This window comes from Ricinus communis, chromosome 10 (genome assembly GCF_019578655.1).
Source record: "Ricinus communis isolate WT05 ecotype wild-type chromosome 10, ASM1957865v1, whole genome shotgun sequence".
Lineage (NCBI taxonomy): Eukaryota > Viridiplantae > Streptophyta > Magnoliopsida > Malpighiales > Euphorbiaceae > Ricinus > Ricinus communis.
In genome coordinates, this window is record NC_063265.1 from 1,847,551 (window position 1) to 1,900,023 (window position 52,473).

Here is a 52,473-nt window from a genome sequence, read left to right on the forward strand (position 1 = left end):
ATAAAAAGGTATACAAATGCTTTATGTATGTATTCTTTTTGTAATAACTTATTGAACTAAAGTTAAAAATTAAGTTAGAATATGAACCCATTCTTATATAATAACATATTAATTTAACCAATATGATGCAATTTGTTTTGACTGTACTGGTCAATAAATATTTTAATTTTTTCAATAATTACAAACTTAATAAGTTAATATGTTTAATATTTAATAATTTTTTAATTTACTAAATATATTAATTTTAGAGAATTGACTGTATGTAATTAATTTTTAAATAAGAAATTTAATTTAACTTCTATAAATTAATAGCAGTAAGAATCACGAATTCATAGGCAGATGATTAGTACATTTTATAAATAAGGATCACACCCTCAAATTGTTAATAATGACATTTTTAAGGATCTCAACATCCTGCTTTTTAGCTCTGACTGGCCACTTCAATTATAGCTCCTACAGAGGCTTGATGCTTTAGTCTTTCGAGGAGCCCTAACACGGTTCAAATTCTTAGAGAGATGGCTACTTTTTCTAGCCTTTCACTATTTTGTCTCTTCTAATCTAAAGGAGTGTTTATATAGCTAAAAAATAAAAAATTAGTATAATGCATGTGATGCATGAATTACATGATGTATGTGCTATGCATAAAGACATAAAAAAAAGTTACCACACACATTAATATGTAAATCATCCTTCTCACCTTATTACTCCCACACATAGTTTGTGGTGAGTCTTTCTTTCCCAGGATTTTGGGTGTGAGCTTTCTATCAACAAGGGATAGTAAGCCCTTCGTGTATGCTATAAGCTTTCAAAGCATATCAAATAAAGAAGGCAATATTTTCCAGTATAAGTATAAACCCTACATATTTTGGGCTAGGAGCCTGATTCTACATGTTCTTGAGCCAAGGCTTTCCAATATGTGAGTTTTGATTACTTATGATGAAAGACATTTCAAATAGCAAGCAATAGGGTTCCTATGGGAGATTACTACTATCATTACCTTGATCTGAGTCTTGGATAAGGATAAAAAATATTTTCTTCTTGACTCGTCTCCTCACTCAAGGGTCCATATGATGAAGGAAATTCACTCATTACTTATGAGTGATGGTTAGCCAATATCGCAATTCTAAGGTTCGAGTAAACTAAAGAACCACTAGCCGACGCCATCGAGGCTATAGGGACCAAAGTGCACAATAAAAATGGTGGAGTGATGCAAGAATCACTCGTTAAATAATCCATAATTATTAAATATTAATTACATATACATAATTATTACATTAATTATTAATATTAATTTAATTACATAATTACAAGTTTTTATATACATAGAGAAAAGATAAAGAATTTTAACAATTATAAGAAAAGTAGTATTTTTTTTTTCTTGATAGAAATAAAAAAAGAAAGATGATTTTATCGGATCCTTACTGGATCAAAATAATTATTTTTTTGAGTTCTTTTATTTTTTTTTTATTCAGAATTATTAACTAGTGGATTTTGGAACGGATTTATTGCCTTTCATTATGTTTGTAGAAAAGACTATCATATTTGAAACTTTTCCTTTACATAAGATAAAAGCAAAGAATTACTAAAATTTTTTTCCTTTTTTATCAAATTAATAGCCTCATTCAATTTGAAAATTTTAATTCAATTAGATATACTTTTTTTTCGAGTTTGACCAATTACTAGAAAAATGAAGTTAAAGTCTTTTTATTAGGATAAATCCAATTTAGAGTCTTAAACTTTATTACTGTATTTTATTCCACGTATATATGGAATATAACGAAAAAGGCAGATCTCGACTATACAAAACAAAGAAAAAATTGAAGATTTAGTTACGATTAGAAATATACTTTTTTGTCTTTTTCCATAGATCCTTTACTCATACTCATTCAATTGAATGGATTGATCCAATTAATAAAAATTATGTTTCGTAATTTCATAATCCAATTTTTTTCAATTAGAAATTCAAAAAATTGGATACAAATCACGAGAATGTATATTCTTCCTCGAATTTTTCATTGAGAGGTAAAGGATTAAATCTTTTTAAGAAATAAAGTTTTTCACCGGAATATGGAGCCAAGGATCCCTTAACTATTAGAATAGAGTTAATAGAACGAATCACACTTTTACCACTAAACTATACCCGCTACGATGCGATTATTGTATATAAATGAACCTTTTGTCGAGTAAGACATTTTGAATTTTATTTTAAATTTTCATTTAAATTTAATATATAATTATTCAAATTAAATATATAATTATAGAATATTTATTTAATTTAATATATTAAATTAAATAAAATAGTTCCATATAAAAATAAAAGAATAAAAAAAATATAAAAAGTAATTTTGAAAGTAATAAAAGTAATAAAATAAAGAAAAGAGGGAAAAAGGCTTTTTTTTTATTTTCAAGCCTTACCTGTTGTGTAATGTAACATAGTAAGTATCCTTTTTCAATCGGGAGAGATGGCTGAGTGGACTAAAGCGTCGGATTGCTAATCCGTTGTACGAGTTATCCGTACCGAGGGTTCGAATCCCTCTCTTTCCGGTTCCGGTGATGACTTGGAATTTTTTTCTTTTCTTTTAAATTTAGCGAACTTTTTTGTTTTATTTAATATTTAAAAATGTAGAATAGTAAAATACTAAGAACATTGAAAAATCAAGAAAAACCCTTATATTTTTTTTTTATTTTAATTTTATATATTTTATTTTTTTATTCTTCACGTCCGGGATTACGTCCTGGATCATTAGATAAAAATCCAAAGATGAATAGAGAAACAAAGAATATCACTACTGTGTAAACAAAGAGTTTGAGAGTAAGCATTATAAAATCTCCAAGATCTTTTTTTGGTTTGGAAAAAAAAATAGATTCTCTATTTTTATACCACATATTCTATTTTAACACCAAGACATGGAGCGGTTTCTAGAAATAGAAAATAATTTTTCTAAATTCAAAATTCATTTGTAATAAAAGTCGAGTCTTTAATTGCCAAAAATTTTGTTTCATACCGAAAATTAGATATTTTTTCATAACTACAAAAAGGATTCTAATAGGATCTGCAATGGAAAAAAAGTTTAGAATGAAAAAAAATGGGGTGATCCAGAATTCTCGCGTTTATAGTTTATATTTATACAATAACTTCAATATTTGAATTAAGAGTTTATACTTTATACTATAAGACTTATCTGATCTTATCAATTGCTATAATTTTTTTTCTCAAATAAATCATGAATTATTTTAGGACAGCATTAAAGATCTCATCGAAAACTTACAGCACCGCCAAACAAAGGCTAATAGAAAAAGAGTACAGGGATTACTGGCATAACATCTACGATTGGATTCAAAAAGGCGTAGGCTTGGGCAATTTTGTGAAGAAAAATTGCTTGAATAAAGGGCAGAATTAAGACAGATACAAATTAAACTAAAAATATTAAGCATAACAAACATTTTGTTCTTGAAGATAATTTTATTTTGACTGAGTTATTAAGATAAAAGAAAAAAAAGAAAAGATATAAAAATTGATAAAAAATAAAGATAAAGAAAGGTAGATTAAAAACCCTTCTTTATTAAACTTTATAAAATTTATTAAACTCACCCAATCAAAAATCCTTCAATTCTCAAATCAAAAAAGAATAGAGGAAATCATATTTTTATACAGTATCTTAATTGAATTATATATTATGATCAATAAATTGAATTTAATTCTATATCTACACATAGAAAAATCCGAACAACAAGCTAATATATTTTCTAGATATTTGGTGGGAATTGACGAAGAGCTAATACCAATATTAGTTTTTATTAGTGTTGAATAGAAATTCAAATGGGGCGTGGCCAAGTGTTGAAGTTGGCTTCTAAATCCATCTATGGATTTGTGACATAAATTTTTTTATAAGATCGAGAAACATCACTTATTAGTAAAAATGTCCTAGTGAATTATCCAAGTGGCGACTCCCATCTCCACGCTAGTCTCTGTGAGTAGATAACGTGTTTCCAATTAAGTTAAAAAGCCTTATAATATCGTAGTCGCTAAAGATATTTGGGTGCGTGTCCAAAACTACTGCCTACATACGTCATTGAGTAACTCTCTAATTCAGCTTTTTATTATGTTATTTTAAAAGAGACATTGTCCTAAATGTTGAGAATTGCCCTTATTTTGTACAATTAAATAAATTTGAAGTTTTGTTGTTTGACAGTCTAGAGAACAAAAATTAAACAAGAAACAAGAAGGAAAAGAAAAAGGAAGGAAAGAAAAAGAAACAAGATTAGAGACAACCTCGAAGCTAGAGGGGCATGGCCCCCTAACTGGTGGTTTTAGTACTGTATATTTATGTACTGGTGCATTAACAGGTCGTTAATGGATAAATAAATTGTATCTTTTTTATCATTTAGTTATATGTACTGTCTTATATGAAAATTTATTTTTATAATTTTTTTGTGTATTTGGAAGAGAATAAGAAGAAAAATAGAATTAGAATGATAAATTATGATTAAGAAAATCATATAAGTGATATAAAAAATAGAGTTACGTAAGAAATGGATCAATAATTCTATTTAATCAGTTCTAAATATAAAATTCCTGAAAAAATCAATTCAAAAAATCAATCACCTCAAAACAGGCCAAGTCTTAGAAATCGTGGCAATCTATCAGATGCAGCAAAGAACTGCAGCGAGTAGCTGCACGGTGGCGGAAAAGGGAGAGCATCAACAAAGAATGACTTTCGAGTAGCGACAAAGAACGATAGCAGAGAATGGAGATGAGCACCTCCGATCTCTGGCAGAGAAATAATGAAAAACGACCGTCGAGCAGCAGTGAAGAATGGAGATGGGCATCGTACAATGAAGAACAACAGTGACCTTTGAATTCTAATTCGACACTAGAGATGAGTTTTGAAATGAGAATTATTTTAATAATAAATTTAAATATAATAAAATTAGAATTAAAAAATAAAATAAATTATTTACTCTCTTTCATTAGTGTGTTATATACTCTGCAAACAGATGTTATTTGTAAAAGTGTTTCCATCTAATAAAGGGCCTAAAGTACAGTAAAAATATTTTTTATTTGTATTTTTTGCGGCTAAAAAAAAATAAGGACTTATGTGCTCTTCGCTCCAACCATTGGGGGCTTATTTGCACCTTCTTCCTTTTATTTATGTGCGTTGCAGAAAATTTTAAATAATTTAACTCGTTATTATTCAAATTTAAATTATTTTAAATACATAAGTTGATATTTTATGATTGGTATTGTAATTACACGGGGAGTCACCAATATAAAGGCAATGAAGGATTATCATATAATAATATAATTATAATTAAATAGTGCATACGACCTTTAATGGGTATTTGGTGTAGAAGTGTTGTGCATCTGTTAGTTGTTTCTTACTCGACAATGATATTAAACAGTTTAGTAAAACTTAACAATTAATAGCTAATAGTTGATTTAGTTTCAATCAGCTCCTGATAATATTAATTCTACTTTAGAGTTTTTTCTTATCGACAACGACTTATAATATATTTAATTATCCTTTTATTATTTGAACAATATTATCGTTATTAAAACTTATCAATAATAATTTAATTTTAATTAATCTCATATGATTAAATTATTGTAGTTCACGATAAATGACTGTTATTTTAAATAATATTTAATAGTTAAATAATTATGATATTTGAGATTATTTTTTTATTAGTAGAATTTAAATTTTAATCTCTGCTATTAAAATAATTTTTAAAAATAATTTTATTAAAAAATATAATTGAGTTAAATAAAATTAATCATAATATTCTTTGTAAGCTTTCTCTTATTAATTTGTATCATTAGAATTAGTTTTATAAAATAAAATATATTTGAAGATAAGTTATACTCTTGATGGTTATTTAATATATTAACAACAACTATTAATAAAATGTTACTAGCTACGTTAGTAGAAAACCAACACAAATCCTTAGTGAGGTTTATTTAATGATAACTATTTTCTTTTCATATACATTATACGTGAATGATAATAATTTGACTCATTATTATTTATATAATAAAAAATAAAATAATTTTAAAATAGTAAAAATATGATAATTTATTTAACAAATTAAGATCAAATTAAATATATAATTAATATGAAAAATATAATTGATATATTATTTTTATGATTAAAAATAATTAAAAACTAATTTATTAGTTAATATAATATTAAAAAATAAAATTATAATACTATATACTAAAATTAAAATCATTATTGATTTAAAGTTATAATAGAGTTGGACTTATAGAATTAGACTTATATTTAATGAATTATTAGTTGTAAATATTATATATTATTAAATTAAGTTAATAAATAACTAAATTAAAATAATAAATTTATACTATATATTTTAATTGAAAAAATGATATTAACGTACTATACTATACATGTGAATATTAATAATTTGACTTGTTATTATCTATATAATAAAAACATAAAATAACTACTAAATTAATAGTTATATATTGTCTATACCGGTACTATATTAATTAATATTAACATTTATAATAACAATAAAGATAAAAGACTCATATTAACTAAAAATGGCACTTGAAAAAGTTGTAATAGGATTCAAATACTCAACCTTTCTTTATCTTTTTAAACTTAAAAAAAAATACTAATTTGTTACTTAATGTTAATGTTGTGGACTAAATAAATATTTTCAATAGAATTAGATTATTTTAATAATTGAAGATAACAATTAATTCAAATTTAATTAATTAAATAATTATTAAAATTCTTTTAGTAAATCTGTTCATGCACCCTCTCTTCTCATATTTATACATGTTATGATATATTAATAATTTATATTTATATATTAATTATTATTAACTATATACACTTATATATAATTATATATTCAATACAGATTATTGTTATTTTTCTAAATCTCTTTTATTAATTAATTTTTGTTTTATTAATATTGATAATAAAAACTTAAGATGATTTAAATTAATAAATAATAATAATAATTTAATAATAAATTCATAAAATTTATAAATTTAATTTTTAATTATATTTATAATCTATTTATTCTTTTTATCATTTTAAAATTATTATTTTAGTTTTCAAAAATCTAAGTATATAGCTATATGTATCTTATTAAAATCATTGATCCCATTTTGTCAAAAATATAATTTACCATTTTTTATATATTATCGATAAATTCCAATTATATATAGTTATTTAGGGTATTTTAGAGCTGTAATAATATATTTTTTATATGTAATATGGTAAAAATAAGTGTTTATACCTCACTTAAGTTTACTTGTTTATTTTGAGGCAATATTAGCCAAGATAGAAAAATATGGAGTAAAATACTAAAAGATCGGCTTAAATAGGACTTCTGATGTCAATGGCTCAAGATTAAGATGCATAGATTGCTATTTGCAAGATCTAGCTGAAAATCATTATTTATCTGAGAAACATTTTAGTCATTTTTTATAATTATTAGGATTTATATTAAGATTTGTTTATGAGATAATATTTGGTGGAGATAAGGATATCTATAGTCTTATCTATTAGATAGACTTATCCTGGATATACTTATTTTGAAGAAGAATTATTTAGAGGAGGACTCTTCTCTATATATATCTCTGCAAACATAGTTCTAAAAGATGAGGAGAGGTTTTCTCATATTTGATGTCTGCATCTTTCACTGACACTTAGTTTTAGTTTCATTGTTCTTTTAAGATTTAATGAGTTTTTCAAGAAGTGGAATGAGGACCAATCATCTTTCTACTTGAAAAAATCCTGAATTTAGAGGAAGCTTTAATTTTCAGAGTTATTTTTATATTTTTCTATATAATACCATGATTATCGGGTTAAATATGTTATGCTAATTTTCTTAAGTGTTTAATTTAACATTTTACTTATGCATGAACCTTGCTATTTATTTATTTAATGAGTCATTTCTTTACATTCATATTTTTATTAGTTTCAGTTATTATTGTTAGTTACCCATCATATCAATTTAATATAAGTAATTATTTTAAAAATATTTAGGTTGAATGTATTAGAGACACAGTTTTTGCTTCAATCTATGTTGGTACAAGAGACTCTAGTTGTATCATTAGTTTAAGTGACTAAAGAAAAAGGCATACCACAATCTCATTCATTAGATATAGGCTTAAAGTAAAACAAGGGGATTACTAAGTAAATGGCTAGGCTACAATACTATTTTCATCATATAGTTTTAAATCATAAGCATTTATATTGCATATTTATTTATTGTTTGGTTACTTTTATTTATAAATATCATATTCTCTCAAAATATTAGTTTAGAATTATTAGATTTATTTTTATTATTTTGTATTAATAATTAGTCTATATAATAAGTGGCCTCATAGTTCCTTGAAAGATCGACCTCAAAACGAAATTACCGATTTATTATAAAAGCAGTTCGTGGACTTGTAAGTACTAACTTAGATACATCAGTTATATATACAATAATTTTAGTTAGGACATAGTAAACTATATTTATAAATATTACTAAACCATAGGATATCAAATTAATAAATTACAATGAAATATTTAATTTTTAGATCTTTATTGCTTATTCGGTGTCACATAATATTAATTTTATACTTATCATTAATTGTCGAATTTAATACTATAATCTCAAATATTATCAAAAATAAATTGAAATTTTCATTTCTAGTAGAAGAGGTTATTTATTACAAGATCAATAGCATGTAAAACGCATCTACAATCACCTTTTATTACTTCTATTATCTTTTTCTTTAAAGAAATAAAACCAGTTATATTTTTGTTGTGCCATAATCTCCTCTTTTGAATTGTTAACATGAGAACACTGATTTTGAAACAAAAGAAATTGAAAACACTAAGTATAATCTCAAATGCACTTTAAAATTTCATTTTCTTGGTTAAATTTCCACAAATATTCTCATTCTAAACATTTTTGTTTCCTTTCTCTGTACAGCTATATAAATTAGTTATAACTTCAATCTACAAAAGAATTGCATTTTATATTAGTTTATTTCAATTATTAACATATTTATTTGCAATAGATGTAATCTATTTTTTGTTATTCTAAAATAGTATGACAGAGCATATTACTTTTTCAAATATATAGCTTTATCTTAAGATTATTTAATAGAAATCATATAAATTATATTATCATTATGTTTTTTTAGAAATTAATGACTTAAATTAATTTGAAATAATTCTCCATCTTAAAAATATACTTATTAAACTACTAGTAAATAATAGATATGGATTGAAATTTAGGATATATGACTTTTTTAGTTTTTATTAAACTTGCATTTTAATTATTTGATATAAAATAAGAATAAAAATAAAAGATATAGAAATAACATAAAATTGATTAAAAAGTTATTAATTATAGAATTTATTGTAGTTATTAGTAATAAGATTTTCTATCAGTATTAATAATTATGGTGTCTTTATTTTTCTTTCATAGTGCTAGATTCTCTTTGTGTCAATGTCTTAAACATTCTACATTAGTATGCTGATCACTATAATTTTAAATCATTTTGGTGTCTTAATTTTTATATATTTATATTATAACTTTTATGTTCTAGTGCCTTACCTTTTATTCCTTGGTGTTTTTAGCTTTTAAGTAGTACAAATTAAACCTTTTCTTAGCACACTATTTTTTTTACTTTTAATTTGGAAACATCCAAACAAGTCTTTACATTGTTGCTTTTTTATATTTTAATTATGTAAGAAACTTTAGCTTTTAGTCTTCAGAATGAAAAAAAGAAAAATAGTATAACATTTGACATATTAGTCAGTGTGGAGAAAAGTAAATGTAATCAGTTGAATAAGTCATCAGATTACAAATTAATGGTTTAAATTTTTTTATATAAAATGGATGGCTGAGATTGCATTATAACACATAGGTACTGCATGGTGACCTCTAACTTGGGTATTTAAATAAATTTTTAATTTTTAATTTTATTTTTATAGAATTATATTTATTTCAAATATACTAGAATTTGGACTTTTTTTAAATAGAATTGAATACTTTTAACTTATCCAAATTCGCTCTAACCTTAATTTAGTTTATCTATTATAAAATTAGATAGTTTCTAATAAGAAATTTACTCCTTTTAAATTTTAAATAAAAAAAAGTTTTACTTTCTAAAATTTAGATGGAAACTCTTCTATTAAAAAATAAATATTTATATTATTATATGTGTTAATACTGATAATTAATTTAATGTATTTCTTTTTTAAAAAAATTTCTTCATTTATATATAAAAGATATTTTCTATATGTATATGTGTGTGAATATTAAAATTTAATTTATTCTAAAACTTTAGTTAGTTTTGAGTTGTTTTTAGAGCAAATTATGTGTTTTGTATTAGAATCATCCTGTTTTAGTTTCCTTTGTGTCTCAGGTATTTTTCTAGGTACATCATCAGAGTTAGAGAGAAATCGGACCAAAATCAGGAAGAAACGAACGAATCGGGGGCGCTAGATTGTTCAACATGCCCATGCTAAGGAGGACAATTAGGGTCAAAGGGCGTGCTGAAATGCCTTACCCATAGCGAGAAGAAGTAATTTACAACACGGTTTTCGAGAGTGACACGGCCTAGGAGCATGCCCGTGCTGAGCAGCATGGCCCAAATCCAAGTCATGCTAAAAAAGGCCAAATGTACAATTTTAGATCAACACGGCATGGATTCAAGTCGTGCTAGCACGACCCAAGTCCAAGCCATGTTGGATCTCAAAACCTAATTTAAAAGAAAATAAAAAGAAAGAGAAGGGGAATTGGAGGATTCTAGAGAGAAAAGAACTTTGGGATGTTCAAGACAGACTTTGAGAGCAACCTTCTAGACAATCAAGAAGAGGAAAACGAAGACGAATTCCACTTCAACATCATCCAGATAACTGTTTTTGAGGATTGGATTGAAGATTCAAAGGAAAGACGAAGGAGATCTTGAGCTGCAGAGATTGGATTCGGAGTTATTCAAGAGGGGATAGCATTTCCACCATTTGAGAAAAGGGTGTTCATATTCTTTTCGATTCTTTTTACTTTGTATTTGATTCTTGTATTAGTTTAATCACGAACATGTGTAACTAATCTTATTAAACCTATTTAGGGTGTTCTTTAGTTATGCTAGGCTTATTTTATGCTTAACTAATTGGATTGTTGATTTAAGATTGTAGTTTTCATTCAAGTGTACTAAAATATATTGTTTTTTTTTTCATTATTGAATCAATTTGAGAACCCCTTTGTAATTGAGAAATTCAATTGAGTTTGGATAACTGCTTGTATGATTAAGTGATTTGCATCTTAGAGATAAGTGTAATAACTTACTTGAATAAGAACTTGACATTCTTATTAGCACTAATTTAGAGATTGATGCTATTTTAAAATCAATTGTTAGTAAGAGATTGCAACTTTAGATCTTTAGGATTAGGAATTGGTTAAATCAAGAGAGAGGCTAATTCATTCAAGAGATTATCCACATATCACAATTCTAATCAATCAATTCATAAATTATTATTTTTAAGCCGACTAGCTAAAAGGATCCCCAATTAGGTTAACTCATCTCATTGTCTTTTTTAAACTTTTATTTTCTTTGTTAACATTTAGTTTTGATTTGCATTCTCAATCATTTTTAATTAATGATCTTCACCACCTTTTGAGCGGTTATATAATAGGAACAACATAGTAGCAGTAACTTCTCAGTTTCCATGGGATACGACATTGATACTTTCCATAGCTAGGTTACATTCAATAGGTGCACTTGCCTGTAGATTACTAGTCATTTTTAGCCAGCATCACTTTCATGAACTACTGCCGGTGAATGTGTGGAAGGCTCTAACTACAACCGTTATTATGAATAAAGATATGTTTAGACTTGAAGCCGAGATCTCAATTATCCTATGCAAGCTTAAGAGAATTTTTCCTTCGAGTTTCTTTTATTATATGGAACATCTTGCTATACACTTACCATACGAGGCTCGCATTGCTGGATCCATTAAGTTTCGCTGGATGTATCCATTTGAGAGGTTAGAAAGATCTATCACTTTAATCTTTGTAATATTCTAAAGTTTTCTTTCATTTGATACTGGCGCGATAACTTTGTAGGGATCTTCGGGAATACAAGAAGAATGTGAGAAATAAGGCACAAGTAGAAAGCTCAATATGTAATGCCTATTTAGTAGAGGAGGCATCTGCTTTCTACTCATACTACTTTGAGGATCATATGGCAATAAAAGCAAAAATTGTGCCTCGCAATTATAAAGGTGGGGGCGGAGATGATCAACCAGTTTATGAAGGAAACCTATCTATTTCCATATATGGTGAAAGATAATTTGGCTGCTCAAGAACAAGACATATGACACCAGAAGAATACAAAGCTGCTCAGTCATACATTTTGCTTAATTCCAAAGAAGTAGATCCATACATGAGGCTAGTATCCTCTTTTTATGAAAGACTTAATAACTAACATTACGATTTTCTTAAAAACATCATCTAACATTGCACTTTATAGTATTTACATGGATATATTACGACAACATAATCCAAACATTACAAATGAAGAAATGAATAAAAAACTTGAAATGGACTTCCATATATGGTTCAAATCATACGTGAGTCTTCTTCTTCTAGTAGTGTTTATCGATAAAGTGAATGTTTTATAATACATTCACTCAATGTAGTTTTAATATTTCAGGCACACGATCCATTAAGTAATATTCATAATAATTTCCTTAAGGATCTTATAAAAGGGCCTTTAAGTACTGTTACGACATACCCAGGGTATTTTATAAAAGGTTATAAATTTCATACAATAGGGCATAGTTCAATGAATAGTGGGGTATGCATGAAAGACCAAAGTTATAGTGTTTTTGAGAATGATTTCTACGGTCAACTAATTGAGGTTGTTTAAATTGAATATCCTAATTGGCCAATTAAGAGAATGATTTTATTCAAGTGTGAATGGTTTTAATCCAACGGCTAATGTGGATAGAAAGGTTCATGCCAATATAAAATTATTGAAATCAATCACAGAAGATGAGATAGAAAATACGAACCAATTGTTCTTGCATCACAAGCAGCTTAAGTGTATTATTGCTTGTACCCATCCATGCAACGAGACAAAAGTGATTGGTGGGTTGTCTCGAAGATTAAGCCTAGAGGAATTGTTGATATCCCAAAAAGCTCTTCCCAAAATAGACATGCATTTGCATAACTCCCATTTTAGGATGAGTTAACTGAAATTCATGCTATTAAGACATTAGAAAAAGATCAAGTTATAACATTGGATGATCTGACGGGTGCTTTGATTGATATTGCAAACAATGACATTTCTTCAGGAGAAGAATCAGAACTACAATCAGAAACTCTCTTTAAATCAAAGGACGAATTAGATATGGATAATATAAATAACATTGATAGTGAATAAAGTTACTTGTAATGTTGGTTATATGATTAAGTGGTTGTATTTTAGTTATCCATGTAATGTTTCACTTTTATATGTTAATTTATTCTATTTTATATTAATTTGCTTATAATTTTTTTATGAATATTTTATTCGACAAGATGTCAACTAGATGATACCATGCACATAGCATCCGGAATGGTGGACAGGGTCGAGGCTCAGGCGAGCGACCTCTATCCGCTGGTAGTTCGTCCGCAGCGCCTACCGATTCCACCACTCCATCCATATCCACATCTACATCTCCAAACACATTGACAGCTCCACCCTCACCTTCAGTTCTACCCACATCAACAGCTCCACCCATGTTTATAGCTGCATCCTCCAGTGCACCTTTATCCACTCAAGCGCCATTGTCATGTATATTGGCAGCTACTTGTACTACTTCACACCCATCTTCATCCACTCGAGTGCCATCCCAAACATCACATCCATCTCCATCATAGTCGACTACTCTTGTGACTCCTACCGTTATGTTAAGCTCGGGTAGTTGTGGTAGTGGTTGTAAGAGAATATGTTTAGAGAATAGAAAGTAAGTAATATTTTATGCTTTAGTTTATGTTCATTATATTTTTTCAGTCTAACTAATATTATGTGTGTCTAATGTAGATTTGTTGAGTCTCACCACATGTCTGCCTATATATTCAATATATTTAGGGAGGCTATCTGTCATAAGGGGTATACATGGAAGGTAGTGACACCAAAAGCTCGAGAGAGATATTGGACTGACTTATACAATTATTAATTAAAATATATATATTATTATGATGTGTTTTGTTGAGTACTATTCTTAAGGTCAGTTGTATAATTGATAGTTTTTGTATTCATTGACTTTATCGAGGTTAATGCCTATTTTGAGAATTTTTTTATTGACTTGTAATATGTTTTATTGAGTTGTGAAATGCTTAATGTATTATAGGTAATTTGCCTCAATTATTTGAGGTTTGGATAATGCATATAATAGGAGAGACTGCTGAATTTTTAAGAATATTGTTATGTTTAATTTTTTTATATATATATTGCAAAAAAAAAAACTGAGGGGGAGGATTCTATTCATGAGATGGTGAAACTAGCATGGGAGCAGCTGACTACCAGGAGATACATCGATATGCTGCATAAGTGGAAGGATAAGGGACGATCCCATGTGTTCCAAAGGACGTTTGGCATAGATGGCAAGCAAAGTGGCCAGAGAATTCCTTTCGAGCACTCGCAGCACATCAATTCAAAAACCGTTAGGGTGAGACAAGAGGCCCTGGATTGGGCCGACATGCCACATTTGTGGCTCCATCTCTATTCAGGAGCACGCTAGAAGGATTATAAGGTTGTTATGAATTATATTTTTAATATAATTTAACAAGTTATGAAAAAATGTCAATTTATTTTTTATTTTCAAGAGAGGGCTGGAGGTGCACCCCCAGGCATAGTCCAATTGTTTAATGAGACCCACATGACTAGAGTCGATGATGAATTGAGGCGCTATGTGGATGACCGTGCCAAGCAAGTTGGGGTAAGTGCATAATAATAAACATATTAATTTACTTAATTTATTTTATTAATTTAATTAATTAATTTAGTAGCTCCAATTTATTTATTTTATATATTATATTACATTGAATGATTGTGTAGGAAAGCCTTAAAGAGCGCCTAGCTGAGGCGCCTCACGATAAAGACGGTAATTATGTGCCACTATCCCAGGAGGAGGAGGAGAGAATTTTCTTAGAGACAGTTCAGGCTTCCTCACATAGTAGATACCTATATGGGACAAAAAAGAATAAGATGTCTTCATATCAGTCTGAGGTCTCGATCTCCACAGCTGCCACTAGTAGGATTGACGAGTAGTGCTTTCGACAGCTTGAAGATACTACCATTTAGTTGAGTCAATTATAAGATAAAGATGAGTGGCTTCAGATGCTGGAGAATATCGTGCGCCAGTTGGTTTTGGGGATGACCTAGAGCATTAAGTAGCATGTCCCTGGCACATCTACCCAACCCCCGACAATGACTCGTAGTAAAATCCATCTTCTGGCAAGTCGTGAGTTTATTAGTATTTATCATTTCTATTTCTATAACTCTCTGACTATACATCGGTTTTGCCACCTGGGATTTGTTTATTTTTTGTTATTGGATGATTGCACTTATTAATATTTTGTATTTTACAAAAATCTAAATTTCAATTACATTCCTCTTTTATTTGGTTATTTCATAATTTAAAGTTTTATTTATAACTATATATAATATATATAACTTAAACAATATGCAACACAATATTAATAACACTAAATATATTAAGAATATCAAATTGAAATTAATATTAAGAATTTCAATATAAATTAGCAATCTCATGCTTAGTGGTCTTTGATGTGATAACTAAATAGAGACCACTTAGAGACCACAATTATTTAGTAACTAAGTTAGATACCAGCAGGTTAGCGACCAATGTTTTGTAGTCTCTAAATAGCTACCACTTTAGCAACCACACATAAATGGTCTCTACATAGCTACCATCGCACGTGATCGCTAAGTGGAAGCTAATTAGTCCACGAGTGGTCTACCCATCAATGCATTAGTGACTAATAGAGGACCAGGTAGAGACCACTTTTGAGGTAGCTAATTAGCGACCACTCTGATTTTGGGTCACTATTTTTGTTAGCGACGAAAGTTTTAGTGACCACCACCTTTGATCTCTAAGTAGTCGTTATTTAACTTTAGCAACCACTTAGAGACCACAATCGGAGGTTTCTAAACTTTTTTTTTTTTTTTATATAGTGAACATTCTATCAATTTGAATCAATTTAAATCTATGATTTTATAATCGAGTGAAGTTTTAGTTTACATGGTCTTGATTCCACTCCAGGCATTTGAATGCAACCCATTGAACTCTTAACTAGCAGTGCAAATCAAACGAGTTAAGCTGAGCTTCAACATGTTTAGGCTTGATTCATTTATAAAACAAATTTGAATTTGAGAATTGTTTGCTTATTAAATGAGTCTGAGCATGAATCAAACACTATTATTCTCAGATGATGTCCACAATTTGAATTAAATTTTTATTAATATATATATAAGTTTAAAATAAAATCTTTTTCAAATATCAATAAAAATACAAATTGTACATGCAATTTTCATAATACTTAATAAAATATATATATATATAAGTAAATATATAAATACCAATATAAGAATATAAATTTTAATTTTAATCCTTATAATATTTAAACTTTTGTTAGAAAAATAGGTATGACCCAAATATATATTGATGAATTTTGTCTTTTTACTCTTAAACTTAGTATAAAAACTACATGTGCTGATAATCGAGCCTAACAAACAAAGTAAATTCTTACTAAGCTCCTAACAAGAATTTATCAAACCGAATTACCAAGCTGCTTATGGGCGGTTTGATCTGTCCTACGCTTAACATACAAGGTCATGTAAAGGTAGGTTACAGGTTGTATAGAAAATCTAAAATGGGTTGTATTTTGATGCGGGATACATTTTGAGCATCAAAATTCTGTGGATACATTTCAGAAACTTCAAAAAATATTTTCTATTATTTTTTTCATATTTTAATTTATTTTTAAAAATTTTAAGAATTTTTAAAAAAAATTCCATTTAATTAGATTTCTTACTTTAAACAAAATTAATATTTTTCTATTTATTTTGTTTTCTGTTTATAAATGATTCTTAACTTTTTATATTATATTAATATTCTTAATTCTTAGTTTTTACATTTAAAAGTTTATATATATAAATATATATATATATATATATATATACACATTATTTTTCTCTTGGTTTTATAGTAATTATATAATCGCAATCATGACCAATTACATTAGTTATATTTAATTTGTATTTTTATGATGGCAAAAACTGTAATGCAATAGAAAATTTAGAATAGTGGTGTGTATATATATACACACACGTTTTTCTAATGTTTTTTCCTAACTCTTTAGAAAATCTCTTATTCCTATATCGTATCGTATTGTATTATTTATGAAAAGTTTAAAATAGATTATGTTTTCGTGTCATAAATGTTTCAAGCACCGAAATTCTTCAAACACATTTCATGTTATTTTTGCTTATATTTTAATTTATTTTTAAAAATTTTAACAATTTTTTGAAAAGAAGTTTTACATTTAATTAGACTTCCTACTTTAAAATTTGTGTTTTAATATTTTTCTATTTATTTTATTTTTTATTTATAAATGATTCTTAATTTTTTCATATTATATTAATATTTTTAACTCTTAGTTGTTTTACATTTAAAAAATTTTATTTACATATATATTTTTAATATATATTTTTCTTTTAGTCTATAATAATTATATAATTGCTATCATGACTATTTATATTATTTGTATTTAATTTATATTTCTTATAATGATAAAAATAATAATGTAATAAAAATTCAGAATAGTCATATATATACACTATTTTTTTTCTAACATTTTACTTTTTAATTATTTAAAAAAATTTATATTTCCATATCGTATGGTCGTGTCGTTGTGTTTCTTTTTCTATTTCCTTGCAATATAAGGTAGGTTGGAGAGAAAACTGTTCGCACAACCTTAAAATGGTATGGTCTGGGCCATGGCTGTAATTCATGGATGGCTGTTTAAAGATGTAGCAGCTGGTGGAAGGGAAACTACATAGCTGTTTCCTTTGCTGTGTGGAATGAATAATATTCATGTTCCAAGACTGTTCAAGTCGCCTAATGCATGTCACCAACCCACCAAAAAGTATTCAAAGCCAAGGTGGCCACTTTGACGATGACGTCATCATTGATAAAAACACCTGCCTCCCTCTCACCATTTGTAATGTTGCTTCCAGGAACCATGCAATGCAATTGAAAGAATAAAAAACCTATTCGAAGACTTTCCAGAAGGAAAAGTGGAACCCCTCTAATACTACATGTCACGTGATATCTCACGTGCCCACTTCTGTGGATGGGAATCGCAAATAAACGGCCAGGATTTCTCCGCATTAGTCTTTACTTTTGACCGGTTTGAAAAGAAAACCACCTTAAATAGCGCAACCTTAAGCTCACTTTCTTTCCTTTTAACAGACCTAAGAAATAAGACACACATACAGTTTTCTTGTGTGTCTGCAGAGGCCATGAGTGAAACCATGTCCAGTCCTAGTGATCATTGGGGCCAATTCTATAATCATCACCATCAGCAAAACCAAATGGTGCCTCCTAACCGTACCATGTTTGTCTCTGGAGGTGGCAGCGATGGACTCTCCGATGCCACCGTGGTTACTACCACAGTCACCTCCACTGCCGCCACCGCCACCCAGAACCCATTTATTTCGGGCAATTCTAGCTCACCTCGAGCTGGAAATTTGAGCCCTGAAGGCCGTGTATCCAAGCCAGTGCGTAGAAGGTCTAGAGCATCAAGGAGAACTCCTACAACGTTACTCAATACAGATACCACAAATTTTAGAGCTATGGTGCAGCAGTTCACTGGCGGACCTAGTGCTCCTTTTGGTTCAGGTTCACAGATTAATGCTCCAAATTTTAGTTTCGCACTGAATCCACGCCAAACCCATGTTAACCCTAGTGGAGTTATGGTTCCCGGAGGGTTTCATCTCCAATATCAGCAGCAGCAGCAACAATACCAGCAACCAAGCCAACCATCTTATATGTTTTCAATGGGCAATAATAACAGCAACACTCCCAGTCATGGTGATCATGTATTTTTCCAAAGACTTGGAAATCCTAGGTCTGGTGCAGGGATGGAGGTCTCAAATGGTCCATTGATGGATGGTGTTTCCTCAACGGTGGTGGCTGCTGCTCCTTCTCTTCCTCCGCCTTCTAGACCGCCTCCATCTTCTTCCTCCAATGAGAACAGAAGCAATAGCTTCTTGTTTTGAGAGGGACATAAGCAACAAAGTTAGGCACTGACTTGTCCTAAAGAGAGACAACCATTGACCAATTATTGTAAATATCGTGCTACTTACACCTTCTTGGTAGCAATTTCTTGTTTTATTAGACTCTCTAATGTGGCTATGGCTAAGATCCACATGTTTCTTTCTTCTTTTTTTAAATTTAATATATAATATTTATAATTTTTTTCTTTTTGTTTCATTTCTTATTCTGGCTTTCGGTAGGAGTTGTTAAGTGCATCTAGAATGTGTTCCTGGAAACCATGGGCCACAGTAGGAATTGCTTGAGAGGCCTCCATAGACTATTTTATAACATAAGTGAACACAACTCTGCTTGATTTTGTTAGTTATATAATTTCAAATCTAAGCTATCTATATATTTATGGTCAGAATTGCATAAATAATTCAACCCTAGTGCATCTCGGTCAAATTGTCGCTAAACATAATAACAGCAGCGCCTAAATATTTAATACGATATGTCTTAACTCAAATTTAATTTTAAACTGAAATCTACCTCTATTTGTTCGAGGAAAAATTAAATCAAATAACAACAGCCACACCGACATCAGCAGCTACAAGAAAGAAGAACGTAATAATAAATTGGGCGTATGCACACGTGTTTTAATTTTACTCAAAATAATTATCGGTATTAAAATAATTTTTTAAATTATGAATTTATAAATCGAGATATCCTTACAATCTGATTAGGCTATATATGCTAGTATACTGTATAAATCTCCTTTTTGTGTTATATATATAGTATTAAGATTAGAATTTTTTTAATACGTGCGTTAATATTTTAATGTATAATATTTTAATTTAATATGTATTTTATTTTTGACATATATAATTTAAATTTTTAAATAATTTTATAATTTTTATTAATTTATTTGTTAATAAATTATATTCCTAATATAATAATTTTAATCTTAAAAATTAGTATATTAATTATATTTTAATAATATATTAGCTAACAAATTAATTTTCTAGTTGGATAATGATTTTAATTTTATCTTAAAATTAATTTATTAATTATATTTTAATATTGTATTAATTAAAAATTAACTTTTTAATTAAATAATGATTAAAATTTAATATTTTAAAATATATTTTTAATATTATATTCACTAGTAAACTAAATTTTAGTTATATAATAGTTTTTAATTTAAAAAAATAATAATATCAATTATATTGATAGGATTAACTTATATAATACTAAAGTTAATTAATAAATATTTTTATAAATTTTTTATATTATTACAGTAATAAAATTTTAAAATATTTAAAAAATAGAAAAAATATTTAAAAATATCTAACTTACAATAAGTTTTTAAAATATAATAAATAAACATTAAATATTGAAGATTCTATTAAATTTAATTTTATAATTAGAAAAAATTATTTTTATGTAAAATTTATAATAATTATTAAGTTATAGAATAGTAATTATTTAATTATTATTGTTGTTAGTGCTGCTTAAAAAGTCAAAAGAAGTAGGGGACTATCCAAAATAGGGTTTACATTTACAGCTCCACTCTTTTACAAGAATAAGAAAATTCTTTTGTCAGCCCATTACTATGGACTTCAAGAATTGAAACATATAAACAATATATATATATATATATATATACATATATGTCTATATGTATGTACATCTGTAAACGTTTGCATAGCATATTATGTTTAAAGGTAATTTATTAATGAATAATACAGTTAAACTTGTTTTAATAATATTAATTTTTTGGGATAGGAAATTATTGTCTAACTAGAGAATTATCTTTACTATTTAAGATTAGAATTTTAAAAGATTAATTAATGAGAACTTTCTAAAATTTTAATGACATTTAGAAATTTAATAATACAATTCAATCATATGAGGCAGACTAATGGTAAGTTAATTGCATGAAATGTTACTATTATTTTAGTTGTAAATATATTTTATTTTTAAAAATTATATTTGCAGTATTTTATTCAAAAGAAACTATATATATAAAATTTAAGTAATCATAAATTACATACAAATAATAAAAATTGAATAAATGGTATAATAGATAATATAAAAATCAAAAGTCTTCCTAATAGAATTTTTAAATTTTATATATATTTTTTGTTTTCAATATTACTTATTATTTTTTAGAATTAAAATGATTTGTCAACTGGAAAAAGTACTCATTATATTAATATAATTTAATACTAAAATACAATAAATATAAATAATAAATGTCCTTATCAAGTATTAAAATTATGTTTATTTGTTAAAATTATATGCAGTTTCGAATTTTATAAGAATATTAGATAAAATAATTATAAGAATAGGGTAATTTATTTGAAATTAATTAAAACCTTGGTAGGAAAACAAAAGAAAGTTGTACGTCATGTAAATATTTAGAAACAATCGGACATTGACAGAATGGGAAAGGGATTGATTCGAGTGAGAAATGGGTTGGGAAGAGGGGGTGAATGTGGGCAGCAATCATGGGGTCCACTCGCGTAGGAAGGGAATAAATGCACTTTACAAAGTCAAATATACCCTTTCTAATCTCATCTTCTACAAATTTGATAGTGCTTTTTGATTCACTAAGATTATATCAATCTCTAATTGGCTATATGAATATGATTATATATCACACCTGTAATTTCCATATATTAGTTTTAGTGATTAGCTCATTTCAAACACGTGCATCTTACAAAAATGTTAATAACTTGTGCGGTAAGAAATTAAGTTAGCCAGACGTCATAATCATGTTAAGTTTGTAGCATTTATCTGGCCTAATTACTTAAGCACAAATTTTAAACTATAGATTATTTGATCATTTTTATTAATTTTTAATATGTAGAATAAACCTTTTTGTAGTCGATCTTTATTCATGATGTGATTCAAGAGCTAACTATAGTTAATTTCTCTAGTATTTTACCAAATAAATAGCTTGTACATGCCACAAAGTCTAGATCTATCAAGATTAAAGAGATCCACTGAAGAATTACTTAGTGTAATACCTTCGGCTCTTGGAATGGGTCAGACCACCAAAATCAACATCAATTGATAAAACTAAATCTAAAGATCTAGACTAATCTAAACAGATTAACTTAAATTATAAGTACAAATTAGTTCAGAAGAATTTAGATCAGAGTTAGAAGCTCTTTTATTTTATAATTATCTAAAAAAAATTATGAGATATTAAGGAAGAAGGATTGTGAGAGAGGATCAAACAACAATTCTAAAATTAAATAATAAAGAAAAGTATGACAAAAAAAATGAAATAAAAGAAATTTCAGTAATATATATAAGGGAAAACGATCTCAGATACCATGATTTTTAATCATTTTCTCAAATCTACCCTCACCTTTAAAACGTATCAATTTGGTCCACCATGTTTGCGTCTTATATCATTCCTACCCACCCGTGTTTTGGCGTGTGCCACTAATGACATAGCGTCCACACGTTACTCTGGTTTGTCTACGTGGTTGCTCTGCTTTGTCTACGTGGCTGAGGACATAGAAGTGTCTCAAAACTCACCGTTTCGTCCCCTATTATTCCCCAATTCTATCATCAATTCTAATTTCTAGGGTTTCTAATTACAATACAACTAATAACCTCATCACCAAGTGTTGCATGTGTTGGAGATTTTCCTGTCAGAAGTTCAAGCAGCAAGACCCCAAATCTATAGACATCAGACGCATGAGTTGCTTTCCTCGTGTCACATTACTTACAGAGCCCGCAGAACTCGCGGCCCTCATCACTAGTGGGGGCATTGAGCTCATCAATGTAGCCAATCCAACATCTGATATGCAACCATACCCTTAGGAGTTGAGGAAAATATTCGAGGCTTTGATGTTTCCATGGACTAGTTTACCCCCATTCTGTGTGCACCAATTACAACTTTTAGCCTCGTTTCCCAGTCTAGAGGAATCCTACCCTCCCCTCTTTTTCCTGCAAAATTGAGAAGCATTTTATATCAGTGATGTTTCTGCAACTGCAACCTAAATAATTTCTTCAAGAATTAACAAATAGCAAAAATAAAACAGAAACGAAGCGACATTAATTTAACAATTTGGGTTATGAAAGTTATTAGTTGTATTGTAATTAGAAACCCTAGAAATTAGAATTGGGGATACAATTGGAGAAAAAATTGGGGAAGTAATAGAGACAAAACGGTGAGTTTTGAGGCACTATATGTCCTCAGCCACGTAGACAAAGCAGAGCAACCACATAGACAAACCAAAGCAACATGTGGATACCATGTCATTAGTGGCACACGCCAAAACACGGGTGGGTAGGAATGATATAAGACGCAAACATGGTGGACCAAATTGATATGTTTTAAAAGTGAGGGTAGATTTGAGAAAATAGTTAAAGATTGAAATATATGGGATCGTTTTCCCTATGTATAATTATTTAAGATTATTAAATATGTATCACTCATGTATCAATCGAATATATAATAAAAATATAAACCTAATGTAGGTAAATAATTTTTGAAAGGGAAGTGTACATAAGGTAAAAGGTGTGAATTGGGTATGGAAATTTGCTCTTATATGGACATGAGATGGCTTAAAGTGCCTAAAAATTTTATGTTTTGGGCAGTCAAATAAGTCAAATGACGTGGCAACATTGAGAATATTACAGAAGAAGTTCAAAACTTATTCAAATTTTCACTTTTTTATTTTTTATAAACCAAAAAAGAAAGAAAAATTAAATATGGTAAGTACTGAATTTTCTAATATGAATCAACTCACAAAATTTTTACAATGTAATCGTTACTGGCACTAATTTATACTCTTTGTAATGAAGAATCAACAATCCTAGTTTTGTAAATCCGTAAAAGAAAAGGGAAAACTTAAAAGAGACCTCAAATATATGAGTTAGTAACTTATATCTTAGTTAAAAATGTATTATTTATAGGTTAAAATTATAAAAAATTATTCAGTGATTTAGCACATTTTTATTTTGAGGAAAATAAAATTGTATAAAAAAAGTATTACATATTTTATTTTCTTAATATTTTCTAAATACGTATTTATATTTATATTATTTCTTATCTAGATTTGTATATATTTAATATAAACTATTGTTAAATTAATGATTGTATAAGCGATGCGCCATCTAACAATGCATTATAAGATTTATAGATATCTTAAAATTTTATTTAAAAATTATTTTTAAATTCTTAAAAATATATATTCTAACAATTTTTTATGATCACAAAATATCTATTTAGATGCTAAACTGCTTAAAAATACTTATTTTATAAAAAACTATATTTCTATTAAAATATTTATAATATAGAAAGTAAAAGATATTAAATGTATCTAAAAAATACATATTACTTCTTTGATATAAAAGTATATGTTTCTCGAGTATAAAAAGGTCAAATCATAAAGAGTAAATTTCTAAACTTTACTTGATCCTACCAATTTGCGTTTTATACTTGAAATTATATTATTGTTAGATTTTAGTTCCTTAGTTATTATATTATAGAATACTTAGTCTTTTAAGTTGCATATATAAAATATGCCTTTAGTTTATAATATTGTGTTTTGAAGAAAATAATATTGAGCATGCCACATGTGCGAGTATACAAAACGCTTGTAATAAATGCACCTTAAGTTGACTTTCTAATCATATTTTATGAATATATAAGCTCACTTGATAGTTTGTTTAAATTTTCAAGTGATACCATAATAATTAAAATTGAATAGCAGTAAATGATTGCAAATAAGTAAACTGAAGAACTTGTATTTAAATTGCTAAAAATTTACATAAACAACCGATATTTGGAATAAATATAAAAAATAATTGAAAGAAATAATTTGTTGAAAACTAAAAGTACTTGTAGAGCATTTGTGCTTAAATATTTGAATTTTGCAGTAGTGTTGTTGTTATTGTTTGCCCTATTATCTCCTTTACTTGGAGAATTTAGGTACAAAATGGGGATAACTGTGCATAATTTCTTCTCATTTCTTCTATGTGCTAGATTCATCAACTATTTTTCTTAATTATTAACTAATTAATTAATATGGACTTACAATCATATATGTTTGTTATTAGGCTAATGTAATACCCGTAATTTCTTTTAATAATGATAATATAAATAATAATTAATAAATAAGTTTTTATTTAAATTAATTTTACTTTATTTTTATTTGGTTTAATTGGAATGATTTAAATAGAATTTTAATGCTAAACAAATAAGGGAATTATTTTCTATATCCAATTAGTTTGATTTTTAAGAAATTAATTAAATAAATTCTTTGAGAAATAAATTATATTTTTGGTCATCCAATATTTTTCCCAAATATATATAAAATAAAATTCTATACTTGAGAGTTATGGAAGAATCAGTAAAGGATATTTTATAAGAGAATTATTGAGGAAAATGGCATTTTTAATTAGCTAATGGTGTTAAATTTTAATTGAAAACTATTTAGCAATTGATTAATTAAATTAATTGTGTGTTAGGATTAAATTGGAAATTTAATTTGGAATAAGGATTAATTAAAAGTATAATTTTATTAATATGGGGTTTTAATGAAAATTTATATGTTTGGTATTTTTGTAACTAAATATGTTGGCAATGGCTTTTTGATAATTTTACATTTAAAAGCAAAGGTAAATATGTAATTGTATATTTTCAATAATTCTAATTTGGCCCAAATTAAATAGTTAGGAGTTTAATTGAAAAGCTAAAGAAAATTTTAAGGGTTAATTGAAAATTTTGCTGGATGAAATTGTTAGTAATTAAAAAGTTGAGGGGCTAAATGGTAAAAAGAAAAGTTAAGGGACTAATTACCGATAAGGAAAGAAAGAAGAAGAAGAAGAAGAAGAAGAAGAAGAAGAAGAAAGAGGAGAGAGGGAGCTTGGGGATGGCCATTAATGGCGGATGGGAGGTGAGCTCGTTTAAGGTGCAATGGAGTTGGTCGGAGAAGGAGGAGGCGCCAGTGAGTACAGCAGCTCCAACGGCGATGGGCAGCGAGAAAACCTACAAGAGGACAACAACTTCTTCAACACTATTCATGGCTTTTCCGGCGATGGCGACAGGTGCATCTAATGGCAATCAACTCGCCTGAGAGTGGGCTTCTATTTGGGGGTAACAGCATTAGCAATGGTGGCCGAAGAAGTGAGATCCGATAAAGGAATCGTTGTGTAGGCAACTTGGTTTTCAAGTTTTATCGGCCATCTCCGGCGAGTTATGGCTAATCGAATTTCATGGATGAATTTCCCGAGTCCCAAGCTTTTCAATGACACTAATTTTGCAGTGATCGGACTCCGTTTGAAAATCGACAGCCGAGATCGTTCGTAAATCTCTTCGAATGATCAGGGATCGGATCGGAAGATCGGAAGCGGGGATCATCATCAGTCACGTCATTTTGAGTCCGTTGGTGCGTTCGAATCATCGATCGGACTCCGATGGCTGGAGGCGAGTCGGTTGAGCGATCAAGCGTCTCGGTAATTCTCTCGCCCGTTGATTTTAGAATTTATTGAAAAAATTTATGTGATTATTGAAATGAGTTGAGCCTTAGAAATATTGTTAGTTAAAATAAATTGTCGGACTGTCTGCCAATAGTCGTGTTTTTGTTGTGTTACGAAGTCGAAAAAATTAATACAATTTTGGTGGCCCAACTCCTATTTATTAATCGCTGTACATTTGAAGTGTTTTTTGACAAGTCCTGGACCCGTTATACGGGGGGTAAATATCTGTAATTTAGAGAAGGTTCTGCTGGATTTTCGGTAAAATTCTTCCAAGTCGAGATTCTTAGACTGTCAGTTCTAGGAGTCTACATTTAGGATTAATTGTCAAATGTTTCAACATTATTAATTAATTGTTTTCCGTGAATAGATAATCCGTCAGTTCGGCTCGCTCCACCTAAGGCATTAGAGCAGAACTAGGAGGTCGTCAGATGTGTGAGTTAAAGTCATATATCTGTTATGCACGTGTCATGCGCAGATTTTAAAGAGCGATTGTGATTAATTGATTGCAAGTTTAAATTATTTGTTTAATTACTATTCATATATTTCATGTTCTCCATCATTGAATTTATTATTGCATGATGGCTCGGGATGAGACGGCAATAGAACATATTATTTGCTGAGTTGCACCGGTATGAATTCGAGACTGATAATAAAAAGGAACAAAGGGTAAATTTAAAAAGGTAAATTGCCCTGGTCGAGCATTGCTCTCTAGGCTGAGTAGAGTGTGTTTGCCGGAGTAAAGGTCCCTGGTCGAGCGTTGCTCTCTGGGCGCTGGCTTATTTGGACACCTAAGTGATCAGACTAGAGTTAAGGACCCTAGTCGAGCTTCGCTCTCTGGCCGCCAGTCTTATTGGAGTAAGAGAGCTGAAAGGCTAAGAGAGTTAGTGATAATTAAGTGACTGAACTAGATTTAAGGACCCTGGTCGAGCTTCGCTCTCTGGGCGCCAGTTCTGTTAGAATGAGAGAGTCGAGATGTTAATGTTGGGATTAGGGTTCTGTTGAGGTACTACGTACCGTGGTATGAAATAAAAAAATTATTTTATTTTATTTTATTTTATAGAAGCATAGCATGACATGGATTTTTATTCTAAATTAAGCAATTATTTTATTGAAGTGTTTATATTTGTTTTTGGGATATATGATTTTAACTCACTCTCGAGACTGATAATCTCAATTTTACTGCTTTTCAGGTAATTGTCAGTCTTTCTGCAGTTCTTATCTAGCAGCCCGACTCCTTCATCATCGGGTTGTTGTATTTGATTTTGGTATGTTTGACTTGTAAAAATTTTAGATTCTCCGCAGTAGAAATTTTAGACTTATCAGTTGTAATTTTATGTAGTCTAGGGTCTTGCCAAATTATATTGACAGACTGAATTAAATATGTAGAATTTATTGGTTAAGATAAATTGTGACATCAGTACTATTATATGAGAATTAATTAAGTTAGTGAATGGTCAGGCTTACTAAGGGATTTGGTGGCCTTACGCCTACCCATTCCCTAGTGCCAGTCACAGGCCCACAGGTCGAATCGTGACAGCTTGGGTCTAAAAACAATTATAGGCCAAAAATTACCTTATCATGTATATATCTGTATGTGTGTGTGAGGCTATATATATGAAAACTTCCATTTCCTAATGGATAGGAGTTTTCAGCCCAAGTGCCTTCAAATTACACTTTTCATTTTCATTCTCAAATCTCCTTTTCAACCCCCCATATGCTGGTAACAATTTGTTGTCGCTTCACACTAGCCATCACACGTTATTCGACTTGACAACTTGTTCACTTCTCAACAAACTAAACCTTCTCGTTCTGTTAATGATCCTTAGGTAGAAAATAGATAACTATCTGTGTAGAGTCCAAACTTTGATATTGGAAAGTACGACCTGCAAAGGACAAAATCTCTCTAAGTTTATGAGAGAAAAAGATTCACAAAAATAAAATTTACCCAAATTTTTTTATTTTATATGTCTATTTCTTAGTAATTATGCATAATTAGATTTAAATTGCTAAAAAAAAATTAAAATGTAGCCTGATATGTGTGGAAAATATTAGCTTTTCAAACACTCAGAAATTGCATAAAAATGACTAATTTTTACTTTAGGAGCTAGAATAATTTCATTTTGGAGCCCAAAGTTAAAATCTGTCTTTGGTTACTTAAAATTTAAAATTTGGATTTTCAAGGATAAACTTATTTTGAGATCTCACATAAAATCTTATCGATTTTCCAAGAACATTTTCAACTTGAGACTTTGATCCCCAAGTACCCAATTTATTTGGGGCTCTGGAACGAAAATATCTTAGATCTCAAGAACATTTCCAACTTGGAGCTTTCGAATTAAAATAATATCGGTTAAAGAAGGGAACTGGATAGAAAAAATTAGAGCGCCAAGAACTAGTTTTACTTAGGATCTCATATTAAAATATTACATGTCACCACCCCTTTTTTAGATCTAGATATCGAGAAAAAAATAGAAAATCCTATGATGAAAGTTACTGCCTTCTCGGATCTCGGGAAGTGAAGAATAGGCGAATCTAAGGATAGGGTCGCAGTCAATCTAGCTGAAATTATCTTTTTGAAATCAATTTGGACCTAATTGTTAGAAACATTAAGTTTGAGGGTCAAAATAATAATATTTACAAAATCAGGGACTAAACTGCAAATTTTAAAACTTCCTACATAGAGCCAATGGCTCTTCATAGATCCGATTGGATTTTGACACCCCGACATTGTTCTTTCAGACGATTTTACGTCCAGATACAGATTCTAGAAGATTTTCTTGAGGATAATCATTATTTTATTGATAATTATAATAAAATAAGATATTTATCGATATTTTCTAAAATTTGTCCCTCTCTCTAGGATTTCCTTTGATACCCTACTTCTATAAATAGAAAAAGGTGTTTAGGGTTTTAGGAAGGAATCAAGAATTAAAACTCAACGGTAAGTGAAATTAAGAGAGAAGTAACACTGAGAAAGAAGAAAAAGAGATAAAATTAAAAGAAAACAAAAGAAAAAGCAATATTGATCGTAGTTAATATTCAAAAATCTAAGTCACTTAAGAAAGGATGATTTTGGGAAATAAGGTACTTAAGAAAGAATGTTTTTGGGACCTTCTTTTCAATCGACAAAAGATTTCACAAAGCCATATCCAGTTCTGGATTCCTACCTAGTTTCTTATTCAACCGTATCCTCATCGCCCGAGACTTGCAGATCCAACATCCACGGTGACAACTTGAGGATTCCTTCAACCATACATTTGCATCCAATAAAAATCGGTTCTTTCAATCCTTCTTGTTTTTATTATTATTTGTTCTTAGAAGCATGATTAGGATTTCGATCTCTGATAAATATGATTAGGTTTCTATTAATATGCATGTTTATAGGGTTTTGAATCTGATATTAAGAACTTAGGATTTTATTTTGAGATTTGATGTTTACTAATTAGGATTTTTAGATTTAATTAAAAACATATCATAGGGTTAATATTTAGATCTATTTGTTAATATGAATAAGTAATTAAGCCTAATAAAAAATTATAAGAGTTAGGGTTTTTAATGATTTAGAATTTTATTTGGCTTCTATAACTTTTATTTTGATATTTTGGTCTATTTTATCTCATTCTAATTAATTTCTTCACATCTACGCATGTGGAAATATGCTTTAGGGATGCGAGATTGTACTGGCGATTGAAGAAAAATCGAATAGAACCTGCCTTGAGACCCTAGAGCTGATTGGCTTAATGTAGAGCCAATTGGCTATATGTTGAGCTGATTGGCTCTTCATGCATAGTCAGTCAGTTGATCTAGCCAAACACCTATTTTGTATAATTTTGGTGTATTTTGATGTATTCTCGACCTCTGTATAGTTTTAGGTCTTTCAGTTTCACAATCATAGTTGTAAGCGGGTTGTAATAATTAGGCCTTTTCTTCTGCTTTGTTTTATGTTAACCCACTACATGATTAAATGACTGATTAATTAAAATGGGCCACATAGACTTAGGGCTAAAAGCTGGTCTAACATAAATTTGGTAGCGTAATAGGCTAATCAACCTTAATCGAGCCATGATTAAATGACTGATTAATTAAAATGGGCCACATAGACTTAGGGCTAAAAGCTGGTCTAACATGAATTTGGTAGCCTAATAGGCTAATCAACCTTAATCGAGCCTGAAACCCTAAAATCCAAGTAGACTAGTGGGCTTTGGTATATTTAGTTAGAGTTTGAACTTAGTTAGGGTTGAGATCATAGTGAATAGGCCTTCCCATAGCAAGTAGTCCATTAGGTGTAAAGGCTGGAATCCAAAGAGCATAACATGTAATTGGGCTAGACTGGATGGGCCTTACAGATAATTAGTAATAAGTTAGATTAACAACTTAATATGGGCTGGGCTTGAATAAAATGGGCCAAACTTAAGTGTATTTCGTGTTGTTTTGGCATGCTTGTTTATAAACTATTTACATTCATAGGGAATACTTTGTTAAACAATAAATTTAAAGACTAATATATAAAAATAAGAAAGTTTGCTTCCATATTCATCTCTAGACTCTGTGGCATAAGCTTCCCTATGGAATCTGAGAAATGCCACTAATTAGTATAAGTGTCTCGATAATTATCCAGATGGCGATTCCTATCTCTGCTCTAATCTCGATGATTAGTTAGCGTGTTCCCTATATGGTTGAAAAGCCTTACAGTGCCATAGTCGCTATAGACACTTGGGTGCGTGCCCAAAACTGCTGCCCCTATTACCGGTTAACTTAGAAAACCCGATAGATAAAATTATAGTGCCAAGAACTAGTTTTACTTAGCAATTTCATATTGGAGTACTATCAATCCTCCAAGTACATTTTTAACTTAGAAAAACTACTTGAGGCTCATGACTTAAAATATTTTAAAGTATTACTGGATCCCAAAGCACACTTCTAACTTAAGGAATTACTTGAGGCTCCCGACTTAAAATACTTTAAAGTATTATTGGATCCCCAAGAATATTTTTAATTTGAGGAACTACTTAGGGCTCCATCTTAAATATTTTATTGGACTTGCACATATTTGTACCTTGAAAAAATATATATTTCTAGAACCAATAAAATATTTTTAGATCCTAACATGCTCAGTTTTCACATACCTATATAATCAGATGTTTATCCTTAAAATTTCTAACAATTTAAATAATAAAAATGTGTGCACATGTTTGTTTGTTTTGCAATTATGGATCAGGCTTAGCTCATCATCATTCATCATGTAGAGATAGAGTTCTTCTGATGCTGCTGTTGTAGAGGTAATTTATTTCTGTTTTTGGTGTTATAATTTACTTTATAATGAACTGAACTTTTCCTCCTCTTCTATGCATTATATATTCTTTGCTCTTACTGAGAGAATGGCTTCAAGTCTTTTGCCACTTTATGCAACCATATCATTTTAAATATAACACACATGCACTATAGCCATATTACTTGTGCCATGTAGCTAAACCACGGTACCTTTGCACACTTACAATTACAACCACTTTGCATCATGCATTCATGTGTCTTGCTTCATTCTGCATTCTTTTCAGTTATTTCTTTCTTATTTGCTAGCTATATCACAAATAGGAATACATAAGGATAGAAAAAAATTGACCATGAGGCATACTTTTATTAAATTTTAATTAATAGTTGTAAAGCCAACTTGCAAGGAAATAAAATATACATAAAATAGAAAAATAATATTATCTTAAGAAAATGGTCATATTTGGCTTTACATAGATTATGAAAGTAGTAGAAATATTATGTTAAGGTCATTTTTATGGCCATCGTTTGGCTTCAAACTCCAACTTTCATTTTTTTCATCATTTTCCATATGGTGAGGAAGTATTTCTTCAAGTACTTCCCATCAACATACCTTATGTGTGGTAGCATCAGTTTTATAGTGGTCAACAGGTGCAACTCCTCTTGTTAAGCCTTCATCTCTCTTATAAGAGTGAACATATCTCTCATTTGGAATTAGTGGAGCTTGGAGTCTTAGCATCATTTTTCTCTTGAGAACTAGTGGAAGATTGCCCCCTTGCTCTACATTTTGTCCCATTGCCTATGACAAGACATTTTGGCCTCGTGGCTTAGGAGTTATCTGAGGTAAAGTTGAAGTAACTCTTTCATCAATGTTAGCCATGGTGTGCTAAATTGCTGCATCAAATTATTAGTTACTTTCTTTTGACTCTCTACAAGATTATTGTTAACCTTTTCCATATACTTGCGAGTAGCATCTACTTGTATCCTGAAAATATTAGTCATAGAGTTATTAGTATTAAAAATTTGAACTAGAGGTAAGACATCATTTTGCCCTAAGAATAACACTTCCTATTAGGGATACTAACACCTCATATAGCTGAATATCTTGAGACGCCATGGTTCTTTTAATTTTTTCCTCAAGGAATGAAACTTTCTTATCCTACTTCATTAGCAGTGACTTTGATGTCTTAAAGCCCCATAACATACTTTTAGTAATACTTCTAGTTTTGGATGCCATGAGAATTGGGACCATAGTCATGTTTGGTGAAAATTGAAATGTTAGCGTGCCATGTGTGTAGCTACATGAACCATTTGTAATAAATGTGCCTTACATTGACTTTCTAATAAGATTTTGTGCATTCCTAGGCTCTTTTAATATTTTTCTTAGATCCTTAAGTGCCACCACAAGAATTAAAGTTGAATAGCAGTAAATAATTGCAAATAAGTAAGCTGAAGGACTTGTATTTAATTGCTGAAAATTTTCATAAACAACTCATATTTGAAATAAATATAAAGAAATGATTGAAAGAAGTAGTTTGCTGGAAACTAAAAGTACTTCCAAAGAATTTGTGCTTAAATATTTGAGTTTTGCAGTAGTGTTGTTGTTTTTGGTCTTCTCCTTCTATAATTGGTTTGCATATGCTTTTATAGGGATCTCCAAGTTTCATTTTTCTTAGGGATCTACTCCCTCACCTATTATCTTTTTTATTTAGGAAATTAAGGTACAAAGTGGAAATAACTATGCAAAACTTCTTCCCACATTTTCCACATGATAGATTCATCAACCGGATTGCTTTAATTAATTAAATTAATCAATTATTATGGACTTACAATCTTAGGCCTTTATTATTAGGCTTGGGTCCAAAAATATTTATAGGTCAAATATATTATTATTAGACCCAGAACAAACTGACTGGTTGTACTAGAAAATTGAAAATAGACCTATAGCTAATACGAGCCTTTATCAATGTTGCATTTGAATGAGAACCAAAAATTTTAGCATCAATTGACGAGTTAAGTTGTGACCTAGTCAACTCATATCTAATACCATGTTCCTTCAATAAAAGAAAAATTGAACATTTGCATGAGTTGATGTGACCAAGGTTAAGAGTCCATATACTTCAAGAGGCCAAGAGCCTTTAAGCATCTAAGAAGGACTAATTACAAAATCAAAAACCAAGAAGATGAAGGAAGCACTTGTTGGAATTATCAAGAATATTTAGATTCAAGACGCTATAAGCCATTGTGAGTCAACTCTAAAATTAAGTCTAAAACTTATTAGCTTGATCCAATACTAAGGGGCTTGATTATTTCGAATTGGGTCTTAATTATTCAAATCAAGCTAATAAGGTAGTAAGAAAGTAAGTTGGGCGAAGAGAACTTCAGGAGCAAGCCCATGTGTGTAACCTCTTTAAGTAATTAAGGTTTCAACTTAAACTTATTGACTAGTCAACAAGGGAGGGCAACATCTTTTATTTTCACTTTAAGAAATTTTTTATTTGCTTTATGTTGTTTAGAAAGTAATGATTTACTCCCTAAATAATTTATTTTCTATTTCCTAGCTTAATTATAGGGGCACATGATTGTTAGCTATTTAGGAATTTCTATTTTTTTCTTATTTAGTTTAAGAAGTAATTCATTATTTTCTAAGTGATTTTATTCCTTTTCTAATGTCATTTTAGGATTGCAGGAGGCCTATAAGTACCTTGTATTTGACCACCTATGACAATCAATCTGGTATGAACTATTTTCTTATCAATAAAATTATTTCTTTACTTTATTCTTTGTGAACTTTTCAAGTTTTCTTGTATTATTTGCAAATTCCTTGTTTTATCAATTTTGAAAACTTAATCGTTTAAGCTTTTGGAATTGTGATGATATATATCTTTTTATAACTAAAGTTTGTATTTCTTTATAATCAAAGGGTTTTAATTCCATCATTATAGATCTAAATTTAACGATCCTAAAATTAGCTTCAATCTCAATTTGGGTTCCATCTCTCTATAGATAGAATTCACATTATTTGGTATATATATAAAGTTATTACTCAGTTGTATAAAAACATACTATGTAGATATTTAAAATATATTTTTACTACATCTTTTCATATATTTATTTATATTATAAAATAATATATGTAAAATCATAAGTTAATACAATTTTTTATGTAAAAGAGATATTTTTGATATACTCTATTTTCATTACTATCAATTTATCAAAGATACTACTAATAAACTAAAAAGATATGTATATTATATATTTTATAATCTTATAAAATTTTGAAAACTTATACATTGACACACCTGTTCTTCAAAATCGGATAAAAATTTGAAACAATTCATAAATACAAGTAATTCGTTCAATATTTTATTATAGCATTATATGTACAATAGGTTTTTGTTATTTTTGTAGAGTTAGAAAAAATATATTTCTTGTATTCAAATATATTGAACTTCAATTGAAGGTTTTTTTCTATTTACCTCGATTTTGATATAATTTAATATAATTTCTTCTTGATCTAAGTTTAACTCTAAAAGCACCTGCATTATTACTCAGTTATGAGTTGAAGTTTGATTTCAATTCTGAAAACTATTTTCAGGTGTATCACGAACTTGATTTCTTCTTTATTGCTATCATAATGTTATATTTGTTTGATTAATCTGCTTTTTCTTTGATTTTCTAGTTTCTTTTTTCTTACTTTGTATGTGAGATTGAAGTTGCAGATTTACTGCTTTTATGGTAGATTTTTTTATTTTGTTTCTTGTTTTGTAAGAGTTTTAGTTTTAGAAGGAAACAATTGTATTTGATAGGAAAGAAGTTGGAATTTTAAAAATGGTATAAACAATAGAATTTTGAGTTGATTTTCAGTAGGAATAAAGTTTTTGTCTATGTACCATAAGAACAAAAAATTTCTAACTTCTTTCTAGTATTTATGTGCTTTTTCCATTGTTATAACATGGATTTCGGCCCAGGATTCTATGTGGACCGGAGCCTATAAACACGTGTAAAAAAGGACTTTGTAAAACACGCAATGTTGGCCATTTAAAACTGAAAGTGGAAAAAGGAGAATCCCATATTTTTTGCCAAGAAAGCAACCACATTCCACATGTTCAAGAAAATATTGACTTCTTCATTTTTCTTAAATTGTATTGTTTTATATTTTTTAAAATTATAATAAAATAAATTTATAAAAATTAATATTATATTAAAATTATATATTGAATGAATTTTATATATTTAAAAATCATTTATAGAATCTTAATTTTATAACATTTTTCCATTAATAACAATTTAGCAAAATTTACTTTTAGGTTTAAGCAATTGTGATGATATGCTTTCAATTTATGTTGGAGATAACCGTACAGATGAAGATGCATTTAAGGTATAACATCAAGACTGAGTAAGTAGTGTATATGATGCGTTGTGTGACTATCTACTAACTTGAAGTTTCAACAGGCCTTGAAAAATAGAAATTGTGGCTATGGTATCTTAGTATTATTTGTGCCTAAGGAAAGCAATGCTTTTACTCTCTCAGGGGTCCATCAGAAGTATGCAATCTTTTGTTGCACAATTATTTGGTCTTTGAAACTTTTGTTTTTCTTTTTAACCTAATGATCTTGCATGGTGGGAAATTTGATATTTATAATATGTCAAATTTTGGGGGGAAGATGACATTGCGATTATCCATCATACTGCTAATCAATTTTTGAGGTTGCAATTTGTGGAGTTATTTGTCGAATATAACGATGGTAGATCTATAGAACAAATAATGCAACCAATTGAACCTCCATGCCGTAATTTCAATTAAATTGGTGGTTGTAGTCAGAGTGTAATTAAATGAGAAGGTGAAGGCAATAGAGGAATGGGATAGCCATAAAAGGTATATGACTTAAAGATCTTTTCTTGACAAGGTAAACTACTATCGTAGGTTTGGGGTCGAGCTGCCGACGATGGAAATGATAACGAGGATGATGACGTAGATGACGATTCAAATAATAATAAAAATTATGATATTGAATGTAAGGCGAATAATGAGGAGAAAGAAGACGATGGTAGTTATGAAAATGAAACAATAGATGAGGACAATGAAGAAAACTACTATGATGAGGATGAAGAAGATGATAGCAATATCGAAATAGCATTGTATGACCATATTGGTACAAGTTCACCAAGCTTTGAGAGTATGAGTGAACAAATGTATTCGAACTAGTTTAAAAATAGTCAATATATAAGATATGACTCTCCCTCGCGATGGATCAGATGTAGATGGTGTGTTGTGGGATCTAAAATTCGCACTGGCGTATATTCTTGAGTCAAGATATGCAGTTAAATCAGTTACAAAAATATATTTAATGAGAGTACGCCGACAATTTCGAAGTTCAAAAAAGAAGAACAACACCATTACAATAATTTGTAATCATCCAGAAAGCTGCTCATAGAGATTACGTGCAACAATAAAGAAATCGAGTGGATTTTGGGAGATTACTAGATATAATGGCCTACTGAATCACAAGATCAGAGAAACTTTGACTCATCTTTGATATCAAGGTATATTGAAAATATGTTGGTCAAACAACCAAATATTAAGGTGAAAGCTATACTAGCGCATTTGGCAAAAAAATTTAATATAACAGTGACATATAAGAAGGTGTGGAAAGCAAAGCAAAAGGCTATTGCTAATGCTTTTAGAGATTAGGATGAGTCATATAAGAAACTCTATGACTTCATGCACGTTGTAGTGACCTTGAATAGGGAGTTTGTATGGGACATTGAAAGTGAGGAGTATTGCATGAATAATCGACTGATTCTTGGCATCAGATAGTCTAAGAGGATCTTTTGGTCATGCAAGTCCTGCATTGAAGGATTCAAGCATTATAAACTTGTGTTATATATTGACGGTACATTCTTGTTAGGAAAATACAAGAGTGTATTTCTTACTGCTAAAGCAATAGATGGTAATAACAACATATTACCAGTTACCTTAGCTATTATTGAAGGAAAGCAAGAATAACTGAGAGTATTTCATGACAATGGTTCGATAGCATATATGTGATGATCAAGATGATAATTGTGTCATTTCGGATCGCTATATTGGTATAAAACATGCAATGTCACATCAGTTGTGGCGTGAAAATCCGCATCAATATTGCATACGTCACATTGCCAGCAACTACAACATAAAATTCAAGAATCTAGAAATGCAAAAAGTTGTTGAGAAAGTAGGTGCATATTATATTTTTGTAATTGCCTATAATGAGATTAATATATTCTATCTTATTAATCATAATAGTATTTCTGTAATCACACTTTGACCTCTGAAATAGGTGGCGAACATCAAAAGAGAAAATCTAATAGGTGGATGAAGAAAATCAAAGCTAAGCATCTAGAAATAGCTTTATTGCTTGATAGTATACCAAAGAAGAAGTGGATGCTGTCATATGATGATGGCCATCGACATGATGTTATGACAACTACTGTGCTAAAAGTCTTTAAAAAAATCTACTTTAAAACCTATAAAGGGGATGCCTATAATAACTATGATGCATGGATTGTTTTTAAAATTGGTCGACATATTTAATAAGCACCGAATGAAGTATACTAATGCAATTGCTGAAGGTTATATATATACTAATTATTGCACTCAAGATATTGAAGCATTGTGTGCAGAAGACAAGTGGTCATCATGTTAGAACCTTTAATAGAAGCTCGATTACTAGCGCCTATAATAATGCTCAAAGGAAAGGCGAGCATAATCAAATGGTTAACCTAGCAGAACAAACCTATACTTGCGGCAAATTTAAACAAAGTTGAATATCGTATTCACATGCAATTGTCGTACACATGAAATTTGGAATTGATTACAGGATGTTCATTAGAAAATGGTACAATCTATAAGAGCTGCTTCAATGTTCATCCATTGATTTCATACTCCATGGGCATCAAGAATACTAGCAAAAATCCACTGAAATCCTTTTAGTGCCTAACCTTGAATGGAAGCGAAAGAAAGGGAGACCAAGAACAAAAAGGATTCATAATGAAATGGATTGGAAAAATACAGAAGATGCAAGAACCAATTTTTGTAGCAAATATGGTCAAACTGGGCATAATGCTAGGACATGTCATACATCCTAATTTATTTTCTAGTTTTTTTAGTATTGTTACATTATTTTATATATCTTAATTTGTATTAATAAGCTAATTTTATATTTGTATCACTGAATCTTTAAGCCACATTATTATCGCAATTAATTACCAAATTATATTTCTATAATAAAACAAAAGAAGGGCGAAAGAAATAGCACCAGTAAACAAGAGTTTCATACCGTGATTATGGTTGATAAATATACAGATCCTAATAGTAATTTTTGGTATGGAAAGAAGAGATTATTTGTAAATCAACCAACTCATGCAACATTAAATCAGAGTTGTGCAAATCATATTTTTGTGGTTCATCACACAACTAACTTGAAAGAGCTTGGAAATATGGTTGTTAGTAAAGAATTAAAATGGAGTAGTTAGAAAATAAGGTGTGAGCTAGAGGCATATTGCGGATATCATGATCTACCAATACTACGAGCTACTTCAACAATGTTACCTAGACATACTTCAGAAGAGGTTGGAGTTGTGATGGAACAACTAAGAAAGGAGATTAACATAATGAATCATCAATTAAAACAATATCACAAGAAGCATGATCCATTCAGGATGGAACTTCCAAATACTATTCTAATACCTTTAGATAAAGAGGATGTTTTGAATTATAGTGATAGTGATGATAATGAATTTGTTAATATCTTCCTTCATGTTACCCAAATGTTGTTAAAAGATGTCTTATTTAATATTCTGACATATATTAATAATTTTATTAGTAGGTACCATGACCAATATGTACACTCTTGATGACATATTCAAAGCAACTGGACATCATTGGGCATTAGATGATGATTTTTATATCCAATAGATCCGAATAAGCACAATAGTGAGGAGATGCACAATCAACTAATGAATAAGTGGGAATTTTGATCACGTCAATCGTAAATTCTACGTGAAGAAGCATTGGAATTTCAAATAAGAGTATCGCATGCGATTGCTATTAATATGAGTCAATTCACTATCTTTGAACTCCACACTACTTTATACTGCATTAGGAAAGAGAACAATCGAATCAAAATTTATCTTAATAGAGAGTATTTCCATTAGCGAATAAATGAGGCCATTGAAGACGGGGATCACCAATAAGCTAAAATATTTAGAGCTTTAGAAAATTCACATGATTGTCTTTTCGACATTAATTTCTCTAATAGCGATTAATATTATATGTTTATCATTAGAGTTAAGATGTCTATAATGCAACCAAACTTTAAAATATTTATTATAACCACATTGTCATGAAAAAATATTTTTTATTATAAATCATAATGGCATAACTAAAAAGGTCATATTTCTTTATCAGACATTTCATTGTCTAATGCATACTTGTTGCAATGCATGATATTGTTAGCCTCATTCTCACTCAAGTTTCTACTCATCGTCATTGCTTGTTCTTTTACCAATTGTAACATGTAATATCTTAATCTTCGAAGGAATATTTGATTATTCTCTTATTGGATCTGTTTTACTGTGACCTCAATAATGTGCCATATTTCTTCGATGAAGTGCTAATGAACAGCGTTTCACAACTAGAGCTCCTAATGAATGCAAAACTGTAATCAAATTCTCTACTTTATCGACTTTAAAGTTCCATTCACAATGCAAACCATCATAATACTCTTTCAGATCTGTATATTTCTCAATAATATTGATCATCAAATTGTGGTAGAATCCAAACTCTTTCGGTTCTTCTATAACTTGAAGAACCAACCATATTGAACTTCAATATGATATTTAGAATTTGGTTGCACTATATTTTTATACTACTGAAAAGGAATCCATAAGGACAATAATACAATCATTAATGTAACGTGAACTTCTTTAAATTATTATAAAAAAAGGGAATCCATAAGGACAATAATATAGGCATGAATGTCATGTGAAGTTATGTAAATATATTATAGAAAAGAAATCCATAAGGATAATAATGTATTATATTAAATAAGTCTATTGTATAGTCATATCAAATAATTTATATATAGTGAAGTCATCATAGTGATGTATATATAGTCTTGTAGACTAATATTTAGGCATTAGTGAAGTGATATTTCTTTTGTTGGTATTGCATGTATGGCAGCTCATCAGCGTGACTACATCTAGCCTGGTCTGCTTGATCCATCATTATTATATTTACAGTCACAGCACAAATCACAAGCCATATGGTTCGATGAGGTATACATTAAAATATACAGTGACTTTTCATATTATTTTTTATTGTAACTTTATATTTTAACTACATAGGTTGACAATAATGTGCTAAGCTGTAGACGTAACAGTAGAGCTATAAATTGATTAAATAATAGACCTGAGCTCAATGATCGTTTACAAGATATACCCAGACAAATTGGCTTACATGGATTAGTCCAACTAGAAACTTTTCAATTAGATTGGCACCTAATAACCGCACTTGTTAAGAGATTGAGGCCGGAAACTCATACCTTCGATCTACCAGATGGGGAATGCACCATAACGTTGCAAGATGTAACTATTTTGACTGGACTTCTTATTGACGGTTATGCATTGATTGGGCCTATTAGATATGAATGGCATGCATTATGTGAGAGACTGCTTGGGTTGTGCTCTAGTGAGAGTCAATTAGAGGCTCACAGCCTCGATTGTCATGGATTCACACTAACTTTTGCAACATATCATTTGAAGCTGACGAATAAACAGTTCATTGTCATGCTCGGGCTTACACCTTACAGCTCATTTCAGGGACCCTATTTTGCGATAAAATTACCAGATGAGTATCATTAGTCTACTTACCATATTTAGAAAATATTGAAATTATTCGTCAATACAGTTGTAGAGGTGCATATTTGGCATTTTTTGTACAGAGAGTTGTGTACTGTATCGAGATATCCTCTTGTTTTACAAATTGGTGGTGCATTCTTTCTATTGCAACTATAGGTGTGGGGGAGATTTCCATTCATCGAACCGACATTGGATCACCCACAATTGCATCATGACGCTCCCTCGAACGGAGGTATCCAATTAATTTTTTAATAATTTTTTTTTATTTTCTACCCAGTTATTTATATGCATATTTGATAATTCTACCTACATAACAAAATCTTAACGGATCGGTGATTGCATAGTTCATAGAGTAGCCACATATGAGATCCGTGAGATCCGATTTAGATTTGATGTATCTCGTGGAGATGAGGTGTGTTCAAACTTATACATTTATATTCCTACAATATTTAAGTATATTTATATTGTGTATTTGATTTTAAATTATCTTTTTAACATCACATCTTTTCTTAATAGATTATATGGGAACCATACACGCATGAGGTCATTAGGGGTGTTCCAACTAACTACTTACATGGTCGTGATATATGATGAGCTATAATATTGCTAATATATATTCATATCATCGAATGGCACCAACTTGATAGAGTTTTAAGACAATTTGGTTTAAAACAACCAATCTCTAATCCGCCACAACAAACTGAGGCATTACACTCTATCGTATTACATAATAATATTCATGTCAACTAGGTAGAGTGGCATTCTAGATGGATCAAAATATGGAATAACAGAGCTCATTGGATAGTTAACGGGACACTATCAGATGGACCACTCCAGTACCATTCAGAATATATGGAGTGGTATCGACATGTCACACGTAAGTGGATCTTATACTGAGGTGTTGCAATCGGAGCATCGGTTAGTTAACTTCAACTTCATTTTATAATTGTATGCATATATTTACAATACTATTATTTATTATTCTTTTTATAACTTTTCTCTAGGCTGATGCACTTTAGCATATTGGGATGACGAGCTCTATTGAAACCACATATCGACTTGCCAGGAGTTCTCTATAGGGACACTAAATGAGGATAGACGTATGCCTCCCCCACATCCTACACTTGCTCTCTAGCCATTGCACGAAGATGTGCAGGGTCCTATCATAAAAGTTCCCCAACCGCCAAGATGTCGATGTAACAGGCATAGAGAAGTACCAATCCCACCTATTGTGACATGTGCTATAGTGCAAAAACCAGTCTCATATCATAATCAATAGTTTTATGGAGCATCAACTTCATACATAGCTCCTTTTGCAACAACTACATCTTCAAATATTCCTATGCAATCTCAGCCAAACCTGTTTGCTGATCCATCAAGCTTCATGGCAAGTCCTTCTGCACCATCGTTCTCAGTCCCTTTTTCATCATTAGGTCCCTTCATAGAATGTGCTAGAGCTAATTTCACGCCTTTTCGGCCTTCTCCTACAATATTTTCGATGATACAATCATAACATTTTGACTTGCAACTGACGCAGACACCATTAGATATGATGTTACCATTATTTTTTCATTTACCATTTCAACCCTCCTTTCCGATAGCTTTTCATAATTTTTCTCAGTCGAGTACAATGCTAACAGATAGATATACAACTCCGAGTGATGCCGGAGATGCCGATACTGATGCAGATGGTCGCAACGTTGTCGATGATGTTGAAGCTATTCATGATGGTCTTCAACCTAATCAATCGCGTGATCCTTCTTTCATTGAGATAGATACTATATGTAGGAATGCTCGGAGAACAAGGGGACTAAGATCAAATGTCCGTAGAAAAAATTGTGGCACATAAATACTGTTATTATATATGTACTTGACCATTTTATGTAATAATTAAGTTTAATTTAATCAGTTATCTTAGAACTTTCCTAACACATGAATGATCGTAGAAAATTTGTGGTATATGAAATAGTTATCTTAATTTCTATAATAAAATTTTAATAGAATAATTATTTCATAATATTTAACCGTATCGTGTAATAATTTATTTTAAATTTATTATAATAATGTATATCTTCCTTAAATACAATAATTTTAATTTAATAATATATTATAATATATTTTTATAATATCATAATAATTATTATTACGTGCCATTGATAGATATTTTTATCCGCAACTTCAGTTGAATTTTTTGTATTTCAAATTTGTCCACCACTTCAATTGGTGGACTGAGATTTTTTTTATTATAATTTGAGACATGCCTGTCAATTGAATTGGTGGATAGACTTTTATTTTTTAAAAATTATATACTCTGTCCGCTATTTCAACTGGGGGACAGAGCCTAAATTTTAAATTTTTATCCGCCAGTCTAATTGGAGGACAGTCTTATAAATTTCTACCCTAAATTGAGAATTACTTCTCAAACTACCTAAAATTATAATTTCTTTCACTTTTATTTTAAATTGGAAATTTTTTTTCTAAATACCCTAACTAAAGAAAAAGCCCTAGCGGAGGCATGGCCATGTTTGAGGGGATGGTAGTCTGCACATCCTTACCTTGGAAGAAGTTTCACGTTGAGAGTGATTCTTTGAGTCTTATTCTCACCTGCAGAATGGGACATCTGGTCTCATGGTTTTTACACCAAGTTCTTGATGATATTAGAGAGTTATGAAATAGTTTCCAGTCTATTTCCTTTGCTCATGTTAAACGGTCTACCAATGTGGTGGCTCACAACTCGGCCAAATTAGCTGTTGATTTGCCTTCTGCTGTTTCTTCTTTTGTTCCTCCTGTTGCTGTTTAACCTTTTATTGCAGCGAATTTGGCTGCCTCTTAATAGCAAGCCTCTGTTTCTCTAAAAGAAAAAAAAAACAATTGGAATCTAAATTATATTTCAAACCATTGTAAGAATAATTAATACTAAAGGATTTAATTTCAAATAATAAACTGGGTTATTAGTCTAATGGTATTATAAAGGGAAATTGATTTTTTTTTTATTTTACAAAATATTGAATTTATAAATTTTAAATGATACTTCTTTTTAAATTTGATTTCAATCAGCTAAGACAATGCTTTTTCTCTGTGAGGTATTTAATTAACATACCAAAAAGTTAAAAGAAACCACAAAATTTAAAAGTTGCAGTTTTAAAGAAATATGGAAATTGAAATCTTTCCAAAAGAGGATATTGTAGTCTTTAATTTTATTTACTGTCTCAATTTTTTCTAGTACTTTTCAAGTTGTTGAGAGCAGTTGTTTGTTAACATACTCCACAAAATTTAAACTTTCAAGACATGCAATATAATGAGAAGGAAAGTTCACAAAGGAAAATTGACATAGAGGATTAACCAATTGAAGATTTTTGTGAATAAATTGATTTTGTTCACTTCAGTGATAATATCTTTTTTATATTATTAGATATTCCACTTATTATAGATTTTTATTTGCTGTTGCAGAATTTTGTAATGTCTTTATTTTAGAATGCAGTATAGAAGTGAATACTGTTTAAGATGAAGGATGTGAAAATATAAAGTCATAGAGTTTATGGTTTTATTTTGCTTAAAAAATAATAAAATTTTACATCCATAAAATAAATTAATCGGTAAATTATAATTCATGGATACTAATTTGTTTGGTAAATTATTTTGTTTTGCCAAACTCTTTAACTACAAAGACTCCTCTAACAAAAAAAAAATAAACATATTGTTAATCCTTTATCATGAAAAACTAATTAATGGTAATCAAACAATTATAATTTATGTTAATTGTATATATTTTATTAAGAAGTGGCCTTTGCAAAAAAAATAAATATAAAAAAACATGTGACTGATAATATTAGTAGTTTATTCTTTTCTACTATTGTTTTAATGTTATCTAATTACTTTTCATTATAATTCTTTTATAATCTTAATAAAATATAACTGATTTCTGTTTTAATAGTTTCCTTAAATATGGGTTTTTAACAACAAAAATTTCACCATACAATTTTCACAATAAATATTAGAACTAGTTTTATATTAAATGAAAATTAATATGTTTTATTCCAACAATTGTCCGATATAATACAATTCTTGATATTAAAGTGAAAACAAATGCTTTATTTTTTTAAGAAAATTAATTTTTTTTATCCTAAAAACTGCTTTTAACAGAAATACGTAAATTAATATTTCTTTTCAAAGATAAATTGATAAAGTAATTTATGAATTTTTTTTAAAAATTTAATATATTGAATAAAAAGAATTTACATCTATCTTTTTAATGTCCAATAATAATCCCAAACAAACAACTATTACCAAAAGCAAACTATGATTTCTAGTTACCCTATGACTGACTATGACTATGACTAACTAGGAAAATAACATGGTAAACATAATTACCCAAACAGAAACCAAAATGTTCTAAAAATCACACTACTGGGTCTTGAAGCCTGAGGTGCTCGGAGGAGTTGAGGAGGTGTCCAATTCATGGGAAATGATTAACTTGATGGATCTTCCTGCAAATAGTTTATGGGAGATGATCTTGGTGTAGGAATACCAGAAGGATGGGTGGAAATAGGTGCACTAGTATATCTTCCAGGACTCTTAGACGTAAATGGATAGCCTAGCCTTGAATAATCATAATTCAGCATTAGGAGGAATGTTTCAGCTTGTATGGTTTTATCTCCCTGATAACTCTGCCTGATGCTAGGGAACCCCACCTGTAAGAACAGAACAGGTAACAGTTTTTACATTTTGCCTTGGAGATAATTCAAACAAGAATGCAACTTTATCTTGTAGAATTACGTGATCATATATATATTATCTCTGGAATTCCCTAGTCCAAATTCATCAGAGTATGCTGAAAGTGTCAAGACTGAAAACTGATTCTTACAATATATGGAATTCCATCAACACTTGAAATAGCTAAAGGTATAAATGACATTGGAATGGAACTATTCAAGCAGAGTCTGTTCATGACCTCAGCTTGGGTAATAGCCTGTAACATCAAGAAAAGCTAGTATGAGTAATAAAAATCTATATATCTAGAGAACTGTAAGTGTTGACTGGTGACAGATAAAAGACTTTACATTTGATTGGATTTCAGTAGGCTTCTCTAATGGCAAAGCTGAAGAGGTGCTAGCCTGTGTTAATGCAAGTTGCCATCACAACTCCACTCTGACATGTATAAAGAATTAGACTTTGCAAGAAACTTGACAAGTGCATTTACCTGTGATGAAGTGGTAGCAGGGAAAATAGAAGGCACCTGTGGCTGTGATGCTGGAATCTGCAAAGGTTAACTGTCAACTCTGATCACAAATCAGGAATGGTAACTAAGATAGGAAAGACATACACCAATTCTATCAATGCCTAGATAGTAGCTAGATAACAATATACATACAGATTCTCTTTGAGTTATATCAAAGAGACTTGATCTACGATTGCTCTTATCAGTTGAAGATTGTCTCAGATAATACTTCTGCGCATGACTAGCAACCTGGGTCGGTGTCCTGCTGGTCACATAATTCTTAGAAATTCCCTTCCAATCACCTTTTCCAAGCTTTTCCAAACCTTCTAAAAACAATATATGCTCCTCTTCAGTCCAAGGCTTTCCTGAGATGAAAAAAGAAAAACCCTTTGCCATGTGATGCATACATTAATAGAAGAATAAGCATTATCAGTTATTTATCGGCTGCATCAAGCCAAAGTGGAACTGACAGGTGATTCCAAAGAAAAAATTGACAAGTAGGAATCCTTCTTAAAGCACCTTGCATAAGACAAAAGAAAACATGCCTTTTACAAATAGAGTAAAATAACAAACATGTCCCCTTTCCACTCCATATCATTCCATCAGACCCATTAAAAAGAACATATAAAAACAGAAAGACAGATGAGAATTTTTTAAGTGGAGATATATAATTAATAACTAAGGTGAATGTTGTGACATATACCCCTTTTCCTTTCATGTGCTGCCTTGGTATACCCATCTGACATAGAGCCACCATCAACATGATCACGATGATCAGCATCACCTCCTGTGTTCTTTAAAGAATCTAAATTAACCCTTCTCTTAGTGAACTCTTTTTTCTCACTTATATTTACCCCAAACAACTTGACACAACCGCCACCCTTTCCACTACAAGTCCTAGAATTATGGCCATTGTCCCCACAATGAGAACACTTTCTAGCTGCAAATTCCTTCACCATCTATATCTCTTATCAAAATCTGAACTAGACGCACTACAGATATGTTAGATTAAACAGCAGTGATCATCAAGAAAACGACATATTTATATATACAATACACACATATACAGCCTTATTAAGGTTCACGGCACTGATAATTATGGCAACTGCGTTTCTTTCACTATTAAACTTGTTGTTTCCTAAGTTATGCCAAATGGAATCGGAAGATTTGGCCTCTTTTAACAGAGTTGCGCAACTGTCCTTTACTTTTTAATCTATCAGAGTCAACATAAAGAATCCGTTTTGATTCTGTTTCGACGGTTCTGATTTTATAGATTTGCTAGACTATGTTTCATTAGCCGTTGGATCTCCCACTTCTAATATTGTTTTTCCAACTATGATGGGATTATGATGCCTCTTACCTTAAACAAAAATGGAAAACTTGTTCTGGTCATTAAATAATCCGAGAATTTTTCTATTGATTACTTTGACAGATTTTTATTAAATCCTATCTAATTCATCGAATAACCAAGAATTATTATTCTGTGGTAAAATAATAATATGGAACCCTAGATTTTTACTTATACTGTTAGTATAGATTATTCTATTATAAATATTTTTATAATACGAGAAATTTAAAGCTCTATCCTTTTTATATCAAAAATTATATGGATAAGATTGGCTAATAATAGGTAGGATACTTAAAACTCTGTTAATATATGATTAATTTTTAGTTAATTATTTTGTTAAATACTGGAATAGTTGATATTTAATATATTATTTTTTATATTCTGAATATAGTTTTGCACAAATGCATGTAAATATTTACGTGCTGCCTTAATGTACAACCAAATTTCACGCTGTTTATTAAAAAGAATAAACTAATGAAATTAATTTTATAAGGTATTAATAAATTGTCACATATTAATAAAATAGGTTAGACATCTATCAAAATTTAATTGAACACTTTAAGAGCTTAGCTTAAATATAAAATATAATTAATTATAATTATAATGCTGATTTTTAGGATTATTAATTATTATTTAATCAAAAAATATATATTAATTAGTATATTCATTATTTTTATAAACAATTACTAAAAGTATGTGCTATTATTTTAAAATAATTATTTAGTTAGAAAAACAACAATTAGTTAATATATTAATTATATTTATATAATATTGATGTGTAGCAGTACTCTCAAGTGCACGAATTGTTCATATAGTATGGATAAGTTTACCACCAGATCAATATTTCAAGGAACTATGAGATCACTTATTATAAAAAATAATTATCAACACAAAATAATGAAAGTAAATATAAATACTCTAAACCAGTATTTTTAAGAAAATAATAGTAAATTAAATAAACTATAAAGTAAATATGTAATAATGTGATGTATGAAAATTATATGTTAAAGACACCATTTAGTACAGCCATTTATTTAGTAATCTCCTTGTTTTACTTTAGGCTTAGATCTAATTAATAAGATGGTAATGTGTTTTTTCCTTTAGTCAGTCAAACTAATGATGCAACGAAAGTTTCTTATACTTACATAAAGTTGGTGTCTCTAATATATACAACCTAAATATGTTCATAAAAATTACTATTATTAAATAAATATGATGGTTAATTAATAATAATAACTGAAACTAATAAAGATATAAAGGTAAAGAAATCATTCGTTAAATAAATAAATAACAAAATTCATACAAAAGTAAAAAGGCTAAACTAAACTTTTATAACATATTTAACCCAATGATCATAGTATTAAATAAAAAAATATAAAATAATAAAGTAAGAACTCCCTATAGATTCAAAATTTCTTCAACTAGAAAGATAATTGGTCATCACTCTCTACTTTTTGAAAAACTCCTTAGATCTTAAAAAGAGTAATTAAAACTAAACTAAAATGTTTATGGAAGAATTCTAGAGAAAATAATAGTAGACAGATGCAGAGAGCAGATAGAAGAAACATATCCTCCTCCTTTTAAAATTAAGTTTATAGAGATACATATAGAGAAAAGTCTTCCTCGAAATAAATCTCTTTAGAGATAAGTTTACTAATATAAGTTTATCTGATAAATAAATCAATAGGTATTCTTATTTCCACAAAATATTATCTCATAAATAATTCTTAATATAAATCCTAATAATTATATAAAATAACTAAAATGCCTCAGTTGGGTCTTATGATTTTCGGCCAAACATAGCAAATCGCAGTTCATGCATCTTAATCTTAAGTCTTGATATGAACATATTCAATTAAGCTCATTTTCTGAGTTTTTTTTTTCTTCATATTTTTCGCTTTTGGCTAAAATTACTGGAAAATAGATAATTAAGTTTAAGTGAGATATAAATACTTATTTTCACCATATTATATATAGAAAATATATCATTAAAACTCTAAAATATTCTAAATATTTATATATAATTTGAACCTATAAAAGATCACAAGAATTGCATGTATAAGTATTAAAAGAATTTAAGATGTTATGCCTCCTCATTTAAATAATACCTATTAATTAGAATATGTTATAATTATCAATGTATTTTCTTGCTTGTTCAGCATATTATATTCTATAAACAATCCCCATATTTTCTAGTCGATTAAGCATATCATTTATAAAAACAAATTTAGTATGGCATTCAAAGTGGTCCAACATTTGTTCAGTAAAATATACAATTAATACAATTAATATAATTGGTTATGTTGGTATAAAATAATTATTAAATTACGTGATTTTACTAACTGATATTTTCTAGATTTTAAAAGAATAACTATTTACTGAGATAAATAATGTATGAAAAAAATATATGTATATATAGAGACTTTTAAATATAAAATAATTAAGAATTAAGAATATTATTATAATAATAAAATTATTAATAGATAAATAAAAAATAAAACAATATATATATATATATATACACATATATATATATACATATATATATATATATATATTTAAATTTATCATCATAAATATTTCTAGTATTAAAATATTAAAAAATATTTTTGATAGTAAATTCATCTTTAAATTGACCTATTTATGACTTATAGAATTTATATTGATTAATTTTGATTATCAATACATAAATTAAAAATTTGTTAAACAAAAATCAAGATTCACATATGTTGTAAAATGATATTAATATAATTAAATAATTATATAATAATAGTTATATTTTATCTTAATAAGGTAGAATATGGCAAACATTTTCTAATATGAACTACTCTTTTCTTTTCTTACTTTAAAAAAATTATAAAATTGCATCTTTTAATTCTAATATAATATTTCAGTTTAGATATTTAAATTTTAAGTAGTCTTTTTTATTCTTCAAATGTTTTATTTTGTAATTTATCATCAAGGAATTAAATAAATAAATAAATAATTTTCACACACGGGCGGTACAAGTAAATATTAATAATGAAACTCGTTAATGTATTCTTTATTAACTTAATTCTAATATAGGTGTTATATTTTTATTTTAGTTTAAAACTCAATTAGAGATAATATATTTCATAATTTTCTTATACAACTTAAATTCTACTTTTTAAAAACTTATGTTTTATTTCATTAATAAATTTAACAAAATTATATAAGATTTCAATTGAGAGATCAATTATTATATAAATATTTCTAAATGATAAATTATTTTTAAAATTAATTAAACTTTTGATAGAGATAGAAATTTAATTAAACAAGTCCACAATATATAATTCTTAATATTAATTGCTAATAGACTTGATTAGTAAGAAATTTCAGAAATATCTCTAATTTCTTTAAATTATTATTATTATTATTATTATTTACGTCGAAAACCGTTATTTTCTCGAATGTGTTTATTACAATTTATGATACAATGTCACCTCTATCTATTAAAAGAAATTACTTATACTTATCTAAGACTTTTGATTGAATGACTTAAAGGAATTTACAATACAAATGATTTGTAATCTTATATATACACTAATTTAATAAGTATCTGATTTATACTCTTATGCATATGAAACAAGTGAAATAAAATAAAAAAATTTAAGCAAGTCTTCCTATGTGCCACATTTCCAGAAACAAGAGGTTGAATGTAAGGAGTCTTCCTATGTGCTGCCCAACCTAAATCTACCTGTGGAAATTAATTTCAGGGATTGATGTTTTATATAGAATTAGCAAAAAAAGAATTTATTCATCACCGCCACATTTCTTTTTCTTACATTTTTATTAATTTAGATTTGTTATCTTTTTAAAATTTTATTTTATAACCAACATTAGAAATCCTAGTAAAATTAGGCTTCTATAATTAGATATATAATTAATAAATTATTAAT

General features: G+C 29.0%; 3 protein-coding genes and 1 non-coding gene across 4 annotated transcripts; 3 read left to right on the top strand and 1 right to left on the bottom strand.

The window, feature by feature from the left end:
* The first annotated feature begins 2,456 nt into the window (after window positions 1-2,456).
* TRNAS-GCU lies at window positions 2,457-2,544 on the top strand. The gene has a single exon. It is a non-coding gene; the product is annotated as a tRNA-Ser (tRNA).
* Window positions 2,545-18,355: 15,811 nt separating this feature from the next.
* LOC107262440 (VQ motif-containing protein 22) lies at window positions 18,356-19,536 on the top strand. Its single transcript, XM_015728314.3, has one exon. The coding sequence runs from the start codon at window positions 18,371-18,373 to the stop codon at window positions 19,331-19,333; it is 963 nt and encodes a 320-aa protein (XP_015583800.2). The 5' UTR covers window positions 18,356-18,370; the 3' UTR covers window positions 19,334-19,536.
* A 6,673-nt stretch (window positions 19,537-26,209) lies between these two features.
* LOC8278106 (chromatin-remodeling ATPase INO80) lies at window positions 26,210-37,293 on the top strand. The gene is made up of 3 exons (XM_015728313.2): window positions 26,210-26,384; window positions 36,395-36,465; window positions 37,012-37,293. Exons 1-3 carry the CDS (start codon window positions 26,210-26,212, stop codon window positions 37,291-37,293), a joined length of 528 nt encoding a protein of 175 aa, XP_015583799.2.
* Window positions 37,294-46,262: 8,969 nt separating this feature from the next.
* Window positions 46,263-48,164, bottom strand: LOC112536971 (probable transcription factor At5g61620). Its single transcript, XM_048380054.1, has 6 exons — window positions 47,909-48,164; window positions 47,359-47,570; window positions 47,188-47,244; window positions 47,048-47,101; window positions 46,852-46,956; window positions 46,263-46,678 (listed from the first exon to the last, which is right to left on the bottom strand). The coding sequence occupies exons 1-6, from the start codon at window positions 48,162-48,164 to the stop codon at window positions 46,457-46,459; spliced, it is 906 nt and encodes a 301-aa protein (XP_048236011.1). The 3' UTR covers window positions 46,263-46,456.
* Between the last annotated feature and the right edge of the window lie 4,309 nt (window positions 48,165-52,473).

Excerpts from the sequence above, each read along its gene's own strand:
- LOC107262440 (XM_015728314.3), top strand. The coding sequence starts at position 18,371 with ATGTCACGTGATATCTCACGTGCCCACTTCTGTGGATGGGAATCGCAA.
- LOC8278106 (XM_015728313.2), top strand. The coding sequence starts at position 26,210 with ATGGCCATTAATGGCGGATGGGAGGTGAGCTCGTTTAAGGTGCAATGG. Across the intron at positions 26,385-36,394 it reads TTTTCCGGCGATGGCGACAG|GTTTAAGCAATTGTGATGAT; the intron begins GTGCATCTAATG and ends ATTTACTTTTAG. Across the intron at positions 36,466-37,011 it reads CAGATGAAGATGCATTTAAG|GTTTGGGGTCGAGCTGCCGA; the intron begins GTATAACATCAA and ends CTACTATCGTAG.
- LOC112536971 (XM_048380054.1), bottom strand. The coding sequence starts at position 48,164 with ATGGTGAAGGAATTTGCAGCTAGAAAGTGTTCTCATTGTGGGGACAAT. Across the intron at positions 47,245-47,358 it reads ATATAACTCAAAGAGAATCT|ATTCCAGCATCACAGCCACA; the intron begins GTATGTATATTG and ends TAACCTTTGCAG. Across the intron at positions 46,679-46,851 it reads TTGATGGAATTCCATATATT|GTGGGGTTCCCTAGCATCAG; the intron begins GTAAGAATCAGT and ends CTGTTCTTACAG.